Consider the following 72,089-nt stretch of genomic DNA (forward strand, 5'->3'; position numbering starts at 1 on the left):
AACGAGCCGTTGGTTTCACCGTGGACAAAATTTGAGAAAAGACTGTCAAATGCAGATTGTGATAGAACTTGAAACGATCGGAGCGAATAAAGAAACAGGTATTTATCCACGCGGTATCGGTATCCTAAGACTGCTGATAAAATGCCCGTCTATCACAGCAAAGCACGAGTAGCGTAGGACAAAATATTGACGAACGGGTAATGTGAGCTATTTAGCTACCGTTTCACGAATTTCTGCGATGATGTCATCGGCTTGTGTGTACGTTCTCCACGTACACGTACATGAATTTCTGCGATGCTGTCATCGACTTGTGCGTACGTTCTCCATGTACACGTACACGGAGCCTGCGTCGCGTATTTACGTGGAGACAGCTGTTTTCACGTAATTTGTAAACGTGTAAATTTATTTTCATCTTAAGGTATCAAAACATGATATAAACTGTGAATCATTCATGCACATTGTTAGTTGGATATATGATAGTGACATCCTCAAAGATATTAATGTATTTTCGTTATTTTTATATGAAATTTATTCGTCGATTCGTGGCATACCTGATAACCATTGAGCTATCCCTGTGATGCGGAAACAGACTACTGGGATGCGAGCCGGCAGGGAAGAACGTGAATCGCAGGGTCTCTGCCAGACTACACGCGAACGTGTACGCCGACATCAACGTCATTTCATCGAGATGCAAACCTACTTATCATGTAAACCACAGTCAAACACAACAAAATCGACATCCCGGTCACTCAAGTCGATCAGTAATTGACAGTAAAATATAGAAATGCAATGTTACTGTTCGTAGTTTTCTTTTGATTCCCTTTTCACAGTAACTACTGCAATGTCGGTATTCAGGTCCGAGTAAAATAGTCGATTTGCGTGTAATTTGTTATAATTCTGTCATCACTGATGACAGTGACCTACCAAAACAAAAGTAAAAGACATGTATGACTTAGATGCTGCTCAAAATTGAAAATACTGGAAGATTAAAATATTCCATAAACAAACTAAATCTCTAAACTTTCAGGTGTAATAATGGCAAACTTGATAGGAAAATAAATAATTCCAGTTAGGTGCACATTTTTGCATTTAAATTAGAGACTTTACTGTTCAAAGTTTAACTTTTGTTGTATTTTACGATAAGAATGTGAAAAATGTAGAAAGTCAAGCATGGGTCCTCCATCGAGCGGGCTTCAATATACAGTAGACGACAATTTTTAGCAAAGTATAAAGTAGTCCGCCAAATTTGATACTTATTTGCTTAATTTAGCGTGAAAATACCGAAAAATTATTGAATGGGCACATGACTAATTTACATAGTTATTGGATGGCTTGTGACATTCTCCCTCAATCTGTAAGTACGTTTTTAGTTGTTTGACAAGGATTTTATTGTTAACATTTTGCATTATTATGATAAAATTAATAAAGTGTAGGAAGCAACTGTGTGGTCAATATGATATGCAATTTATCCTGCCAAAAACCGAATTTTGAAAAGGAACTATTTTTCTCATATGCACATTTCTGAGATTCAATACCAATTTTATGTGGTGGAGGCACAATAGAATAATCTGCAGTACATATGTAATAATATTTTTTTTCAAAACTCTTGCTAACACTGCTGGAGTATCTCTTTACTGCTTGAATTTCTTCCCCGGGGATGGTACACCTGAAGTGCCCAATGTCTCAACATCGCTTAAACATTTATGTTTAATTTATTTAATTTAAGGGCAGCAGTTCAAAGCTTTATTCATTAAACCCAACCCACCCATGGTTATTCATTAAACCCAACATTCTTGCCGTCTTTGTCTCTTATCCGACCTTTCACTTTATCAACCCTTAACATCGCTAATGGCCTGTGGATATCATAGATAAGCCTCTCACACATTAACCATTTGTTCTTCACTGGCAATACTTGAAAGAAATCTGCTGGCTGACAATCAAGGGACGTCAAGGGTCATCATAACCGTTTTAGAATCGCAGTCACTGCCAGCCCATTCTATCAGTCACACCAGCGTGTTAAATTAAAACCTGGACACTTAAATTATTAATAAATACTTCAACTGGTCCAGCATATCCTATCTATCTACCTGCTATGATCAACTAGGATCATAACACACGAATGTAATTTCACCTGCTTGGAGCACACACCAGGTGGCGAACCTACTACCATGCAAAGGATCTAGTTCCTGGACCTTCACTGCAAGGTAATACATGTTTGAACCTATGCCAGTAGACGCGAATGGGGCTAGCATTGACTCATGTTTAGTGTAGTCAAGCAAGGCTTGCTATGATTTCACAAGCATACAACTACACATTTAGTTTAATGATAAGGTTGACAGATTCAATACCATTAGACGAGGAATATGCCAGAGCGCAGGCTAAGTTGGATGACATTACAACCTGATGTATAACTGCCTTTGGCTGTTTGACATTCAAGAGCCAAGAGGAAAGGTATGTCAGATATTCTTTACCAAAGTTTGGGCTGTAACAGACCATGGTGTTCTAATATTGACCAAGCAGTTCAAAATAACAATACGATAACTCCTGCGACTGCGACGAAAGTTGGCATAAAAGAGCGACTAGCAGAATAAGCGTCCAGTCCTTGCTGAATAGAGCACTTACTCTGCACAACTGTTCATCACGGTTAAGTCATGTCACCTCTGGATTATTTCAAATCTGCACGTTTTGTGGTTCAGTTAACGTCCAAATCACATAAATTATCTATCAAACGGCACGGCTGTACTGTTAAGTCAGAAAAAACGGTGAAGTAATTTTCCTTATAGCAACATTTATTTAAAAAAACGATCATTAAGTTAAGGTAGAACGCACCTCGGGGACAGACATTCGGACTCTCAAACTTTTACAATTCTCTTCTGATATACCACATGTGGGGGTTCATTTTAAAGCTCTTGGTGAAAGAAAACTTTTCACCAGCTTAGTTTTTCGACATTCGAAAATTTTTATTTTTCTCCATAGAGTTAACACAGGGATGGCGGCCATTTTGAATTTCTAATATCTGTAAATCTTGGAATTTGTTTCTTTAGTTCCAAATTTGACCCTATTTTTATTCTTGATTTTGAAAGAGAATGATAGAAAGATTCCTTGAGGAAAGTTACAGCAAAAGTTTAAGTCTTTCACTTTCGGGGTGCATACTACCTTAAGGGATAAAGTACAAACTGTAAAAGTTTACAGGCTACTTATCTCACCTCAGACGGCACAAAGCTCCAGAGGTGAGTCAGACAGAATGATGAGTAATAAATCCTTTGGCTTGCAGGCTTGAGGTTTGTTCGTGCAAAGTCCACAGATAAAATCAAGCGTGAGAGTGAAGGTCTTTAAAAGTATTGAAATTTTCACTGCTTAAATGATCCCAAAGTATGTCTCAACATCTATACCGTCCCGGTATTTATACTTAAATAAGGCCAAAGTAAGTAAATTCTTTGTTTTGCGTCCACTCAAAATCCTAAAAGGTACGCGGGTAAGCGGCTAAAAAACACACACAGAAAATTTAACACAAAATCTGTTTGCCTTTATTGGATAATTTTTCTCAAACCACATGAATACTCCTGTCACAGTGTGACACACTGTATGATCACTGTATGCATTTTCATAACAAATTGATCATAATAAACAGTCATTCTCTGACGTTTGCTTTTCTCTTATTAGTTTTAGATTTCTTTCTTGTGCATTCAAAGTGTTCACATGTCAACAACTTGACAGCCTCATCAAATTACTTAAATCTGGACAGTTTGAGGAATGGGTACACTATAACAGTATACAGTAGCAGTCTTTTGTGCTCAAGTTCTTGTACGTTTTTTTTTTCAAGTTTCTTGTAATGTCTATGCTCTGATGGAATGTCATAGTTTTGCTGAAAGGTGTCTGTTTTGAAAGAAAACACCAAACAGAAATGGTAACTTGTAGCCTCTGCATTCAATTTGAGAAAGATGGGGCATCAGAGAGAAGAAGAAATCGGTGATATAATCTACAAAAGTATTCCTTGTAGCTTCCTCAGGACCATCCGTAACACCAGCACCTTTCCTTTCCATCAAATAAAAGAAAGCATTTCGCAATTGTCAGTCTCCACACACAGACTCATCAGACCCAAATTTAAGTGGAAGTTTCACATCTATATTCCTTGCACTTCCAAAGTACCACACCCAAGATTGATTGAAAAGATGAAATATCATGGCATAAATGGAAACATTCTACTGTGGGTCACATATCATCCCTTGCGAAATTAGTGATCCTGATATTCTACAAGCTGATTTGGACAAGCTACAAAAAACGAGTGAACACTGGCGGATGCATATTGGCTACAACAATCCCTTCCATAAATACTCAATGAACAATATTTCACTGGGACGTACAACTGAAGAAAATGACTTGGGCGATCTACTTCATTCTACCTTAAAACCTTTAAGCAAATGTGATAAGTTTGCAAAACAGCAAACAGAATGTTGATCTCATCAAACGATCATTGTCGATCAAATCAAAAAATGTCATTCTTCGTCTTTACAAGCAACTTGTGAGACCACAGAGCTTGAACATGCAGTACAAGCTTGGTCACCATGGCTACAAAAGGACATAAAAATCTTAGCACGGCAAATAATACCTAAACTCCAACACTACAATTATCAAAATAGACTTAAACAGCTTGGTTTAATAACACTTGAGCAAAGAAGAATTCGCGGCGACATGATTCAACTCTAGTTATCAAAGGCCATGACCACTGTCTTTCACTTGAGTTAGCAGCCGGGCTCGAGAACTTGAGGACACTGTCCCAGACTTCATAAACTAACCGTTCGACTTAACACAAGAAAGTACTTTTTTCAGCAAGAGTTGTGGACACCTGGAATAAATTACCACCGATGTCATCAATGCAGAAAGTGTGACCTCCTTCAAGAGCAGCTACGAACGCCTACTACAAGTTTGAGCTTTCACAGGGGGATTCTAATATACTTTCCCATACCCAAACTGAACAAAAAAGTACGTAAAGGCCTTTCGTTTACAGGACTGATCACTGGTTTGTTTTTTGTTTCAAGTTAAAATGGACGAATTAACAAAAATTTTGGCAAACCTAAAAGACCAATTAACTAGGATAGGCCTCAACACTTTCCGATTTTTCCGTCTGCCATACCCTGAGTCGTGGTACCCAAGTCCAATCGGCCGACTGAATCTCTCTCTGTTCAAGTCCCGATTGCTCGCAATGACCATGCCTTCAAGTTGCCGTGCAAAGGTTTCCTGTTTTTTAACTTCGATTATTTCCCTGCTTTCATCCATTTTTTATCGTGACGACAAAGCCACAACAGGCAAAGCCACAATAGACAGCGAGAACGTGAGGCCCCGGTGTGAGGCCGAGAGTATCGACAGGGGTAAATGTGTAGAGAGTACTGTTTTACGTCACCGCATGGTCCATCAGTGAAATCTGACTGCCGTAAAGGAGTGTTTCGTCGCAAAGTAAAAAGTCACGACTTGTTTTTGCGACAAAATAGCGCCACCAACGGCCAAATCTTGAAAGGAAAGTTTGTGTTTTTTTTCCGATAAATCTCCAAAAACCTAGGCGCGCGCGGACGCAAAACAAAGAATTTACTTACTTTGGCCTAATTATATAAGATATCAGAACAATCTACAATTTCTTTTGATATGCTCATTGTTGTTCTGAAAAATGTCTTCACTTGTAGTCAACATGAATTTCCAGAAAGTTCTTAACATGACTTTTTGAATTCAAGGTCATGGAGGTGAATGAACTTAAATGACCTTCAGAATGTTCTTGACGAAATAAACACAAGTCAGGGTTGGGAAACCGATTCAAATATAACACTACCACCTCTAAATGTTGCGACCGTTGACGCGTACGGTACAGAATGAGACAAATCTATTTTCAGTATGGCAAAACAGCCAGGCCTACTGTTCTTATGCAAATTTACGATGCTTTTTGCTTTTTTATTTTGCTTTGAGCTTTTTACCCGTTTTCTGTGTCTGCAGCAAGTTAGTGATTGCATTTTAATGCGCATTAAATGCAATTTAAATGAAAGTAATGTATATGTGTTGTCACTGTTACCCCAATGCTTGGTTTCGGATGCTGATTTCCGACGCTCAACATCTTAGACGCATGTTTTCAGCATTTGGGGCTTAAAGTGACGAGAATACCAGAATAGGACAACAGAGGCACTCATGTTGATATAATATAATACCAATAACCCCCGCCTAATACCCTACTGCAGTTGGGGTTATTGCTTTATTATAATCCCTTCTGTTAGTTTTTGAGTACATCTAAAGCAAAATTCGTTAAATGAGTAATTATTGTACACAAGCAATCAGCATATTCGAGCACATCGCAAATATTTGCAGAGTCGTGAATACTATTATGGCTTCTCATTTTTCAGTTTATAATGTAATAAAAATGACATACACCTCGCCAATTATAAGTCACAACAGTAATATAAAATACAATTATAGTGAGTACATGCACATAATAGCACATAGAAACAACACGTTTAATGTATCACGTTCCTCAAATTGAAAGGATTTAATCATTACGAAAACCTTTCTTAACTTTCGACCATTCTCTTAACAAAAATTAACATAAATTGGTGGTCATCGTTGAAATTTTGGTAGTAGATGGGCATTTACAGATACTAGTATTTAAAATTGAAAATGATCGCCATCTCTTAACTCCATTGGATTTTTTTTTACTGTGAACAAAACCAATAAGGTGAAAACTACACTTACTCCAGAACCTTCAAAACGAAACTTAACAAGCTGTAGAAAATAATTGTAAAAGTTTCAATATCTTTTTTCCGAAGGTGCATTTCCGTCTGAGTCAGTGAAACGACATTATTCAAGTAAAAAGTGAGTAATTATTCTGCAAAAAATGCGAAACCTCCAAGGAAGGGAGAACACTCCGGCAGATTGCACAGCATCGTAAAACGAATACATGTTTGATAGTGCGCTATTCTCGTACTCTTTTTCAAAGAAATAAACATGTGTTCGATGCCCTGGACACAAAAACTGTGAAGTAAAGTTATCCGTAGGTAACTATAATATACTTTATCATAAAAATTAACATGCAATGTGATATACCCTGCCAAATTACCTTACCCTAATTGGAACAAAATCAGTTTAGAAATGTCTAACTGAACGTACTGCTAACGAAAGCCTCGTAACAAATCACAAAAGATAGACATATACGTTTAATCGTTGAATAAATTGACATCCATATTTACCACATAAAATTTTTACCTTTGTTTAAATCCTTCGTAAAGAAAAGTATCAAAGAATAAATGAACAGTTAACTGTGTTATAATCAAACAATTTTACAAATGTTTTAACTGAGAATTTTAACTACTTTTAAACAAGGGAAAAATGAACAAAGCATGTATATCTCTGTGAAACACATTTTAACAGTCCACTGATGTTAGATATTAATTTTGAACTCGTTTTCCAATTACGACAGTGGTGTCTAAGTTTAAGATGTTATCTAAAATGATAATAATTGCCAAAATGTACGATACTGATAATTTTACTATAATTTCAATAAAGCCGTTCAGATATTTTCATGGTGACGCTAGACAGGGAAACAATTACTTAGACGACTTTATTAAGAATATAGCTACATCTATAATATAATAAAAATCTTATTTTATTTCGCATTTAGTTATAGCCAAAATTTAGCAAAATCAGCATACGTAAGTCTGTGTAATGGGAATAAAAAATTACTTGACAAAATTTCTATATTGAATTATATCTCGCAAAAATTGTACATTGACACCCAAAGTAAAGTGGTGTTGTGCCAAGTTCTAACAAATTTTATAGCCATGTTTGAGGGGACTTATTGACGTTATCAATACCATACTGAAGTTCAGGAGCCACATAACACAAGGCTCGATGACACTCTAACACTTTCAAAAATCATATAAGTCTTGTAGAGCTGGAAAATTTGCCTGTTGCAATTTAATTTTCGAAGGTTATCAGAGAAAAACTCTCTCAAAGACCGTTATGGGAAACACAATTGGTAATGATTCATTCACAATAAGTTACATATAAGTCTTGTAGAGCCGGAAAATTTGCCTGTTGCAAGTTAATTTACGAACTAGGTTATCAAGAAAAACTCTCTCAATGACCAAAACACAATTGGTAATGAATCATCCAAACTAAGTTACATAATATACGTCATCTACATGACATTTCCAAGTGGGTCGAGTTATAATCATCGAATCATGGATTTTGTTTGTCTTTCAGGTGACATAGATTGTTACATGGTCGTTGCTTCCGTCTCTGGAACCAAGGTTTCCAATTGAGAGTGATGTAATTTAGTTTTGTCGGTTGATAGGCTCTCGGTGACACGACGACGTTCCTCACGATTTCGACTGTCCATGGTTGGTTGCCAGTCCTGTCGCTTTATTAATCGTCGACAAAAGAAGCATATGCGATAGAAGTCACTCTGGGAAAGGAAGAGAATAAACACGCTGGCATTAGAGGGTGTCAGGTAAAGTATTCTAAATAAAACTTCCTATGTAGTGAAACGTGATCACATTTTCCGGTCCTGTCAGGACACACATCGATTGTGCAAGTAACATGGAAAGAAATTTCAGAGAAGAGCATCAGACGATAATTATAGGACATAATGTCATATTTTACACTCTTTCGTGGGCGCAGTCTCAAAAGTGGAATTGCCTGTACCATTAAATTCATACAAATATTTTTGTACACCTGTCTTATTACAGGTTAGAATTTAATATGGAAAGGAATCATTGGGTAGTCATTCCTCTCCCATGAAATTGAGGCCTTAGGACAAGGTAAGCCTGGGCTTCCCTACATCCTCCCATCGTCACATCGTCTCGATACACTAATTTCTAATAAAACATAACGGCATTTAAGCTTTGCTTTCGGCATCGTCAATGAATTTGTTTTGAGGATTTATCTGCAAGTGGTATTTCAAAATGATTGAAAGAAGCTAATAATATGTTACAGTATATATTTGCCTCAACCGGTTTTGATATACACCTATATATGTAGAGAGAATTACAAGGTGCACAGCCAATTGATACTTCATCTAGTTTTTAACAAACATTCAACATGATTCTAAGATATGCCAAATAGATATCATTTGAGTTATATCAGAAATGTATACTGGACTATAAAGTGATGCATGCACTATTTACCCTGAAACTCTTACTGATGAAAGCATATATGATTGGATTGAACACGGCATCTGATATGATCAACCAAATATATCCGCACGCTCTTATTATGTTAACTTCCATCGGATGAGTTGCCAAGAATTCTGTTTTGTGGGTGAGTGCCACCATTCTGAAGAGGTGTATAGGAAGCCAACAAATGGCGAACATGATCACAGCAAACAGGATGCTGGTTATTGCCTGAAATAGAAAAGGAATATCAGTGACTAACGCTCTGTTAATTGTTGGTAACTAAATAAAAGCCAATCTTCAGTTGTGCATATTCTGGAAAGAAATTTTCTCATTCAGTTTTTTCTGATCTAAATACATTTTAGCAACAGACTTGAGGCAGGGAACTTCCTTCATCTAGAAAAACCACATTTTCAGCGATACATACGTCATACTTTTAGCAGTGTAAACATATTTAATGATAACACACTTAACAGTAGTCAAGTGCTATATTGAGGATGTGAACGGATGGAAACTATTGTTTGTGTCATAACCATTCAAATATAACCTCCCCTCTATTTGCCTTGCTTACAGCAAAGTCTAATTTTGAAAATTATCGTACTTCTTCTTATGATAGAAGGATGTGTCCTGCTCCTGAATAGAAACCTGTTCTGACCAGTTGAATGTCAATTAACTCAAAAAGTGTGCCTCCCATGGCTGAACAACATTGTAAGGCTCTAGTTTTCGCTACTTATGCGGTAAAGTAGTAGGGCCACTCTCGTGATGTCACTTGTATAACACTGAGCTAAACTTGCTTCTAGCCAGAGAAGCTCATGTTTCAACATATACGTTACCATATGCCTGGAATATAAACCTATTTCCAATATCATGGATTAATTGAAGCACTCAATACCCTTGCAAAAGTTCGTCATCCTTATTCTGAAAAACATAAATAAATTCCATTCGTTTGAAAAAGTTCATCTTCGGCCATTCTCTGACAAAACTAAGGAGACTGGTGTACAACTTATAATCACACAACCATCTGAATTTGCCATATGGAACTTAACATTCCAGTTTACCCTTCGTAGCCTACAATACTCTAGTTCGATGCAAAAACCAATAATATTTGTTCAATTTCTTACAAGCTTTGATGGATTCTTGTCACTAAACATTTTGTCTTCATATCAATGTAGTTATAATATTCCACCAGTGTAAACCTTGTCTATAGCAAGTCCATCACTTATAAAATAACCATCTGTTTCTTTGGAATAGAAGATTGGGAATAATAAACTGCAAGATTTGGCTTTGGCATTAGCCTGTTTCATTGGCTTCCACACATGGCCGGAGGTTGTCATCTGTCACACTAAGTCGTCTTTAGGGAGCTACGACTTTTTTGTCTTCAATCATGAAGCCTCTGCTTTTAAAGTACGCTTGTTTTTAAAGGTAACTTGGTACATGGGACGCCTTCCTGTAACCTTAGTCAGCCTTTTCACTCTGACCAGATAATTTCTCAAGGCCATTGTGCTATGCCTTCCTGGCCACAACCTGACTTGTTTTACATGCTTTGGTAAATCAGTAGATTTTCGATCGGATTCGAACTAACAACGTTAGGACATCTGTCAGAACCTGTCATCTACTGCTGGAATCCCAGATTAGCTTTTCCACACTGTGACCCATGTGGATCCAGTTTAAATAAGTCAGCAATGCCGGACAGGAACATCCCTATACTGAGAAGAAGAGAGCGTCCTCATACAGAGATGCCTTTGTTTTTATTTGTTTGAATGCACTCTTTTATTTTACTTTCATTGTGATACTGGTTTGTATGATCAGTTGCTGAAGCACAACTACAATGTATGTGTCTCCTTCCTGATTAGAAAGTGTCGGCTTCAGTTTAACTGCAAGGTAGGAGATTCTACAAGAGAAATAAGTAATCATGGCATGGTATTTAGAACGTACCTTTCGATTGGATCGTGCTTCCATTTTCTCGTCAGCAGACCCAGGTAACTTGTACAACCACAGCCTGGCAACAACGCGCAAGTAACAAATTCCGAGTATGAGAAGGGGTCCGATGTACATCAGCAGAAAGACGATCCACATGTACACTTTTCTACCGTCAACACCACCAACCATTTGCCATCTATTGGTACACAAAGCAGCGGTTCTGTTCTCAACAAGGGGTAATAATCCAGTTGGCTTGAGATAGGGAAGGGGCAGCAGATGGCAAGGGCTGCAACCCAGATGAGGATGATAGCAATAATCCTGTGCCTTTTCTTCGCCTTTGTTAGCAAAGGATACATTATTGCTCGATATCGCTCTATGCATATGGCTACCAATGTGAAGATGCTGACAATCTCGGATGCCTGTAAGGAGAATTAAATATAGGCATTAAATGTTATTAAATATTTAGTATGGTTAATTGTCTCATCAGATTTTGAACATGGCTACAATCATTCTTAGACTACAACCGCACGTAGTTTCATTGCAATGAATGATGGTCTACAAATTTCTTTGAAATAACATGAAATTGCTGAACGCATTCTCGTTCCTAAAGGCAAGCTCTCAAACCTATCAGACAAAATCACAGTTACATTGCATTTGTACATGGCGTAGCAAAAGATGACGTTTGATGTCTGTCTTAAGAAGACGTAGTTGTCCGGCAAAATCAAGAGAGCAATTCAAACAAAGGGAAAGGCATTTAAAGCTTTGCAATGCAATGCAGAATAAGGTAAAGCATCGCAACGAATATTTATGGAGTGCCATCCGAGCAACATTGATATTCTTCGCAGTTAATGACCAAACATTTCTGGAACTACACACTGGTAGAATGTTTATTAATACAATATGCACAATGGCATGCCAAAGTTTCGCACTTCAAGCATCAGATGATGCGGCAAACGACAGTTGTAATATTGGGCTATATGCAAATAGAAGAGCAAAACCACCGAGGAGAAAGTCAGTAACTTTGGACACAAAAACATTTTTATAATACACAGAGGTGACATGACGATTCTGAGTGGTTTTACTGTGTGTGTGCGAAATGAAAATGTTGAGAAAAACCACAGTACCCATTAATTCCATAAAAAAGCCTCACTTCCAATTTTTAAGAATAAACAAAATTTAAAAAAAAAGTGCATATAACACAAAATATAACTTACCAACAATAAAACATAAATCATTTCTACACCAAGGCTTAAACTAAAATAGATGTACACTTACCGTATGTAAGTAGGAGACCAGTTTACACATGGCGAAACCAAATATCCACTCTCCCATGACAGTGCTCGTAAACAGAAATGGTAGGCACACAAGGCTCAGAGTCCAATCAGAAATCGCGAGGTTGAAGATCAACGGATTAAAAGATTTTTTCCCCTTCTTCTTCGCATGTGTTAAAACCAAAACGACCACGATATTCTCCACCACAGACAATGCAACACCGACACTGAATATTACTGTCAATATTTTGACCACACTGTCATCTATTGTAGGGAGTACGTAACGTATATTGGCGTCATTGGTGTAATCATCTATCTCTGTTGACGGAGTTGGCGTTAACTGTGTTATTGTTGGACTAGGACTCGTCATCCCTGAGAGACAGAGAGAGAGAGAGAGAGAGAGAGAGAGAGAGAGAGAGAGAGAGAGAGAGAGAGAGAGAGAGAGAGAGAAGAGAGAGAGAACGAGCACATCTGCGTGAACTTTGCAACACAATAATTGTTATAAAATGGATGAACAGTATTTTTAGCATCAAGAATATTCTCACTGCACGGCAAAGTAACTGTCGATTAATCTGCCTCGTTAACAAGTCTTCAAACATCATTATTAAAAGTGCTATTTTGCCGAACCATTGTGAAGTAAGAGTTGACCGATCAACTTATCTTATTGCACTGCTTTCCTGTTCCTCGCTGTAGTCGCTTTCTCGGTTTCGCGTTCGTCATTTTCCTTGGGTCAACAGAACAACATCAGAGGTATAACACCAATAAACTCCTAACTTTCAAAGTGAATGCCATAAAGTATTTTAAAAGTTCCCTCTCAAGAACCAATATACCACATGAGTAGTGTTGATTTTAGGACGTGGCCTTGCATTATTGACGCGCAATATCTTCAAAGGACTCGCAAACAATTTGTTTAGGCGGCCTGTAGGCGCTTATGAAAAGCGTGAAGGTATAAAAGACTTGGCGACGTGACCTTATGCACATGTATCGTTTTTAAATGACCATTTAAACAATTTGATATTACAAACGATGGTACAATATTGTTTCTATTGGTAAAGTGATTGATAGGTAAATGTTTATTGTTACCCGAATTTGGATACTTTTTTGCCAATTGGACACTTTGTGCCAATTGGACAATTTGTGCCAATTGGACACTTTGTGCCCTTGATGAAATTGATCTAACGTGATATTGTGCGATCTGAAATAATTGGTAACCTCCCTAAGAGAGCATTGCACACCCATCAAAACCGTGTACACGAAGGGAGGTAGGAATGACACCAGCAAAGCTACACACATTCGTTAGCGTAGAGGAACATACTTGCCTTTCCCTTTTGCTATTGACTAGATTTTATTTCATTTTGAGGTGAGACATTTTCTGTTCCTGTTATAAGGTAGACCTAACGTCTGTCATGTCACAGTCACTAAATTCAAGTGTCTATGTGTCGAGTCCATGCATGACCTCACTGCTGTGGATACGCATGGCGTACGTAACGATCAGTATTAGACCAGCAGAAAGTTTGTCGTCTTGTCAATGCCGTTGATTGGAATGATTGTTAAATGTAACTTTGACTCTGATACCCAGACTGCAGGTTACTTGTACCTTTGAGCCAAAGTTTAACTTAAAGGTATATGTATATATTATGGGACCGAGTCGACACGTCATTGACTGATTAATCCATACTTGAGCGAGGCCATGAAGATATTCGTACCGTTTTAAATATGATAAAATTAGATGCCAAAAGGAAACGCATATTTATAAAATATAAACTACAATCCTTTTTTGTTACAGAGTGAAGATCAACGGATCCAAGATGGCGGACATTGGAAATACGGAATGAAAATGCCCGTTTCATTATCTGCTGTGAAAATAAACAATAAGTTTTAAAACAGATCGATCAGTCTGTTTCTGGATTTGGTGACTTGAAAGAAAACAATTAATGATACTTTCAATGTTTTTGCTTCGAATTGCTCTTTTTTATTGATTGAAATGTCTTTGCAATGTTTTCAATGTAAACATCCTGCTAGCTTGTACTATAATGAAACCAATTTAATAATTCTAATGGCAAGGGGCCAAAGGTCCCTTGGTTCTACAATCCTGGATTGAAAACTGCATGATATGGAAATTTTATACTATCCAACCAAATGTCTTCAAACGTTTTTTATAACACTTCGGTCGGATTACTACCATCTGATACTGTGCAAAACCTATCTAATATTTTATTTCTGAGAAACAGAGTGGCGTTTTGTGAAGTGTACTTTACCTGAAGCATTGGGTGGTTTGGTACTACGAAGAGTTGAAACAGAATATTTTATAACTGCGCAATATGCATTACCAGAAACATCATTAATTATTCAAATAACTAATTTAAGGCCTCTTTTACACATGCTCAAGGGATGTCCTTAGCAAGGTGTAGGTTTATGAGCCAAAATACATAACGAATAATCTGGTTAGTGTTGGATGACTCCGTTTTTGTTCATCTCAATATTTATGCACATATCGACTTCTACAGCACGTTGCTTGCTAGAGATGTAGCAATTATGACATGTTGGTCTGTAAACAATTATTATTTCTAAGTCTTGTTTTCGAAAATACAAAAATAACGGCTCCTGCAATGCTTCTTTCAGCTTCATTCAATTCAATTAAAATCAAGGTCTTCATTTTTTCAACAAATCCATTCGTGAAAAACAAATTATTGATTATACAAAAAAACAAAGAACAAACACACGGAAACAAACGAAAACACAAATAAATAAACAATAAATAAATTAATTAATTAATTAATTAATGATAAATAAATAAATTCAATAGAAATCATGGGACACATACTTTGGGCGGTTGCAAACTGGAGATAATAAGATTTGATTCTGTAGTTTACACGTAGATATTTTCTATAGTTCATCTTTCACAAAAAGGAATTGAACCCTCTTTGATAATAGAAAGTTGCTATTTACTTTCCGCTTTATTTTTTAATTGGATACTATTATCATCAATAGTGAGTCAAAGAACAATAATGATAATTACACCATCTCACTGATTTTGAGAAATAAAAACTTTGTGAGTTAAAGAGGAACTTCCCCTATAAAAGTCGGATTATCGTAAATCTATGCAAATTTAAAATTCCACGTTTCTAATCGGACTTGCCGTATTTGGTCCTGAAATGCATGTTTCAGGCGTTCATTGTCATTTAATCTTGCATATGATGTCTTTGAATGTGTAGCAACTAAACTTGAGTCTAACATAAACTGAAAATGTTCCTCTTTTGTCGAAGAACGAAAATGTTTCAAATGTGTTCCCTGTACCACCATTTGACGCCTTTTTGGCATATGTCACGAAAGTGCCCATCGTGATTATTCAAATTTATCATACGGCCAAACGGATTCAAAACTCCTCCCAGTGTATTCAAATAGCTGCACCAGCAGCAATCCTCCTATTGTGCGCCCACGGTCCTGTAACTTCCCGTTTAAAATACATGGCATCATTTCCCTTCTCCTGTTCTGCCTTTTATCCTTAAAAATGTCGTTTTGTGCAGCTAATCAGTTTAAAACCACCTACGAATAGAATTAAGGAAACGAATCATTGACGTTTGCAGAAAATACCACATTCACAAACGTATCCCACTATGTTGTGTCATGTTTCCTGCGTATTCGCATTTCTTATTAATTTGCATACACATCAATTCATTCTCGACAACACGTTTGATACACTTTCCAATCAACATCTTGAATTTTGAACTGAAAGTGTTGCCATATTTATAATTATTTTAATCTCATTGAACCCATCAAATTCTACCATAACCACAAGCTATATGTTTCCAACATAATTGGAAGTTTGTTTTGCAAACCACATTTGGCTTCACACTCAAAATGATCTGCTCTTTTCCATTTCCTTAAATTATAATCATAACTTATTATGTAACTAAGCAAACTGTGCAATTTCCCTTATAATCACTACCTTCAGCTTAAAAGCCATATACAACACTACGATAAAACACTCCAAAAGAGCTTTCCCAAATTCTACTAGCATTGGATTTCCTATTTTTCTGCCATGACAAATTATGATGAAAATCTTTACAAGAGGATATAAGATATTTCTATATTTGCATCTCAACAACATTTGCATATTTTATCTCAGATATTACAAAATGTTAATGGCACGACGCGATATTATATATGTCTATAAATCACAATATCTGACAGATTTACAATGGTTGTCCACCAACGCGTGATACGTGATATCGGTAAAAAGCGATCGTGATGAAACGAAGCGACACTAAAACCGATGCTCTCCAGAATTCACCTACCATTAAAATAATCTTATATACCCTCTTCAGTTACATGTAAGGAAAACGTTAAAGTAGGGAAAATGTTCTTTTCCGCAATAATTATGCTACTGTAATTTCTCTTCCAAAATATAAAACATAACTTCGAAATAGTATTTACTGTATCGATGAAACATATATTTGACAACGTCATACTACGATTGCTAATAATATGTTACCTCATGGATCTAATTCTACTGTTCAGTGATTATCAGAAAGAATCAAGAAATTACTTGCAATACCGTGTCTAATATTTCATCTACAGCCCCCGAAAAAATACACCAAATGATTGGTTAAATCGTCTTATTAAAGCGCACCATTGCATATGCAATATGTTTCACGTGAAGCAATGTGCAAAAAAAATTGCTACACTGATTAATAGACCACTATCCTCCTGCGTTATTTTGACAAAATTATAGAAAGTACCACTGAACTGAGTAATTTTGAGTTTCGTCATTGATGATTTATGAAACAGGGCCATGTCACTTACCATCAATACCCGATATATGGGACATGGTCATTTTTATTGCGTTCAATCTTTCACAAACGGCATATAATACATTTAAAACTACTTCGGGTCATTTAAATCGTGTGTTTTTCAGTGTTAACTTTACTGTGTTTTCACCGCACAAAACGAGGTAGGACGCCACAATTCATTGCCATATGTGGTACTGAAACAGAGCGCTTTCACCTGTTTGACGTAATGCGTAACTATGTATTCTATGTAATAGAGTTAATTATTTTGTTCAATTTAAACGATTTTAAGAGGATTGGTCGATCTGACAATATAGGTACCTTATTTACTACTTGTACAAATGAAGAGGTGTCTCAGGCGGATGTACACGAGTGTGACCTATTCTCTAAAGCTAGTGCGTCCGTTGTTTGTCTGGTATAGTTCACATTTGAGTCAGAATGTCCGTTCTTTGCGGAAAGCCGTGTCTTGAAAGCAATTTGCTCGCAAAAATGGGGTTTTATTTACTTGTTGTTGTTACAAAGGCACAGGACTCCATATTTACCAATAACGTTTCTTTATGGACTTTTGTAAGAGGAAACGGAAAGGCGAGCTCAGTAAATGTTTTAATTCCGTCTCACACACTCGCCTATTAAATAAATGTTCACGGTCAGCGCGTCCACCCTTATTCATTCACTGTACGGTGGATACAGTATATTTTATGACCATAAATAAAAACAAAATGTACCATTCATTCTCGGTTTGATTTTTTCTCTCATGTTTAAAATTCATTTAGTCAGATGTTCGTGTTTGCTATCTTGAATATTGGAATGCAGAATTAAGGGCTTCGGACTTCATGACACTTATGGCACTTTATGTCAACTTCTTTTCCTTTCTTAACATATCACACAATGCCATTTCAAATCGACAGTGCACGTAATAGTGACGATTCACCGTCAAAGGTCTGTTTGATGCATGTTGATACGACTACAAAGCCTTCGAGAACATTTATTTCAAGCGTTGCAAAACTTAAAGGAAAGTCACCCATTGCCATTATCGTTTTGATACCAGACGGCAAAGCTTTCTGTGAAATATTTTGTCAGCATAACATGTTTCGAAACACCGCGCTATTTGTCTAGATAATTGCAATAAAGCACTGTTTCACAGATAGAATATCCAACTACAGCTATTGAAGTCCTAAAGGGAGAGCGGGAACACGCCCAAACCATAGCAAGACCGTGTAATGGCTATTCACTCGGTCTTCACGCTATCCTTAAAAATGTCGTTTTGTGCAGCTAATCAGTTAAAACCACCTACGAATACAATTAACCTTGATCAACTTATCTTTTCTTCATGAGTTCGAGTATCAAACATCACTCAGAATAATAATTACTCAATTTGAAGTAAGACATTCAAATCCTGGTCAATTAGTCTCTCCTTCGATATAAGGTAGAACGCGCCTCGGGGACACAAATTGGGACTCAAACTTTTACATTTCTTTTCTGATATAATGCTTGTGGGGGTTCATTTTAAAGCTCTCGGTGTAAGAAAACCTTTCACCAGTTTAGTTTTTCGAAATTCGAAAATTTTATTTTTCTCAATACAGTTAAAGTAGTGATGGCGGCCTTTTTGAATTTTGAATATCGGAAAATCTTGAGTTATTTGTTTCCCTAGTGCCAAAATTTGCACGGTGACCGCCAATATTTATTCTTGATTTTGAAGGAGAATGGTTGAAAGATTCCTAAATGAAAGTTTGAGCAAAAGTTTAAGTCTTCCACTTTCGAGGCGCGAACTACCTTAAAGAGCTAAAAGACTATTTTCCTCAAATTGTCATGTAGTCTTTCATAATTCTGCACTTCATCACTTCAAAGCAAATTGTTCTATTCTACTTTTTTTGAAAATTGCCTAAATTTCACAAATTAATTTTTGATAAAGAAAAAAGGATAACAAAAAGGAAACGAATCAATGACGTTTGCAGAAAATACCACATTCACAAACGTATCCCGCTATAAATATTGTGTCATGTTTCCTGCGTATTCACATTTCTTTATAATTTTTATACATATTAATTCATTCTCGACAACACGTTTGATACACTTTCCAATCAACATCTTGAATTTTGAACTGAAAGTGTTGCCATATTTATAATTATTTTAATCTCATTGAACCCATCAAATTCTACCATATAACCACAAGCTAGATGTTTCCAACATAATTGGAAGTTTGTTTTGCAAACCACATTTAGCTTCACACTCAAAATGATCTGCTCTTTTCCATTTCCTTAAATTATAACCATAACTTATTATATAACTAAGCAAACTGTGCAATTTCCCTTATATCACTACCTTCAGCTTAAAAAGCCATATACAACACTACGATAAAACACTCCAAAAGAGCTTTCCCAAAATTCTACTAGCATTGGATTTCCTATTTTTCTGCCATGACAAATTATGATGAAAATCTTTACAAGAGGGATATAAGATATTTCTATATTTGCATCTCAACAACATTTGCATATTTTATCTCAGATATTACAAAATGTTAATGGCACGACGCGATATTATATAAGTCTATAAATCACAATGTCTGACAGATTTACAATGGTTGTCAACCAATGCGTGATACGTGATATCGGTGAAAAGCGATCATGATGAAACGAAGCGACACTAAACCCGATGCTCTCCAGAATTCACCTACCATTAAAATGATCCGAGATATACTCTCTTTCGTTTCATGTAAGGAAAACGCTAAAGTAGGGAAAATGTTCTTTTCCGCAATAATTATGCTACTGTAATTTCTCTTCCAAAATATAAAACATAACTTCGAAATAGTATTTACTGTATCGATGAAACATATATTTGACAACGTCATACTACGATTGCTAATAATATGTTACCTCATGGATCTAATTCTACTGTACAGTAATTTATCAGAAAGAATTATGAAATTACTTGTAATACCGTGTCTAATATTTGATCTACAGCCCTCGAAAAAAATACACCAAATGATTGGTAAGTACGTCTTATTAAAGCGCACCATTGCATATGCAATGTATTTCACTTGAAACAAATTGTGCAAAAAATACTGCTACACTGATTTATAGACCACTATCCTGCGTTATTTTGACAAAATTATAGAAAGTACCACTGAACTGAGTAATTTTGAGTTTCGTCATTGATGATTTATGAAACAGGGCCATGTCACTTACCATCAATACCCGATATATGGGACATGGTCATTTTTATTTGTGTTCAATCTTTCACAAACGGCATATAATACATTTAAAATTACTTCGGGTCATTTAAATCGTGTGTTTTTCAGTGGTAACTTTACTGTGTTTTCACCGCACAAAACGAGGGGTGAACGCCACAATTCATTGCCATATATGGTAATGAAACAGAGCGCTTTCACTGTTTGACGTAATGCGTAACTATGTGTTCTATGAAATAGAGTTAATTATTTTGTTCAATTTAAACGATTTTAAGAGGACTGGTCGATCTGACAATATAGGTATCTTATTTACTACTTGTACAAATGAAGAGGTGTCTCAGGCGGATGTACACGAGTATGACCTATTCTCTAAAGCTAGTGCGTCCGTTGTTTGACTGGTATAGTTCACATTTGAGTCAGAATGTCCGTTCTTTGCGGCAAGCCGTGTCTTGAAAGCGATTTGCTCGCAAAAATGGGGTTTTATTTACTTGTTGTTGTTACAAAAGGCACAGGACTCCATATTTACCAATAACGTTTGTTTATGGACTTTTGTAAGAGGAAACGGAAAGGCGAGCTCAGTAAATTTTTTAATTTCGTCTCACACTCGCCTATTAAATAAATGTTCACGGTCAGTCAGCGCGTGTACCCTTATTCCTTCACTGTACGGTGGATACAGTATATTTTAGGACCAAAAATAAAAACAAAATGTACCATTCATTCTCGCTTTGATTTTTTCTCTCATGTTTAAAATTCATTTAGTCAGATGTTCGTGTTTGCTATCTTGAATATTGGAATGCAGAATTAAGGGCTTCGGACTTCATGACACTTATGGCACTTTATGTCAACTTCTTTTCCTTTCTTAACATATCACACAATGCCATTTCAAATCGACAGTGTACGCAATAGTGACGATTCACCGTCAAAGGTCTGTTTGATGCAATGTTGATACGACTACAAAGCCTTCGAGAACATTTATTTCAAGCGTTGCAAAACTTAAAGGAAAGTCACCCATTGCCATTATCGTTTTGATACCAGACGGCAAAGCCTTCTGTGAAATATTTTGTCAGCATAACATGTTTCGAAAATACTGCGCTATTTGTCTAGATAATTGTAATAAAGCACTGTTTCACAGATAGAATATCCAACTACAGCTATTGAAGTCCTAAAGGGAGAGCGGAACACGCCCAAAACCATAGCAAGACCGTGTAATGACTATTCACTCGGTCTCCAATTTTCAAGTGATATTGATATTATTTGAATCTTGGAGACCAGTTGAACCGTCACTTTGTTTATCAGCATATAAAGGAAACACAACGTGGTGCGTTCTGTCGTGATATCAAGCGGCCAGCCCTTTCCGCACCTTTTTCAGGTAATGATCTGATGCATTCAACTGCCAATTCAAATTACAATCCAATTTTAAAGCTCACACATCGAGACTGTCACGAAGGAAATCTAATTAAATTAGCCCTCAAAAAAATTACACTTAATTATTCATCGAGGTGACAGCTTTGGGTCAGCCTTGACACTTAATGGCACATCTGTTATCGTGACATTCTGACCATTCATCAGGTATTCCCCCAAGGAAATATTGCAATTGACGATAAAGAAGACTTCTCGTGAACCTATATAAATAAAGTAGCTGTGTCCGTTACGCATCTGTATGATCAATACATCACGAAATCATCACCATATAGCCAGTAGCTTTTGTTAAACGTGTTTTGTTCGAATATCCATCAAATGCCAGACCTTAATTCAAGAGGTATTCCTAAGTGCATTTACATATTTCACAAAACGCACTATAGTATATCGCTAAGGCATGTTTTATGTTAATTCTTTCATAGAAACATAAGGAATACGATGGTTTTCAATCGGGCTCGAACCAACAACGCACGGTACTCAATCACCTAGAGGCAGAGGCCACAGACAAACCGCTCTTTTAAATCCACAGTCTCAAAAAGATTGGTTCAATAACTGGGCTAAGGATGTTACAATTCTGACTGCGTCGTCTCCACTCGCCGTAGACTTCGTGAAGCACTCATGCTAGTACACACACTATCATACATTTCACTGAAACTTTATCGAAGCGAAGCAAACATAAGGAAAAAAAGAGCGCATGATGGTCAAGCCATATTAAAGCAAGTTTGAAGCTGTATTATAGTACAACTGTTCAAAATTTCTGTGCTCATGGATCCAGCTCTTGGACTAGATATTGGCTTTTGTTGGTGTATCGAATATTACGATGCCTTCCAAGGCATAGAAAACAGTGCCAATTAGGGATGGACAACACACGAAATTAGGTAATTACCCAGCAACTTGGCTGAAAAGCTTGCTCTATGACCTGGCGTTTACCTGAACAAGAGTCTGTTTTATAAGGAATCCACCAAACTCAGCAGGCAGCTTCTCCACTGAGTAAACTTATTCCTTTACAAGAACAAACCATTGTGCCTACTTACCAGTTCATTGGGGAGTAAAACACAATTTGTTGTAGTTGTAATTCAAATACCGAAGGTGAGACAGGAAACAAAATCACTAAAACATATCGTGTTTTACATGACTCCACAATATTGTATTCTTTCTTTATGAAAGCTTTCCAATATTAGCATATCAGTTTACTTAGTGAAGAGCTGCCTGCTGCGTTTGCTGGATTTCTTATCAGTCTTCAGACAATACAACAGACTTGTTGACGTAAACACCATGTTATATAGAAAACAGTGCCAATTAGGGATGGACAATTAGATCACGGGAGGGGTGGTCACTTACAGGAAAAAATTTCCTAAGTAAAAATTTAGGGACAAAACTTCTTTAGACTAGTTTGCAAAAAAAATCAGAACGCAAAAAAAGATAAATCTGACAGTTTACTTAGAAAAAATAGCATAACATGACCCCTTCTCTGCGCATGAAGTGATGACCTGCGATATGGGTGTTTACGAATTCTACATAAGGAACTGGACAGAAATCCAGGGAAGGAGGGCCGGCGTTTCTGTAGGAGAAGTACACGTGCCTAATATAGTTTAATATGCTCAGGGGGATAATGTCTTGATTTAGCACGGTCCATGCTCTTTCCTGTATAATTTCAAGAATATAGCCTCATAGAAGCAATGGCTGGGTTTCGAGATATCTGTGTGCAGGTGGCAAGCCTAGAATTGGACATCCTCATAGCCAATGAGGTATAACGATAGAGTGCGAAAAGGTGCGAAAAGGGGTTTCATCCCACAAAATCATTCATTCATCTTATGAATGATGAAGCATTCGTAGTTACTGATTTATATATGCATATTTGTGAATCGAGATCAAAAGTCATCTTGGTCTCGTGATATTTTTGCAGCAAATTTTTCATTCCATAACAACAACTATCCATCGAAAATCAGACCTGAAACTTTATTTGAGAACCCATGATTAGATATGCGCGTATTTAATGAGTTACAGGATGATATGAGGGGCAAAGTTAACAGCAACCCCGAAATTTAGGTGTGTATTTTGGTCCCATATACAAACCATCGTTAAATAGATACCTGAACTCAATGAACTCTTATAGAGGATAAGATATAGCCATACCTTAGCTGCAGAGCTGTAGGTCAGGTAAAAGGTCATAGAAAATTCTGAAAAATAATACTTTGAAAATCATTTTCTCAAAATTGACATGGCTTAAGACCTTGACGTGTGCAATGTAGCAACCTGGCCATATGGTCTTCAAAGTCAGAGAACACATTTTTGATTGATCAGTTTATATGCAAGTAAAATGATCGTGTTCAAATCCGAGATGGCCGCAGGAGAAAGGGTCTAAATATTATTGACATAGACTGGGACTGTGACACATTGACACTGAGGGTCACTGTTTGTTGCGCATGAAAAATTTGGAGGGTCACTGTTTTTCCTTGCAAACGCTTTTGAAGGGACACTATTTTACGTCATTTTACAAACTCCGACCTCCCTTCCTGTAATTTAGATCCGGTCCCTTAGTGCAATAACCTGTGCCTCTATATGTAGGACATACTAGTACATATCGCAGTTCGCCACTTTATGTGTATAGAAGGCGCCGTTGAAGCCCCAATGGTGATTTATCAGTGTCTAGATGTAGGTCGATAAAGCAAATTGGATCGAAAATGCATCTGTTTCTAGCTTCAACTGCAGAACATGAATCGTGAATAGCGGCATGTGGCGCTTGTATAAGGCTTACCCCGTTGACACTGACTTTATATGTATGGCCTTTATATGTGTTGATGATCAAATTCAATTGCACGCTTGAATCTAATTTTCCACAATAACAATGCATATGACATACTGACAAGCTGCATTGATGAACTAAATACTGTTTTTTTCACAATGCTGTAGGAAATAGACGAAGACTGCAGTTGACACATGGAACAAAAATATCGGAAACATCGTCAAAAGTTAAAGTTACTTGACGGTTACATTTTACGAAAGGCACAAAAATTATAACGAAACATCAAATCAACGCTTCCTCTAGAAATGGCGAGCGGGGGTCATCAGGTTTTTATCATCGATTTCTAAGTTGGATGTCATCAAACGTTTTCGTCTGTTCGGGTAGAGGGTCATATTGTTTTGATTGGGCGCAAGAAAACTGTGCCGGTCCACCCCGCGCTTTAGTAACTCAACGCTCCCTGAGTCTCCATGAGAACCGACGCTTACTGTGATCAATCAGTTGTATGGTGACTGAAAGAGAATCAGTAACCAACGCCGATAATTAATTGAGTGAACTATTCGAGAAGACGTCCCCTCTCGACGCTGCGTTACTTTGCAAATCCATCCCAATGAACATGTCGACAATAGTGCTAATAAGATGTACTACACATTTCGTTAAAAGATAAAATACAATTCTAACAACTTGATAACTTTCTTCGACGCTAAAAATACAACCCATAGTACGTATTGCCTTAACGAGTGTTTGGTCTAAAACACATAAAATATCAAGGTGCACTAGATCAGTTGTTATCTTACCTTCAAGACTTCGAGTGCTCCGCGTTGAAACAGTAAAGTCGGTTTATTTTGCACAGAACGTGGACTACGTGAAATTATATGTTGTCTCTCTTGGTGTTCATCGAGTGGAATGATCAGTTCAATGCTTAGTAGAAGGACTTGCGCTAATTTTATTCGTGGATTTTAATATTTAATAAGAGGGTGCTATCAAATATCGGTATCATTTGTGCTGCGCGCGAACTCGACCTTGTCTGGTCTCTTCACACCGTGGCATTGAATAATGGCTATGGTATTATAAATCAAAGAGCAAAAACACTTGAATTTTAAGGATTCTAGATTTATTCCGCCATGCGCATATATTTATATAGCAATAATTTAGTAAATTGGCTTCGTTGGTGAACTCTGACCACGTACGTTTCTGACCACGTACGTTTCTGTTGCAGTCTTATATATCAGCAGTAAAAATTCTCCACATCTCTGTTAATAAACAACTGATGGTGGGAAAGGATTGAAGGATGACCTGAAAATAATAAGATAACATTGGGGGACTCGAAAATACTGTTAAACTGAAACGTGGACTGGTTTGATATGAGACAAAACCTCACAACAACGCTTGCAGTAACTGTTGTGGAATACAAACCCGATACAGGATCTTTCTCACACCCATAAAAGTAAGCACGGATCACATGAAACTGCTCCGGCCAATTTGTTGCGTCAAGAAAACGACGGCTTGTTACGAACAATGTAGTAAACATAGTGACCTAGACTAGTGACTTCCGATACAGTTATAAACAATTAATTAATTAATTGGGTTATTCTGCAAGCAGATACTTTGAAACAAAGCGTGCGTGTTGCCAGTTGGCACCTGTTGGTTCTCACTGACCTTGTACAACCTCTGTAATTTTCTTTACACACGCAGAAGACGACAGAATAACTTCGAGAGGAATAGTATGCACACATCGGCCGGCCATAAGATATTTGTTAAACATAATTTCTTTTTGTTCCCTTGTCACCAAGAACAGTTCTCTGATTTTGTATCAAGAGAAAAATTATTTTGTAAGACTAGTTGTGACAGGCAAATAGCGATTACAGCATCATAGTGTCGTTTCAGCTGTAACTCTGTTATTAGTTTCAACTGCAAGCATTGACACTATTTTAAAAATATTGCTCATATTAATTCTTCCGAATTCGTTGACGACTGTTCAAAAACCTCTGTATACATTTGTACTTATTATTACAAACATCCTTTGTGATCCTATAAAATTGGAAAAATTATTATACAGATTCATTGATGAACATTTCATAAAATGGTCAATTAGAAGCAGGCGAACGAATGTAACAGCATTTTCGCCGGCTGTGGATTGTAAAAGACATGTTATCAAATAGCACCGAAAGTGATCTCCCAGAAAACATCACAAGTGGTTAGGGAGCATTCATTTGTTTACGGGGAGAGGGGGGGGGGGGTCGGTGGAATTTCAGCGACAAATGAAATGTAAAAAGCGACCCCCCTCCAAATCAAATTTCTAAAATTTAACCCCCCCTCAATTCATCAATTGTAAAATGTGACCCCCCCCCATGAAAAAGAAATTCATTAGATTTGATTCATTAACCCTTCGCACCCTGTTGCCCCGGGCTGAAAAAGTTTCCTCATATACTAGAGAATCAACATTTTTGGTGAAATTCCAAAATCAAATTTTTTGCACACACATGAACTTCAATAATTAAGCGTACATAAATACACAGATTTAACTACTTTTGTATCGGAAAACATATTCGTAGTTTCCTCTGACAAGATAGTGAATTAACAATTTGGTGAGATTCAAAAATCAAATTTCTTGCTCACACATGCACTGGTAACTACCCTAGTCTTATCAAGTACATTAATATCAATAATCAAGAGTCTATAAATACACAGATTTAGCTAGTTTTGTATTTAAAGGAAATAATGCAGAGCTTCTCATAGATTATGTATGGAGGACCGGTGTATTTTCTTTTTTGCCCGGGAGTTCTTGTGTGTTATCACTGTCTATTATGGGAGTCCAAGACGGGAACTTTCCAGAGAGTGTTTTCCATTGCATGCTGCACTGGAAGGTTTGAGTGTCAGCGTGTGCTTTTTAAGTCAGATATTTCTCTATTTTGAGTTTTACTCAAGTCAGCAGATATGTAAAGAAACCGGTGAGTGGCAGAGATCGAACTTTATGCGGATCGGACTGTTTATTTAAACCCTACGCCATCCTCTACTTTAGTCGATCGAACGAACATTGCTCACACAAGTGAAACTTTGAAAGCCGTGCCGTATTAATCTTTACGGCCCTGATACGGGTTTTGCTGACCGAGTTGTACGGCGGAAGGGCCCGAGCATGCGAGGGCCTGTACGCCGTACGACCGAGGTCCTCAAAACCCGTATCAGGGCCGTAAAGGTTTTATCATATACCTTATTGAACGGTTGTGATATGTTTCAGTATTTATCAATAAAATTTTGTTAAAGTTATGGTCGTAAATTAAAAAAAACATGAGCAACGCAACTTTGCGGATTAATATGTACGATGTTGTCATTTTTTCTCAGTGTTGTGGAACGCGTTACGAGCTTGTTCTATGCGAACGCCAATGTCACTACAGAATGAGCACAGATGAGTAGTTGATCCTGCTCGTTAAAATACACTTTCTCAGCAAAACATTGAGAGGAGACTATCAAGCACTTGTTTTTAAACCAATTTTGATCGGAATAAGATTCAAAATGTCTACAATTTGCTTCAAAACTACGAGCGAAGCGCATAGAAACGGGTTCGAATCTCGCGCTGACATGCTTTTGAATGGAAAGTACGTGGATAGCAACGCGCGTAGCAACGACAACGAAAAAATTCGAAAAAGCGCGCACACTACCTTATTTGGGCAAAGTGTGCCTGGGTGTGATACGGCAACTTATTACACACTTGTAAGAGCGCCTTTTCCCATAGGTTTACATGGGTACGTGAATCTAGGTATATGATAAATATGCAATATGCGCACTGCACGCTGAGATGGTATCACCACAAGTTGAAAGCTGATCTTTCTGCAGCAAATTGTGTGTTAACTGCGAACTTTATTCCGTTTATGAGTTCAGTCAGATGTCTGAGATTGTCATGAGAACATTATTTATGATTGTTCCACTGAACTTTTGTCGATGCGCGGAGTTAGCAGAGGAAGACTTCAGATTAGTTCGGCATGTCCCCGGAGCCGACCGGAAGTAAACAAAGATCTAAGATGGCTGCGCCCGTGGTGGCTGAACTGGACGCTGCTTAGCAGTGAATTGCGTGTGTTGTCGCCGACTTTCATGTGCGGACATGAAAGTCGGACTTACAATTGTGCTCATCATCGAACATTTGTTAAAGTCGCGTGTGAACTATTTGTGTTTCCGAGCCGCGTAGTCAAGTCTGAGGTACCTCTGCAGCTCTGCGGTAATGTTAAGTTTTCCATAGAATTGTTAAGCAATTAGAAGAGTTTTTGTTCTGAAAGTGTGTTCGACTCCTGCCGTCGGGAGGTCGATCAGTACGGTTATTGTTACCATGGAGTAATATTTATAGTTTTGAAGTACGGTTTTACTATTTTATATGTAGACCCCGATATTTGACACAATATAGTAATATACAGAAGTTGTTTGTTACATTATATGACTGTGTGTTAGTTCCTCATTTCATGCCCATGTTCTGCAGCCCTGCGTACTGGTCTGTGCACGTGTGTTCCAAGCATTAGGCCTATATGGCCTCTACCACAGCCCTGCATCGGTTTATGAGAGAACTGAGGTCTCTGCGGCCTGGATCTGGACCGCAATGAAGAAACGGTCTTTTTGGCCGAAATTCTGCTCTATTGGGGAAAAATCCTTTCCCTACCTACCTATACCTCCTAACCAATCCCAAAAAAGATGCGATTAACTTCTCCTAACGTCCAAAACCGCTCATTTTCTGAAACATAACGAACTCAACAAGTTGTTTATCCATGGAGATCCCCATTTTGAATCTTGCTGCAGAGACCCAGTTATCTCCACAGACCGTTGCATGGCTGTGGTGGAGGCCGTATAACGCCAGGAACACACAGACCTGTACTCAGGGCTACATGCTCTGTTGCTGCTCTAGAGAGGTTAACGCCAGTCTCGGACTTGTTGGCCCTGCTAGAGAAATAAATTTGGCTGAGCTTCGGTCGGTTATTATTCTGCCGTCTTGAAACATCGGTTACACAAGCAACATTTCGGTGAAATTCCAAAGTCAATTTTTTTTTCCATAACTCAATACAAACCTGTGTAAATTTGACCCCCCTTCAATCATTGATTGCAAAATTTGACCCCCCCCCTAAAAAGCGGTTTTGTAAAAGTCAACCCCCCTGATTTCCACCGACCCCCCTTCCCTGTAAAAAACGAATGCTCCCTTATACGCAAAAGTCTGATGGTTTGGTGCAACAAACGGCAATATTTCCTTTGTTTGTCGACAATGTGAATCCATCTGAGTTCAGTGTCGTCCTCTAGTCTATTACAAGTAAGTGCGTTACATCAGTGGATGAACGAATGCCGTGTTTTGTGACGATATTATCAACGTTTTGTTTTGAAAATCTGTTCATACTGATTTTGAGCATGCGTGCGTGAGTGCTTCACGAACTCTACAACGTGTTGAGCGGTCTCAGTCAGAAAAATGTAACAACTTAGCCGGCTAATGAACCACTCTTTTTTGGGAGTGGAGATTTAGCCGAGTGGTTCTGTCTGTGGCCTCTCAGCTAGGCGACTGATGACGTATGTTGTGGTTTCGAATCCGATTGAAAACTATCCGAATTCTCACATCATTAAAAACCGAGTAAACTTGAAATCACTTTCCAGTCAAGCTTGACTAGAAACAACCTCATGGGAACTTTTCACGGATATAGGGTAGGGCAAAGTTTCCGAAAGATCACATGCTTCACAGCTGAATGTAATTTTGAGATGCTTCAGAGCGAGAAAAAGCTTAAATTTACCGGAGAGAAATTTACAAAGTTGATGGTAGAACCTTTAGTGAGTAGGTCATATTAAAAGCCTGTCGTGTTTACCTGAACCTGTGGACAGTGTAACAAAAACAATGCAAATGTAAAATGTCATGGTATTGCTCTCAATTCTGAATACTTGATAGATGAAGAATATACGGTGGTTTCAATCGGGCTCGAACCAACAATGTACATATAACCGGAACTAGAACAGGAACTTAGAAATTGATAAAAAAACAGGGGTCCTATGATTACAGAACACACAAATGACACTTTAGCGACAAACTTAAATATCAGCAAATAGTGCTATTTCAGTAATATGTAGTAACCGTGTATATGTAAAACGAAACTATATGTAATTGTACTATAATTGATTGCCCCAGGTCATATGAAACAATTTAAGCTCAGTTACCAGAATAACAGAGACAGTTGTCTCGTTTTCTACCCAAATAGAAACATATGATAAAAAACAGGATACAAAATACGCAAAGGAGATTTCGGTAGATATGATCCGGTTCGCTTCTCATGAAGTCCTTTATTAACGATTACCATTTAATTTAAATCATACCTAACCTTCCTACATTGTCGTCTCTATAGTAGGGTTAAATAGACGACTGTAAGGCTTAAGTAGAGCTATCATAAAAGTCAAATGCATTGTAGTAATTCCAGTTACCGTTTTAAGAAAGTGTCTGTTCATTTGGCTTTAACAGATTTGGCGTAAATGTATTTTATCCTAACCAAATATCTTTACTAGTAATAAGCCAAACGTCTTGGACAATACGGCTACAAAACGCAATAGACATTTCCTCCAGTGGTGATAAAGTAAAGAGACACAAATAGCAGTAAGACGGGGACAGGCTCATACAAATATAATCACATCCAGCATACAATCTTACAACCTCTTTAACAGAATGTTTTACATTATATATATATATATTATATATATATAGAGAGAGAGAGAGAGAGAGAGAGAGAGAGAGAGAGAGAGAGAGAGAGAGAGAGAGAGAGTACTCTGAGATTGTTGGGCAGCCTGTTGCGTAATATAAGGGGCGTTCACTGTTGGCACTATGCTTCGCTCATGGTACGTATTGCCGTTAGAGCACTCTGGTGAGTCCATATTTTCAATCCTCAACAATGTGTAACCGTACTCTCTGTGCCCAAGTCAAGAGGTTGCCATAAAGCCATTATGGTGATAAGCGGGAGGGCACATTGTATACATTTTGTGTATTTCGCTCACTGCTTTAATAGTAGTTAGAGCACTCTGAGATTGTTGGGCAGCCTCTTGCGTAATATAAGGGGCGTTCACTGTTGGCAATATGCTTCGCTCATGGTACGTATTGCCGTAAGAGCACTCTGGTGAGTCCATATTTTCAATCCTCAACAATGTGTAACCGTACTCTCTGTGCCCAAGTTCAGAGGTTGCCATAAAGCCATTATGGTGATAACCGGGAGGGCACATTGTATACATTTTGTGTATATATATATATATATAATATATATATATATATATATATATATATATATATATATATATATATATATATATATATATATATATATATATATATATATATATACATATACATATATACATACATACATACATACATACATACATACATACATACATACATACAGTTTAATGTAACGTTGTATTTTTACCTATTTATTAATGTCACGTTACATTTTCCTCATTGTATATGTTCCATATCCCAGGGTTTGACTTCGTACGATTGATTTCGCTCTTGTTTCATTAACCCAGTCCTCTTTTGACCCTCGACTCGCCCAATTGTTACCTTTTCATAAATAGAAATTAATTCTGAATTGAACCCAATAAAATAGGTATCACGTTCACTGAGTAGAACCACGGTGTTAGCGGATGACGTGACGTCATTACTTGTGCTAAATCTACATAGATCAAGCTGTTATTTTAACAAGAACAAATGTGTGAAACGTGTTGCTGTCTTTTGAGATTTTGTAATGACATGAATTTTAAAGTTGTGTTTTCGCTAATTCTAAGACTTGTTCATTAAATATGTAACTTTCGAGATATATATATATATATATATATATATATATATATATATATATATATATATATATATATATATATATATATATATATTACAGTAAATTGAACTTTTGATCTCAACACGCTAGATTTTATTAATGTCACGTTACATTTTTCCTCATTGTATATGTTCCATATCCCAGGGTTAGACACTGAAGAATACCAACAGAATTGTTAACAGTTACTCAGTGACACAAATACTTACAGAAAACTAGGCACCAAAGATCCTACATCTAAATACAAGAAAGAACTTGTGTCAGTAGAGGTAGAAAAAGAAGGAGGAATTAACAGAGAAGATGCAGGAAATTATACCACTCCACTGAGACCCTGCTAAAATTCTATGGTTTGCCCAAGGTACGTAAACAAAGTACTCCACTTAGACTGGTTGTGAGCAGTAGTGGTACCATAACATACAATTGTGCCAAACTTGCAGCGGACGTTTTGTCTCCCTTAGTTGGAAAAACAGATCATCATGTTGTCAACTCTCAGCATTTTGCCAAATGTATGCAAAATAGATGGGTGGAGGAAGATGAAGAATTACGATCCTATGACGTCACTGCACTATTTACATCGGTTCCAGTAGACAAAGCCCTAGGAATCATTCATCATAAACTGGAGAAAGACATTACTCTTGACAAAAGAACTCACCTGTCAGTAACGCAAGTCGTCAAACTATTGGATGTCTGCTTACGTTGCACATATTTTGTATACAACGGAGTATATTACTTACAAATTCATGGAGCAGCAATGGGTTCACCCGTGTCGCCTATTGTTTGCAATTTGTATATGGAACATCTGGAACAGATAGCTATTGCTACTGCGCTTCATCCCCATTGTGGTGGTTTAGGTATGTGGATGATACGCACACAAAACTCAAGAAGTGTCATGCTCAGGAATTCACAGACCATCTGAATACTCTTGACCCTGATATTAAATTCACAACTGAAGGTGAAGAGAACAGGTCGCTCGCTTTCTTGGATACCTTATCGGTAGTCCAAGAAGATGGCTCCATAAATCTTAAAATCTACCGCAAACCTACTCATACAGATCAGTATTTGAATTTCACGTCTAATCACCCGTTACAACATAAACTTGGAGTGATACAAACCCTCTTCCATCGGGCAGAGTCCGTTATTATCGATGCTACTGATTGTGTAGAAGAAAAGCAACACATTACGCAGGCTCTCGCGAAATGTGGGTATCCATCATGGACGTTCAATCGTGTCAGTAAACAGAGTAAACCGAAAGCGACCACCTCAAAAGCACGAAAAGACTTCGTTCGCAAAGGACAGATTATTCTTCCGTATGTGAAGGGTATTTCAGAGGCCCTGAAACGGACTTTCAACTCCTACGGCATACTGGTCTGTTTCAAACCTACTCAAACACTACGCCTGTTACTGGTTGCACCCAAGGACAAAACTGCCAAGAAAGACATCACTGGTCCTGTTTACATGATTCCGTGTCAAGGTCAGACCGATAAGGGCCCCTGCACACAATTTTACATCGGTGAAACGGAGAGATCTTTAAAACCAGATTTCTTGAACACCGGCGTCCCAGCTCTACAACATCGGAAGTTTCCCAACATATTAACATTGAATCACCAGACCATTTTGTGAACTTGGAAAATGTAGAAATTCTTGATAGGGATCCACGATACTTCGAAAGGGGTGTCAAGGAGGCGATATATATCCGAGTCAACCAGCCATCCCTTAATAGAGACAGTGGAAGGTATAAATTACCAAAAGTCCATGATCCGATTTTGATGTCACGTGTCCGAAAGGTCACGACATTGAGATCGGGTTATTCTGCTATCGAAGGTTGCAGTGCTGCAACCGAAAATTTCAGTGACTAAAATCTAGCGTGTTGAGATCAAAAGTTCAATTGACTGTAATTTTGCTACCAACACAGATGAATTTCCATGCAAAAATATATATATATATATATATATATATATATATATATATATATATATATATATATATATATATATATATATGTATACATAAACATATAAACATACATACATACATACATACATACATACAGTTTAATGTAACGTTGTATTTTTACCTATATTATTAATGTAACGTTACATTTTCCCTCATTGTATATGTTCCATATCCTAGGGACTGACTTCGTACGGTTGATTTCGCTCTTGTTTCATTAACCCAATCATCTTTTGACCCTCGTCTCGCCCAATTGTTACCTTTTCATAAATAGAAATTAATTCTGAGTTGAACCCAGGTATCACGGTCACTGAGTAGAACCACAGTGTAAACGAATGAGGTGACCTCATTACTTGCGCTAAATCTACATAGGTCAAGCTGTTATTTTAACAAGAACAAATGTGTAAAACTTGTCGCTGTCTTTTGAGATTTTGTGATGACATGAATTTTAAAGTTGTGTTTTTCGCTAATTCTAAGACTTGTTCATTAAATATGTAACTTTCGACATTCAAGTTTGACTGCCCATGAAAAATCCTGGTGTCAAAACTTACAATATGATGGATAGATATACGAAAATAAAGTTTCACGCAAACTGTTCATCTCTGCGATTAAAAATGTAAACTATAAACAAGATGAAATGGAAACCAAATTTTATCTTCATCATTGGTTATGGCTTGACAGGTCTCTCTGATGCTGTGATAAAATGGTGAGTTTAAACAGATGATGGGAGATATCCGGTCGTTAGGTTGCCCATTGAAAACAGTCCCGATACCAAGCGAAATAGGCGTTTTATATTATAAACTATATTTTCTGGACATCGTCTTCTCCTATATAATATAGGCTCTTTATTTCGAGCTCCGAGTTAAGTCAGCAAAGATTGGGCAGGGATTTTGTATTGTCCGGTTCACATGGATTAGTTAGGTCTGCGTAATGTAGGCTCTGCCCTAATGAACACCACTGTCTAACACAGTTGGAGCTGGTTGCAAATGAATCCTTTGCTTTTATCGGAAGACGTTCATGAAATGTTTTGAAAACAGATATAAATTAGCCCCGAAGTCGAATTTATTTCTATTTCCTCAAGTGTTTGAAAATAATGTGTTCAGAACCATGCAAGTCATATAATACAATTGAATGAAAGGAAAATCTGTAGAATTTTTTGTCTACTGAAAAAGCAGCAAGAATATGACTCCTAAATTACAAATCAGTGAATTCGAACAAGAACTTACAGATAATAGACCACAACAGGATAAAATGACTCCTTCCTTCCCTTCAAAAATAAGGAGGACGAGGAGTGCTGGTCTTGGGAAATTATCAAAGTAACGCGATTTCTTCCAACATCAGAAAACGCACCTAATACATACGGACATTGAATGTTATATAAATATGTACAGTACATTTCACTGTGCCTTTTTATTTTTACTGGTTGTATATATTTCATATCCTAGCTACTGACTGTTTATGCGTTATTTTGCACCTGCTTCAGTCATTAAATTGTCTGCAGACCCTAGATTCGTTTTATTGTTACCTTTTGATAAATATAAGTTAATAAAACATGAACAAAATTACACTGAATAAAACAAAATAGATATCATGTTCACTGAGTAGAACTACATTATCCACGAATTCATGAGAAATATATTGAGCTCATTATCCGCCCGAGACAAACACTTCTTTTTGCAGAAGTAAATGTGTGAAACTTGTCGCTATCTTTTGAGATATTTTAATTACATTAATATCAAACGAACTTCTAAGTTTCCCACTTCTTCTACTGTGATGATGGTAATAAATATTGCATATACCATATGGCAAACAATTATTTGATTCGTTTACTGCTTGTCTTAAAAGTTGTTTTTATCGATAATTCTAAGACTTGTTCATTAAATATGCAACTTTCGACATTCAACTTTGATTGCCCATGAAAAATCCGAGTGTCAAGATGATGGATAGACATACGGAAATGAAGAAACTGCGATCACAGTGATTAAAAATGTAAACTATACTACGTACAACATAAAATGGATATCAAGTTGTATCTCCATCATTGGTTATGGCTTAACAGGTTATCCTGTTGCTGTGATTAAATGTGGTAAAAACTGAGCTCAAACAGAGGTAACAGTCCTGATAAGAAATTGAATGGGTTCTTTAGCGTCATGAGCAAGATTTCCTCCACATTTTCTCCTTTATTTCGAGCTCCTGGTTTAGTCAGGAAAGGTCAGGGAAGGGTCTCATACATCGTCCGGTACATCCGGCTTATCAAACGTCAACGTGATGTAGGCTTTGCCCAAATGAACATCATTGTCTGACGAAGTATGGTATGGTTGCAAACGCCTAATTTGCTCTTCTCTAGACTCATGTTTTATCGAAAGATGTTAATATAAGGTTATTCACAGAATACCGGGATTTATGTTCGAGTACATCGTACAGCGGAGGTATTGTCTATCCATCAAATTTTATTTTATTTTATTTGCTCATCACAGCGCCATCAAGCAGCCACTTAGAGACAAGAAAATAAAGAAAAGGATAAAATACACTAAAATTTAGTTCAAACAGATGGAAGATGCCCGGTTCGTAAGTATGTCTATCCATCATCTTGCATATTATATAATGTCATGTAATTGGTGATTAAACTCTGAGAGTACTGTGCCGAAGGTGGTGAAACCCACATGTAATGATAAAATAGATATCTGATTATTCTGTGAAGCACACTACTAGAACCTGTTGTAAACACATGGGCACATTCAGTCCACATCTGGTTGAGTTTATGATGTAATAAAAAATGCCACATACCTCGCTAATTCTAAGTCATAACAGTAATACAAAACAAACTGGTGCGTTCTTATACATAGTAGCACATAGTAACACCATGTTTGCAAGTGCCTCAAATTGAAAGGAGTCAATCTTTACGCAAAATTTCCTTTACTTTCAGCTATTTTCATAACAAAATAAGAAGCGTGATTGCTCTGCTAAAATGGGAAAGAAACCCAAGGGAATTAGAATACTCCGACAGATAGTACGGCATCGTAGGACGAAATACATGTTTCGTCATGCGCTATTCTCGTACACGTTTCAAAAAAATGAATAATGTATGAAACTTTGAAGTAAAGTTACCCGTCGGTAACCATATTTATCATACAAATTAGCACGCTATATGATGTGCCCTGGCAAATTGCCTTGCCCTAATTATAACAAATGAATTCAGAAATGTGTAACTGAAGGTACTAATAATGAAAATCTCGTAACAAAATCACTATTAGATAGACATATACATTTAATAATTGAATAAATTGACATCCATATTTACCACATCATTGTCCATTTGCTAAGATTGAATAAAGTGTTCAGATTTTTTCATGTGGTGACCGGTGACTCTAGACAGTGAATCAATTGTTTGGAGGACTTTCTTGAAAGAAATGGCTGCTGGGCATACATATAATAAACATCTTATTTTATTTTGCATTGTAATTATAGCCAAAATTGAGCAAAACCAGCAGACGTAGTAAGTCTGTGTAATGGAAATCAAAACTTTCGTGACAAAATTGCTATATTGAATTGTATCCCTCAAAAATTGACATTGACACAGTTTGTGGTCCTGTCAGGACACATATCGATCGTGACAAAATTGTTATATTTAATTTTATCCCTCGAAAATTGACATTGACACCCACAGTAAATTGGTGTGTTTTGTAACCATGTTTGAGGGGACTTTTAAACGTTATCATACTATATATACTGAAGATCGTTAACCACATAAAACAAGGTTCGATGACACAGTAATACTTTCAAAACTCATATAAGTCTTGTAGAGTCGGAAAATTTGCCTGTTGCAAGTTAATTTACGAACTAGGTTATCAGAGAAAAACTCTCTCAACGACCAAAACACAATTGTGGACATGAATCATCAGCACTAAGTTGTATATACGTCATCAACACGACATTTCAAAGCGGATCGAGTTACAATCATGGAATCATGAATTTTGTTTGTCTTTCAGGTGACATAGATTGTTACATGGTCGTTGCTTCCGTCTCTGGAACCAAGGTTTCCAATTGAGAATGATGTAATTTAGTTTTGTCGGTGGATAGGCTCTCGGTGACACGACGACGTTCCTCAAGACTTTGGCTGTGCATGGTTGGTTCCCTGTCCTGTCGCTTTAGTAATCGTCGACAAGATAAGCATGTGCGATAGAAGTCACGCTGGGAAAAGAAGAGAACCAAAATGCTGGCATTAATGAGTGTCAGGTAAAGTATTTTAGATAAATGTCTTATGTAGTGAAAGATGATCACAGTTTGCAGTTCAGTCAGGACAAAAATCTGTCTGGAGGGTAACACAGAAGGAAATTCCTGGAGAAGATCATCACAATTTTAGGATAAACGTGATATTTTACATGCTTACATGTGAGTGGGTGCAGTTTCAAAAATTTGCTGCACCCGTCTTTAAACTCATATAAACATTTTCTGTACAAAGGTCGTATCGCAGGTCATGATTGACTATGGAAAGGAAGCGTTGGGTTGTCATTTCTCTCCCTAAGATAGAGGTCTTTGGACGATGTAAGCATGGGCTTTTCTAAATTCTCTCATAGTCACTGAAAAGTAATGCAAGTGCACTTATTTGTGATAAAATTAAACAGCAGCTTTGCTTTCGACATTTTCAATGAATTAGTCCACATTTTCTATCCTAAAATGAAATTTCAAAATTGATTCGAAGAAGCTCATTAAACTGTTACTTTCTATATTTCGCTTAACTCGTTTTGATATCTAGGGAAAATTACAAAGTGCATGACCCTTTGATATTACTACATCTGGTTGTTAACAAACTTTAAAATGGTATTCAGATTTTTCAAATAGATATCATTTTAGTTATATCACCAATGTATTCTGGAATATACAATGATGCATGCAATATTTACCCTGAAACTCTTACTGATGAAAGCATATATGATTGGATTGAACACTGCATCTGATATGATCAACCAAATGTATCCGCACGCTCTTATTATGTTAACTTCCATCGGATGAGTTGCTAAGAATTCTGTTTTGTGGGTGAGTACCACCATTCTGAAGAGGTGTATAGGAAGCCAACAAATGGCGAACATGATCACAGCAAACAGGATGCTGGTTATTGCCTAAAATAGAAAAAATAATGTGAATGTAAGTCTCGTTGGTAAAAATATAAGAGGCAATATATAGTCCTGCACATTCTGGCAAGTAATTTTGTATTTCAATTTTTCTGATCAAAACGCATTTTACAGTTTCTACTTCCTTTTACTAAAAACACCGCAATTGAATCGATAGATACGTCATACGTTTAACAGTTTAAATCTACGCAGGAATATTTAATGATTACACACTTAACAGTAGTCAAATGCCATATTGAGCATGTGGTCAAATGGAAACTATTATTAGTGTTATAAGCATTCAAATATGACCCCCCTTTCTTTATCTGTTTGAGCCTAGGGACAATTGCACTTGACTTTATGGACTATGACAGCCGGCACGTTTACACCAGTCCTTCATGTATATCTGTATGGTTTTCAAGAACTTGGAGATTTTCATAGTTGTAAGAAAAAGAACAACGATGGAAATTCTTACAATCTGATGTATTATAAATGTTCCGATACAAGGAGGTTCGAGACATAGCACTAGATGGTTTGAAAGACCTGTGGAATGTTGATAGAGCTGAGAGCATGGGTAAAGGTTGAACATCTGACCATCTGGTGTGCCAACAATCATGCCAGGAAATGCCAAGAGGATTTGACCGGTTGACCCCGCTGTTAATTTTATGCAGTAAATTACAATAACAATGCTTGGTCGAATGACGTAGTGCCTTGAGGGCGGGATCGCCAGTGGTACAGGGGGAGGAGTACCTTCCCGATGGTGATAAGTGGTGCGGATTACAGTCGCCTAGGTGACTGGCGTATACGCGTGCCAAAAGACACTGTCCCCGTCTCGGGCTGTTCTCGGAGCGGGACCGTTTTCTCTGGTTTTCTGTCAATGTTTTCCACCATGGACAAATGGTAACAACACTGAACAAAAACCAAAATTATCTGCTTGTCCACCCAGTTTGTGTCAGTGCCGCTAGAAGAGATACGTGCAAATGTTGATAACGATGTTAATATTGAGGCCTTCTGCAATCATGTAATTGCTGGAAGGGGAAGGGGTGACTAGTTAGATGGCACTATATGGTTTGAAAGACCTATGGAATGTTGATTTTGCTGAGAGCATGAGCAAAATGGAACATGTGACCATCTGATGTACCGACAATGGTCTGATACACTAGAAATTAAGGCGGTTCATGACATGACACTTCAAGATTTCGGAGATTTTAGATTTCGATAAGAACGATTAGAATAGGAGGGATGTATAAATTCTTTTCTATCTGTTGTGCGCACAATTGGTCATACTGAAAATTAGAACTGAAACCATTCGTGCCACAGAAGCAGAAGGAAAGCCATTAGACTGACATCGAAGTGTAAGCATCTTAGTGGTAGTGTCATCAATATCGGCTGGCCATATCTAGCACAACAGTGTGTGCAAGATTTTCCATAAAACTGTACCGCATTTATGATTACTTTGTTAATTTGAATTGAGTTTATGAGGTAGTAAATTTTAGTTTTTTGATTAAAGTATAGTTACATACAGGAAGAGATAGGTACGAAAAATGTGCATATTTACGTTCCTAGGATTTTGAATAGTATTTTGAACCTATGTGGAGAAAAATTTGTCTTTGGGATATGACAACTAGTACCGAAATATTGAATAAAGCGTTAAGACGTTCTGGATTACACGAGCTTAAGACTGTTTTTCCCTTCTCCCTAATTTAATGGCCAAGCAGCAAACACAAGCAAAGATGACAGTGTTGAAATGTTGAACAAAACTACGATTACAAGCTATTTTGCTATCGAAGAGAAGGTTTTCCATGAAGCTGCAATTCTGTATTGACACGTTTATGAACAAGGGGCATTTTAAGTGAGCTGTTGGTAGGTAAAAGACTAGTTACCGACACAGCTAACATATCCATCGCACATGCCCATAGGGGTTTTCTCAAATAATTGCAATCATACCAATCCATAATCCAATGACTGTAAGTCAGAATTCGTAAGACAATAGTTGTAAACATAGACACAAAACAGCACAGAACAGACAGTAAATAGACAGTACACAAACAATGTCATATTCATGAAAGAAAGATATATGGACCTCTGGCCAGAAGACCAAGAAGCGATGTCAGGTGTTTCGAAAATAGTAAGCGCATCCTGCCCCACACATTGCACCCGCCGTATATCAATCTATAAGTCAGATAGGTAGTGTTCACAAAGGTAGACTAGAAAATGGGCATTATAGGGACCACAGACACAGACTAACAATGTACTTTGCCTACCAAAAATGCGATTTATGATGTAAATAAATTTTAGATTAACTTAATTTTCTTTCATTGTAACTGGGAACGTTTTAGAGCAGATAAATATTATTCCGAAAAGCAGTTTAACAAAGGTATATTCTGTTATCATCAACAACGAAGGAAGTATCATTTGAAAAAAAATGCAAAGAAAACTCTACGGAAACATTACAGCTGATTTAAAAATAAATCAGACAGACGAATACATTCAGCCTTAAGCGGAAGTCCAAAACGCGATGGGAGAGTTTTCCTGTTTACCGCGAAACCTAATTAAAAAAATATCATGCTCCTTCGTAGAATCAAAATGATATGTCCTGCTCTGGAATAGTTGACCAGTTCGAACCTGTTCTGTTCAGTTTGATGTCAGTAAACTCAAAAAGTATGCCTCCATGGCTGAACAACATTCGTTAGTCTCTAGTTACGCTACTTATGCTAGTAAAGTTGTAGGGCCACTCTCGTAACGCCACTTGTATTACACTGAGCAACATTTGCTTCTTAGCCAGAGAGACTCATGTTTCAACATACAGATAACCATGTGCCTGGAATATAACCCTATTTCCCATATCGTGAATTTACTGAAGCACTCAATATCCTTGCAATAGTCCATCACCCTCATTCTGAAAACATAAATGAATTACATTCATTTGAAAAAGTTCCTCTTTTGTCATTCTTTGACAAAATAAGAAGAAGATTGGTGTAAAATTATAATCACACAATTGATCTTGATTTCCCATAAGGACTCTTACATTCCAGTCTACCCTGCTTAGCCTGCAACACCATAGTTTGATGCAAAAAATAACATTTATACCATTTCTTACAGGCCTTGATGGATTCTTCTCACACAACATTCGGTTCTCCATATATCAATGCATTTATAATATTCAATCAATATAAATCTTATCTATAGCAAGTCCATCAATTATACAAATGAGCTTGTGTTTCTTTTGAATAGGAGAATGAGTATAACACACTGCAAATTTTGGCTTCGCCATTAGTCGATTTCACTGGCTTCCACACAAGGCTGAAAGTTGTCGTCACACTAAGTTCCTCCCAGTCGCCCCTAGGGTACACAGCCTCTGTTTTCTCCAATCATGAAGCCTTTGCTGCTTTTCATCAGACGCCTTAGTATAGTTTGTTATTTTTTTCAAAGGCTCGGTAATGCCTTTCTGTATCTTTTGTCAGCCTTTCACTCTGATCTGAAAATTTCTCAGGGCTATTGTGCTATGCCAATGCCTTCCTGGCCAAAACCTCACTGTTTTACAAGCTTTGGTAAAGTAGTTATCCCTATCAACTGTTAGGCTATGGTTGAACTTCCCAAGTAATTTCTTCACTTTGCTCATCTAGGGCACCACTATAGTCATCTTCTATATTCGTGTGCAAATATATATTCCTCCCTATTTAATATGTTTGGTAGTAATAAGACCAGCGACAAAGCAGACAACCATAGGCAAACCCTCCAAAAATATGCCTCCCTTGCCCTCATCGATGTTAATGTCCCAGCAGTGTCTGCCCTGATATAAATACACTCAATCATTAGAGCACACTCCCTCTACGTTCTTAACTTGGTACATGGGTAAACCAATGAGCGTTGTAATATTATTTGCAAGAATCCTGTCATTGTAGAGGTTGAATATTGTCAAGACAAGTTCAACAACTGCACAGTCAGCTCTTAGACCCCGGCGAGGAGCTGCGGATGCACTGGACACTGTCAGTACAATACCATTTACAGTGTTTTGCAAGCTTGCCATCTGCTTACTTGTCTTCATTAGTGCTATGAAGGGTATAATTTTCAGCTGCAGTGTTGATCTCTTTTTAACTTTATGACGTTCAGTAATATTTGTCACGGTAAGATATGAGCCCAGTGGGTATCACTAGCATAGATAAGCCGCTCACGGAATTGGCCATACGGAGTTGTTGTAACTACTTAACTACTGCAACTAGTGAAGACTCAGCCCTGTCTGCTACATTTTTTGCTACATATTTAAACTGGTGTTAGGGCTTCTGTAATCATGCTAGCTATCAAATGATTGCCAAATCTACTTTGTGTGCATTTTAAATATTGCCATTTGGTGATGAAGGCGAAGTCAAAGTTCGTGTAAAAGAATTAATCAAAATTTCTAAGAGGGCAGAGCGACTTTTTTAGCTTTCCTATCCATTTAAAGTAGAGGAGTGCATGTTTAGAAGGGTAAATAACCATGTCCTCAAGGCAAATTAAATATGATAATAAAGTGATTAAAACTTATGCCGCCATATTCTAGTTTTATTTAAAAGTGTCGAAAATCAATATTTTTTAAAAGCCTGAATTTTATTTGCGTTTTACAGAAGACACAGGATGGGCAAAATGTTCATAATTGGCAAGACTATTTGTTGACATAAATAGTCACTTAAAATTTTACCCTGATGGAGCAAAGCGCTTGAAAATCATGTTGTAGGCACACCCTTTGGTGATGCAGAAGCTTCTTTCAATCGCAGGGAGGCTGTCAGTACATGTGGCAGAACCTGTCAGCTACTGCTGACGATGACTTGGAATCCTAAATTAGCTTTCGCACACTGTGATATACAATTGTACCAGAAGACCAAATTGACAGTGGTTTGCTTTGAAGCATTGGCATTACGCGAAGTAGACATAATGAGGTGTTGCCAACACTGTAAGGTGTAATTATCAGCTCAGCAGTAATTCCAGTCGACCATAGAGAAATCAACTCTGCCAAAGTTGAAACATTGCCCTGCATCAGGTCAGATGTAGTCAAAACAACTACACCTGAAAGCAAGTGATAAGACTTGGACAGTACTTGGACATATGTGACGGTGTTGTTTAGACTACGCCTGACTGTCTGCTAGAAAATGTTTCAACTTTTGCAGAGTTGATTTTTTATGATCGACTCATGCTACCGCTTAGCTGTAATTGCACCCGACTGTGTTGGCAACACCTCGATATGCCTCGTTCGTCTAATGCCAATGCTTCAAAGCAAACCACTGTAAATAAGTCAGCAATGCTGGACAGGGACATCCCCATACTGAGAAGAATAGTACTTCGCTTTTTTAGTTTTTCTTTTATTGTAATACTGGTTTTTATGATCAGTTGCAGAAGCACAACTACAATCTATGTGTCTCCTTGCTGATTAGAAAGTGTCGGCTTCAGTTTAACTGAGAAGGTAGGATATTCTTGAAGAGAAAAAAGTAATCATGGCACGGTGTTTAGAACATACCTTTTGCTTGGATCGTACTTCCATTCTATTGTCAGCACATCCAGGTAACTTGTACAACCACAGCCTGGCAACAACGCGCAAGTAACAAATTTCGAGTATGAGAAGGGGTCCGATGTACATCAGCAGAAAGACGATCCACATGTACACTTTTCTACCATCAACCGCACCAACCATTGGCCAACTATTGCTACACAAGGCAGCGGTTCTGTTCTCAACAAGGGGGTAATAATACAGTTGGTTTAAGATAGGGTAGGGGCAGCAGATGACAAGGGCTGCAATCCAAATGAGGATGATAGCAATAATTCTGTGCCTTTTCTTCGCCTGTGTTAGCAAAGGATACATTATTGCTCGATATCGCTCTATGCATATGGCTACCAATGTGAAGATGCTGACAATCTCGGATGCCTGTAAGGAGAATTAAATATTAGCATTAGCATTAAATATTATGAAATATCTAGCATAGTTAATTGTGTTTCATCAGATTTTAAACATGTACTCATTCGTCCATTGACTAAACCGCGTGTACTTTCATCGCAATGAATGATGGTCGTATTAATTTCTTTGAAATAACATGAAATTGCTAAACACTTTCTTGTCTCTCTCTCAAACTTATCAGACAACATCACAGTTACATTGTAGAAATTCAAACAAAGGCAAAAGTCTTTTTCAGCTTTGCAATGCAAGACAAGGCAAGGCATGGCAATGAATATTCATGGAGAAAAATCCGAGCAACATTTATGTTTTTGCTGTCATTAATAACTCAATATTTCTGGATATATAAATCATAAATATATTGAAATAAAGCTTCGTAACAAATTAAAGTGTACTTCGCATGATCACCTTTAGGCTATATTAACATTTATTATTTGATTAGTTTGTATTTTGTTCATGTCTTTTTTGTTCATTATCTGAGTTCCTGTGACAGGACGATACAAGAGTAAATGACACTACATGAAAGAGGAGAAGACCAGATATGAACTGAATATGCTCACGTGTTTTACAACAGGTTCATTAATAGTAGTGCGCTTCACAGAACAATGAGATATATGTTATCACTATATGTAGCAGGTTTTTTTCAAGTTCGCACAGTACTCTCAGAGTTTAATCACTAATTACAAAACTTTATTTAATATGCAAATGAGCTGTTCATTAACTTGACACTGCTCAATGCTTTATGGGACAATTAGATATCCATCAGATCAACATTTGTAGCACGTTTTATTTAATTTAATGCTGTAATTTTAAAGTAATGTCACTAATTACAAAGTTCATTAAATATGCAAATAAACCCTAAATTAACTTGACACTGTTCAATGATTCATAGCACAATTAAATATTTATCAAATCAATATCTGTAGAACGTTTCACAAAATTTTGGTGCCGAAATTTCAGAGTTATATACCTAATTACAAAGTTTATTAAATATGCAAATGAAACCTTAATTAACTTTACACTACTAAATGCTTTACAACACAATTAGATATCTGTCGTATCAGTATGTGCAGCAGTTTTCATCACATTTGATGCAGTTCTTTCGGAGTTATATGACTAATTATAAGACTTCATGAAATATGCAAATGAGCTAATTATTAACCCTACACTGCTCAATGCTTCTCAGTACAATTGGATATTTATCAGATCAACATCTGTAACAAGTTTCATCAAATTTAACGCTGTAATTTTGGAGTAATATCACTAATTACAAAGTTCATTAAATATGCAAATGAACCCTTAATTAACTTTACACAACTAAATGCTTTACAACACAATTAGATATCTGTCGGATCAGTATCTGCAGCAGATTTCATCACATTTGGTGCGGTTATTTTGGAGTTATATCACTAATTACAAAACTTCATAAAATATGCAAATGACCTATTTGTTAACTTGACACTGCCAAATGCTTCTCAATACAATTAGATATTTATCAAAACAATATCTGTACCCAATTTCACTGACTTGGGTGCCGTAATTTCAGAGTTATATACCTAATTACAAAGGTTATTAGATATGCAAATCAACCCTTAATTAATTTCACACTACTAAATGCTTTACACTACAGTTTGATATCAGTCGGATCAGTATCTGCAGCAGATTTCATCACATTTGTAAAGTTATATCGGAGTTATATGACTAATCACAAGCCTTCATAAAATATGCAAATGAGCTATTTATTAACTTGACACTGCCTAATGCTTCTAAGTATAATAAGATATATATCAGATCAATATTTGTTGCAAGTATCATCAAGTTTGGTGCTGAAATTTCAGAGTTATCTCACTAATAACAAGTTCATTAAATATGTAAATGAGAAGATAATTGACATGACACTCACAGTATCATCATAATGTTCTAAGATTGTCATCTGTGAAAAATTCATGAAATTTTGTGCAGTACTTCTTGATATATGTCTACACTGTCATTACCGTCTCCATAGGGAAACCATTATACAGAAAAAAACGATATTGCATAACTTCATTAATATGCAAGCCACACTAACCAAAATCTAATCAGTTCTTGCAAGTAGCATATGGTACCTGTGTACCAAATCTGACTTGAATCCGTTCAGGCGTTTTTGAGTTATCGTGTAAACAGACAGACAGACAGACAGACAGACACACACACACACACACATTAACACACACACACACACACACGGACAGACAGACAGACATCGCTATGACAATAGCCCACGTGTTTACACACGTGAGCTAAAAATCGTTTCTACACCTAGGCTTTGAAAAAATAGACGTACACTTACCGTATGCAAGTAGGAGACCAGTTTACACATGGCGAAACCAAATACCCACTCTCCCATGACAGTGCTCGTAAATAGAAACGGCAGGCACACAAGACTAAGAGTCCAATCAGACACAGCAAGGTTAAAGATCAAAGGGTTAAAAGACGTTTTGCCCTTCTTAGCATGTGTTAAAACGAAAACGACAACGATGTTCTCCACCACAGACAGTGCAACACCAACAGTGAATATTGCTGCCAATATTATGACCACACTGTTATCTATTGAATCGAGTACGTAACGTACATTATGAAAGTAATCATCTGGTTCTGTTGACGGACTTGGCGTCAAATGTATCATTGTTGGAACAGGACTCGTCATTCCTGAGAGAGAGAGAGAGAGAGAGAGAGAGAGAGAGAGAGAGAGAGAGAGAGAGAGAGAACTGTGAAATTTGCTACAGAAAAAAATTGCTGCACTAAAATGAAATGTGAAACAATATTTTAGCGGATATATAGCGTGACCTATCGTCGTCAACGCATGCGTTCGTCGTTGATCTGGTATACTTCACATTTACGTTAGAATGTCTAAGCTCTAAGGCCAGCCGTTGTCTTGAAAACAATTTGCTCGCACAGGGTTTCTGTACTCGTTGTCAAAAAAGAACAGAGCGCTCCACACTTACCAATAACGTTTTTATGGACTTTGGTAAGAGAAAAGCCAAAGGTGAGCTAATAGTTTTAAATTTCGTCTCATACTCGTCTATTAAATAATTAATTGTTTATGGTCAGCTAACACCGCTAATCCTTCAATGTCCGGTGAATGCAGTATATTTTATATAATGAAGTCAATATAAGGGACTGGACAAAATTACAGGCTGCGTCAAAAATAGTGACCCTTCAAAAGTTCATGCACAAAAATTAGTGACCCTCCCCCTTATCCGTGCATGAAAATAAGTGACCCTCCCCTGTTACTCAATACCCCCCCAACAAACCCGCAATGTGTTCAAGACCCCCTTCTGACTTGCTATACTTTTTAAGTCGCCCTCCCGAAAGGAAGGCAAAATGTGGCCGATATAACGTGTTGTCCACAAAATATCACTTCATATGTGTGTGATAATTCATGTAAATGTACTTTGCTTGAAGTGGCAGCTAAAAAGTGCATGCCTGTACAAAAAATTTAATTTTTAGATTTCATCGATAATGTTGATTCACTATACATGGTAGTCGACTATAAGAAAACAACGAACGTGTATTTTCCAGTATAAAACTAGCAATATCTGTTCATATATAGATGTTTAATAACTGATATAGATATACTTGATTAGCATGGGTTGTTTACAAGTGCACATGTGAACAAGATATTTGATTTTGGAATTTCGCTCAAAATGTTGATCCACTATACATGGGAGTCTATGACAAAACTGTAAAAAATTTTTTTCAGAATTAAAAATTTGCACTATTTGTGCATATATGGACCCTGAATAATTGACATAATTGTGCTTGATTAGAAGAGGGTGGTAACACGTGCATCTGTGTACAATAACTTTGTTTTTGGAATTTCGCATAAAATGTTGATCCATTATACATTGTAGTCTATGACGAAACTATGAATAATTTTTTAAAATACAAAACTTGGCAAATCTGTGTATTTATGTATGCTTGATTATTGATATTTATGTTCTTGATTAGACTAGAGTGGTTACAAGTCCATGTGTGTGCAAGAAATTTGATTTTGGAATTTCACCGAAATGTTGATTCATTATACATGGCAGTCTATGATGAAACCCTATGAATAATTTTTTTCAAATACAAAAATAGGAAAATCTGTGCATTTATGTACACTTGATTATTGGTATTAATGTTCATGATTAGACTAGAGTGGTTTCAAGTCAATGGGTGTGCAAGAAATTTGATTTTGGAATTTCACTGAAATGTCGATTCACTATACATGGCAGTCTATGATGAAACTATGAATAATTTTTTCCAATACAAAACTAGGTAAACCTGTGCATTTATGTACACCTAATTATTAGTATTAATATTCATGATTAGACTAGAGTGGTTTCAAGTCCATGGTTGTGCAAGAAATTTGATTTTGGAATTTCACCAAAATGTTGATTCACTATACATTGTAGGCTATGAGGAAACTACAAATAACTCATAGGTTATCTGATCCAAAATTGTTATTCAAAAGTTGTTCGACCTGAAGCTTCCAGTTGTTATTGATGACACTATGCACTATTCTGAATAGTTTGTATTCTGTCAATGTCCTCAAAAAATAAAAAAATGTACATACAGCGACATGAACGTTTGACACCGACCTATACCCAATGTATTGTCAATGGGAGAATGATGTCAAATAAGTGATCTCCCAAATTGTTATTGAAAGAGTCATTATAGGGGACAGTTATGCACAATAGAGGAGTTGAATAAGTAGAAATCATGACAACTTAAATTAATGTGGCTGCTTGGATCATCAATACATTGTTTATTATACCTGAAATTTGCGCCCAAAGGGCGAGCCGAAAATGATAATGGCAGCAAATGAAAGTGCCAGGAGATATTTTTTCTTTTTTCAGTATTCCATATTCTTCAATACGTGCACATGCAATTTCAGCTTTGATGCATGAAAAAAGGTGACCCTCCCCCATAGGCTTGCACAAAATTTTATGACCCTTCAAAAATTCTTGCGGCGAAAAATGGCGACCCACCCGCAAAAAACACCGGCCCACCCCCCCCCCCTGTAATTTATGTCCAGTCCCTAAATGTACTTTTCATTCTCGGTTTGATTTGTCTCTTATGTTATATACTCATTTCGCCTGATGTTCGTGTTTGCTATCATGAATATTCGAATACAGGATTTTAATTAAGAGCTTCGGACGTAAACCCACTGTAGCTCTATCAACTTCTTTCCTTTGTGAAATATCAAACACCGAAATATGACAGACCTTTCCAAATCACGTTGCACGCAACAGTGACGACTCCCCGTCAAGGTGATGTTTGATGCGATGGTTACAAAATTTTAAATGTGTACAGTCACCTGTAATCTAAGTATGGCCATATATGGTCAAAGGTAGGTTCCTTTGTATCAAACATGCCCATGTGAGGGCGCTGTTTTTGAAAGCGGCCACCCGCTTAAAATCTTAATTGGTTATATATTCTCTTTTCCTGGTAACTGTGGCAAAATTGGCACAGGTGACAGTATACATTTAAAGCTTCAAAGAACATTTCACAGAAGCATTGCAAGACTAAACGGGAAGTCACCCATTGTCTGTCTCGGTTTTTCCTAGACGGCAAAGCCTTCTTTGAAAATTCTTGTCAGCATAAATGTTTCGAAGGATTTGCCTAATATGATAAAGAAACGTTTCAAAGATAGTCCAACTACTGCAACAACTATTGAAGTCAGAGAGAGAGAGAGAGAGAGAGAGAGAGAGAGAGAGGAGAGAGAGAGAGAGAGAGAGAGAGAGAGAGAGAGAGAGCGGGACACGCCAAAATCCGGTTCAACCGGTGTCAATCAATCACTCAAACACAATTTATATAGCGTCAGAATCCAAGAAAAAATCTTTTCAATGGTGCTTAGAAGAATTGTTCCGCACAGTAAGCTAGTTTGAAAAGATGTGTCTCGCAGTAAGTCATCAACAGTTTTGGAGCACAATTAGAGAAAGCGCTACTGCCATATGTCTTGATGTTGTATGTTGTTGTGGCCAACAAGCCCTTGTTCGCCGACCGGAGAGAACGTTGAGGATTGTATGACTTAATTAAATCACAAATATATCCCGCGGGTTTTATTATGCAGAGCTTTGTATGTAAGTAGGAGAATCTTGTAATTTATCCTGAAGCGGACTGGCAACCAATGTAGACCCTGAAGGATTGGTGAAATATGTGTGAATTTCCTTGAGAGAGTGATTATTCTGGCAGCAGTCTTCACTTAATATTAATAAAAATCTTTTGAAGATTATACACCGGTTGAACTGCCACGTTGTTTACCGGCATGGCCAGTTTAAAAGTAAACACAATTTTGTGAGCTTTGGCTTGATATTAAGCGGCAAGCCCTTTCCTCGCCCTTTGGCGTGATGCATTCAACCGCCTTCTCAAATTACGATCCAGTTAACTCGTACATCAAAACTCACGAACGAAGATCAAATTAAACTTAGAAAAGAATTTGACATTATTATTCATCGACATTGGAATTTGAATAACTATGCATCCACATCGATGACACTTAATGAGGCCACTGTTGTTGTAAAATACTACTCATTCATCAGCCATTCCCCGAGAAAATCATGCAATCGTCTAATTAAGAAGATTTTGCGTGAGCCTATATGTTAAATTTAAGTAGCTGTCTTCTATTACGCCTTTGTATGATCAATACATCATGAATTCATCATGCCATATTTTGATACTTTCATAGAAAACACACAAGGGGGAAAAGAGCGCTTCCACTTACATGTCTTGATGTTAGATTAGCTTAAGTTTGAAGCTATACTGTAGCATAGCATTGTTCAAAATTTCGCATCATTTGTGTCTATATATTCATGGATCCGGCTCACAGACTTGATATTTGACTTCTGTTCTTCTGTCAAATACAAGCATTCGCATTATCATTGTCTAAGTAGGGGTTTCATCAAAACTTTGTGGTCTGAGAGGGTAGGAAGTATATTATTTTGATGGAGGCATAAGAAAAAATTGCCGGTCTACTCGCGGGCTGTTGTTACTCAACGCTCCTTAAAGCCCAAACAGCTTCGAATGTCAAATAAACCGATCTCAAAATATTCTCAGTTTTCAAAGAGTTTTCTTTGAATAAGACTCATTAAAGACTGAAAAAGTGTATAACACTGTCATAAGCGTCGAAAGTGGCATGTAAATCCAAACGTTCTGCCATCATTTTAGATGTTTCCGCCATTTAAAAAATCATGTGACAGAGAAGATGAAGATTTCGATAACTTACTGTCGTCCATCGTGTGGATGCATTCAAGTAAATGGCAACATGCTCGTTTCTTTGATGATTACAATGCATACGTGCACGGAATACTGATTTGTTTGTCCTTTTCTATGGTGCGCCATTTTACGGGTGCGGCAAAGTTTATTATTGAACTGGTTAAAATATGTAGTCGTGGTCCAAATGAGGCAGCAGCGATACGTCTATGCATGTCCTTCAGTCAGCTCATTAACACGAACCAACGTTGGTTTAAAAAATGAAATCATGGAAAAAATTCATATAATTCGCAGCTAGTCGACGCTTGCTGTGATCTATGTGGTGACTTGAAAGAGAATCAGACAACAACGACGATACTCGAGGGTGGTTGTCGAGAAGAAGGCCAATCTTGAAGACGCAAAGATTCAACCCGCCACGTTACTTGTAAATCCCATCCGTGTGAACATGCTGACAGTAGTTCCAATTTCGGAATAGACCTTCATCGACATCTGAACGTGCAAGTAGTGTTGGGTCTACAAAATATTATATACCCTTCTGAAGATGTTCTCTTACCTTCAAGACTTAGGATACTCCGTGTTGAATAAGAATACGTCGGTTTGTATTAGACGCTGACTATGTAAAATCATAGGATGTCTCCTTAAGTGTTCATCGAGCGAAATCACTCGAGAAACTGAGTCGTAAAATTGCATACGTAATTATGCTGTAGAGCCTCGTTTTCAATCTTCTGGGAAATGTCAACATATTTGTATTTATGTTTTGTATGTGTCTCGTTAATTCTTTTATAGAGCCGACATACAACAGCTGGAACAACCAAAGTGAACTGAACATGGCGGATGTACTATTTTGCTCTCCGTGAACGTGTTTGAAAAGCCTGATTTAGAATATGTTTTGTGGTTTAGAAGGAAAAAATATATCACGAAACTGAAACTATGTATCCCTTTATCAAATAGAATACTGTTGCCGTGATATTATGCATTTTAAGGCGACTTTCCGAACGACGCTTTGTACTTTATTTTTAGTAAAATGACGTCATTGTTTAGTATCTTCTGACCTTTTGGGAGAGGTCATAGAGGCCTTGAGATACAACAATACTGATACCACATGATCACTAAGGTTCAAAGTTTATCTGTGCTAAATATGGTAGGCCTACCTTAGAGACCGCCTCAGATTGTCGCAGAAGTTCAAAAGCGAAATTCATTCGTTTAGGGGGAGGGGGTTTGACCTCGATTCAATTAGTGAACTTCACTTTCACACTTTTATTTTGTGATCACAAGTTTTTGTGTGTTTATTTTAAATTAAAGAAAAACTGCACACTCGTGCCAACAAATTTGTAACTGTTTCTATCTTGTTCGTTCCCCAAACACAATTTACCGATAGTAACATTGTATCCTAAACTTTCATTCATCGAATTATTCAAAGACAAAAAGTATTATTTTTTAAAAGGTGCTATTTATAAGCGTCTGATCTAACCACTAGATGTCTTTATTCTCACTTGTTATGCACCTGGTCATAGTCGTTTTAATATGATTGAACACGCCTGGGCCCCCATGTCGAAGTTTCTCGCCGGAGTGACTCTAGCTATATGTCTACCTGGTGAGGAAAAACCACCGTGTAAACAGACTGATATAACCGAAGCCCAAATTCGCTGTAAGGAATCAAAGCAAGTGTCTGCGACAACGCAATCAAACAGTCAATGCATACTGGAACGGCCAGAACTGGACAGGGTTTCCTATAACAAGTGAGGGATATGCGTGTATGGGTAAATCGCCTGAACCGTATGACGATTACTCGGATGTTACTGCATTTGCAAGTGCTGGCATTAGGGCATTGCAGACCAAGCCTCGGTTTGTTTAATGTTGTAATGTGGCATGCAAGGGGAATACGTCTTTAGTAGCTATAGCAAAATGCAACATTGTACTCTCAGGCAGACATCAACGGTAACATTTCGCACTTTTGAAGTTTCGTTTAGGGGGAGGGGGGAGGGGGGAGGGGGTTTTGATCTAAACGAAGAAATTTCGTTTCTTGAACTTCTGCGACAATCTGAGACGGTCCCTTATACTGAACGCAAATTACGAAGTGTTGAAGATCATGTGACCGCTAAAGGTCAACTTCTGTTTACATGGTCTAAGAGTCTTTCAAATGCGATCCAGACGCTCTGGCTCACAGGTCTCGCGTCGAATTACGATATTTTCGCAGTAGATGAGTAAGTTTAGCTAACCGCTCGTTAAATCTGAATTTCTGCCAGCTTATATGCTTTTAATGAGTACGTATGGTTTACCACAGTTGTTTGTTTTGCGTACACGCCGGCCGGCCTCGCTTATAAAATCAATTATTCCGATTCGTGTATAACTTGCTGTACAACTTCTTGCAGACTTTGTTCAGCTATATCATATTCAACTTCTACCTCATCTTCTACCTCAATTTCAATATTTGTTTCATGAATACTCTTTTCCTCAAAGATCATAACATCGGTGTCTTCATTCTGATTTGCATTTATCTGGCTTGCTAAGACAGTTGTATTACAGTTTTCACAGTTAATGCATGAACAGGATCGTCCAAACAATTTGCTGACCTTTTTACATTTGCATATTTTTGTTTTACATCCACTTTTGCACCTGCACCCCTTCGTGAAGAAATACACACGCTCTTGCACCAATGACAAGTTTTCTGGGTAATCCCATGTAGAAAAAATCCTACCATGTTCAATGTTGTGCCCAGAATCATTGTGTGTGTGTGTGTGTGTGGTGTGGGGGGGGGGGGTGTTATGTTACTTTTATGGGCCTTTGACCATATTTCTGAAATGAAGCATGTACTATGGGGGCCCGTTTCAGTCAAAATTATGTTTTATTAATTTTAGTATGTAGATTGAAATTCATTTACTAGCTCCTCAAATTAATTGTATGTTTCTTTTAATTAATTTTTATATGCTTGAATTAATTTTGTGTAGTCATGCCGAATTTATTTTATGTGTTCCAATTAATTATTTCTGCTTATCTTTGCTGTAATTAATCTTATGAAGTCTAGAATTAATTTTGCTAACATTTCAAATTATTTATATGTTTTTAATGTGCCGGAATTAATTTTATGTAGTCTAGATTTAATATATTAATTCCTTCAATTGATTTTGGGTTCAAAAATGTTTTCACGTGCTGCAATTTATTTAATGAATGCTAGAATTAATTTCTACTAGTGTCTTGAATTAATTTTGTGTTTGGTCGAAGTAATTATGTGTGTTCGCTCGAATTAATTATGTGTTTGAGCGAATTAATTATATGTGTTCGCTCGAATTAATTATATGTGTTTGCTCGAATTAATTATATGTGTTTGCTCGAATTATTTTCGGCCGATCCCACAGTCCTTTGCGCACGCTTTCTTAAATCAATATGGCGGCTCCCGACCGGAGTGGTATTATTCAGGCGCTCGAACCGTGATCTGTGAAAATGGAAATCAATAAACTGATCACAAAAACTTTTGTAGTGTCTCCTGTCTGAGGGATCGTGTATGTGATTGCCCATAGAGCGAAGCCCGGCCAATTATGTGTTTACGTCTGACGCGAACGTTCACCCTTTCTATCGAGCTTTGCCAATCATCGTGTACTGTAGTGTAGTGCAGTATGTACCATAAGCCACGGTCCCTCGGCATGACTACACAAAATTAATTAAAGCAGATACAAATTAATTAAAAGAAACATACAATTAATTCGAGGAGCTAGTAAATTAATTCCAGTCTACATAAAATTAATTCTAACATACTAAAATTAATAAAGCATAATTTTGACCAGAACGGGCCCCCATACATGTACGCTTCCAATGAAATTAAAGGGCGGTACTATTTGGCAGTATTTCATCTTCATACTGTGCTCGCACTTGTTAGCTACTATAGACTATAGTCTATAGAAGCTATTTTAGTGATATCCGTGTGGCGTCCGGCGTCAGTATGTATGTATGTATGTATGTATGTATGTATGTATGTATGTATGTATGTATGTATGTATGTATGTATGTATGTATGTATGTATGTATGTATGTATGTATGTATGTATGTATGTATGTATGTATGTATGTATGTATGTATGTATGTATGTATGTATGTATGTATCTATGTATGTATGTATCTATGTATGTATGTATGTATGTATGTATCTATGTATGTATGTATGTATCTATGTATGTATCTATCTATGTATCTATCTATGTATGTATCATTAACTTCTAAATTTTCCTGGTTTCGCAAATATTTTGATCAAAGTAACGCAAAGTGGAAAGCAATTTTCTCTTACTTGTTGCAAACAGATGCGGAAAATAGCATTCTCAGATCAAGTGTTGATCCAGATTGTATACCTTTTCAGATGTTAAGAGCGTTGTCGCCTTTCTATAGAGATTGACTTAAAGTTTGGTTTGCTGTCAGTCAGAACAGTATTGACGCAAGTAATAGACATCTTATGTGGAATTCAATGTACAAAACTGTTGTGTCTCTGGAAATTAGTGATTTAAATATTTTTGCTTATGACTCTTTCACTAACACCATCGGTATTTCAAAACTTTTATCAAGAATGGTTTACATAATATTAATTAAAGACTTTGTGATGAAGCCAAATGCGATGGAAAGTTGGAGTAGAGAATGTAACTTTCAATTGCAGGTAAAAGAAGTATGGTTACCAGCCAAAAGGGTTACACAAGAAACTAAGCTTCACAGTTTTCACTGGAAATTTACTATTCGTAGATTACAAAATTGTGTTAAGCTTTTTTACTGGAAGAAAATTGATTCTTATGTAAACTTTCCAAGTATACGGCACTTACAGGCATAGATTTTGGGAACGTATTGTTGCAAAAAATATAAGTAGTTTTACGGAGAAAGTAATAAGCAAGATTTTACAAATGCCAGTTGAGTTAAAGTTTGTAGATGTGATCAGAGGATATTATTTCAAATCAAAGAAATTGGAAAACATTGTAAATCTTATTATTGTCATAGCGAAATGGTCTATACATAAATACCATGTCTGTAATCTTGAAGATTCATTTCCTTCTGTCATTGTTATGAGAAACGAGTTGTATCAAAGAGGTCAAGCTCAGAAAATTAAAACCTTGCTTAAAGTCATGTGTTTTTTTGGTCACATTGTTGTAGTTTTGTTGTAGTTTTCAGATACGAGAAAGAAAACAAATAACAAAAAACAAACCAAAAAAACAATATGAACAGGAAAAAAAAACAAAAAAAACAAAACAAAAAAACAAAACAGGAAACAAGTTAGTAGAAGCTACACGCTTACACGCAAATCTGGTTGGAAACAAGTGCAAACAAAAACTGGCGAATAAAAGTTGAGAATCGTGACAAATTACACGAAAATCGACTATGATACTTGCACCTGAATACTGACATTGTACTTGTTACTTTGAAAAGAGAAATCACATGAAAAACTACAGCTGTTTCCTCGAATGGATTTAGCGTTAGCACCAAGTGGACTTTTATTACAGTCGCCTGTTTCCTAAAATTTCACTCTACGCCTACTCGCCCTACAAACACGTATGCGCCTGAGAAGTACACTGGCGCGTATACACACGTCTGTTAAGACCTCTAAGTGGTCCCCGACTTCAAAGTGGTTTCCATCCTAAATGTCCGGTAAGATAGGGGGTCAAACTAAAGTCTGACGACACCGACCGCATAATGGACGCATTTGTTGTCACATTTTAGTATTTAATACCTAAAGTTGGGAAAAAATAAACAAAATAAGGGCGGAGTATAGAATTAACAATGGGGAGGGCTAGTGTATATATCAATCATAATAAAAATTATCACTAAATCACTATAAAATGACTCATTTGAAGTCATATCGACATTTGGAAGTCATTCTAATCGCTGCTCTTAAATACATAAACGGATATGAAATACAATTTGCAGCAGTGCTGTGGCGTATCAATAGTACTTGTGGGTAAAACATTCATCGCCAAAAGCCAGCGTATAGACATTTTTGGTAGTTTACTTCGACCGGTACTGTAACACTGGTCGGTTCACGACCCATTGTCTACTTCTGCTAGCTACCTCGATAATATAAACATGTATTTTCAACCATTTTCCCGTGAGCGACGTCCACGAACTCTGCAACGTTTCCCCCCTCGCGCAAAACGTATTGAATTCTTTTGATCTGTCAAAAGTTCAGAACCGTGCAGAAACAGTCGACGGCTCTTAAAAACGGCTGAAATTAGATGTTGCCACATTCAACATAATTAACGGAAGTAGGAGATGAGTCATAGGTAGTCAGAGATAAGGTAGGTACATATTCATTTATTCAAAGACTAAGCTGTTTCATTATTTTGCTAAGTAAATTAAAAAACTGACTGGTGTCGTAGTAAACTACGGTAAAAGGTCCATGGACAGATTAACAGCGGTTCTTAAGCGATATCCCTTGACACGAATGCGATCTATACGCCTCAGCACTGTGCAATACATATGAACAGGACTCGAGGTACATTTTTTTAAGAGTGGGTATTTTTCTTTATATTAAAAAAATCCATTATGTACCATAGAAAGTCACGCGATTGAAGTAATACATTACCTAAAAAGTTAAATACAGCAGACGGAGCGTAAAATTATCCAATTTTCAAGGGGACACCTTTGAAGTCAAGAGGACAATTTTGAATTCGTACTGATTGTCTTTATTCAATACTAAAGTTGGAAAAAAAGGAAGTATACTCTTGTCTTATTAATACCTAATACTTCGAAGGTCGCATGTTACATTTTCAAGTCAACACATTCATTCAATAACATAAACGATGATGAATACAGCAGAGAAAGCGTAAAATCATCTCAAGTCTTCAAGGACCACTTTGAAGTCAAAAGGACACTTTTGGAGTCAAAGTCATTGTGAAGATCCAATACTAAAAGTTGACAAAATTCAAAGGAAGTGTACAAAAGTCCTATTAGACGTATACCATTTAGGACATAATTTGTGTCCCAAATCCCAGCGTCGCTCACGTTGATTGGTAGGTCTTATGTCCCTATGTCCCATCTGCGTTCATTCATTGGCTGCCTTTATGTCCTCAAGTCTCATTAATATTTACTGTTCCGAATGCAACTCATTCATTGGCCGCTATATGTTCTTGTCCCTGTCTCACTTTCGAGTGTTCCTTGTCTCGTTCTGCCATGTGCTCATTACCGTAACATACAAATGTGTCCGCGCGCTTAGCAAAGCAGTCCCAGACTCCAGGTGTTTCATTCATCACTTTTGAACAATGACTGACAGTAAATGGTATACGTCTATTAATACCTGATACTTCACAGGTCGCATGTTACATTTTTCAAGTCATCACATTCTTTCAATAAAATAAACGATTATGAATACAGCAGAGAAAGCGTAAAATCATCCTAAGTCTTCGGGGCCACTTTGAAGTCAAAAGGACACTTTTGTAGTCAAACTGATTTTCTTTATTCAATACTAAAAGTAGACAAAAATGGAAGGAAGTGTACTATAGTCCTATTAATACCTGATACTTCACAGGTCGTTACATTTTCCAAGTCAACACATTCTTTCAATAACATGAATACTGGGATAGAGCGCGTAAAATCATCCCAAGTTTTTGGGGACCATTTTTAAGTCAAAGGGACACTTTTGGAGTCAAATTGATTTTCTTTATTCAATACTAAAAGTTGACAAAAATCAAAGGAAGTGTACTATAGTCCTATTAATACCTGATACTTCACAGGTCGCATGTTACATTTTTAAGTCAACACATTCTTTTAATAACATAAACGATGTTGAATACAGGAAGAGAGAGCGTAAAATCATCCCAAGTTTTCGGGGACCACTTTGAAGTCAAAAGGACACTTTTGGAGTCAAACTGATATTCTTTATTCAATAATAAATGTTTGACAAAAAAGGAAGTGTACAAAAGTCCTATTAATACCTGATACTTCACGGGTCGCATGTTACATTTTTCTAGTCAACACATTCTTTCAATAACATAAACGATGATGAAAACAGCGCAGAGAGCCTAATATCATCCAAAGTCTTCGGGGACCACTTTGAAGTCAAAAGGACACTTTTGGAGTCAAACTGATTTTCTTTATTCAATACTAAAAGTTTACAAAAATCGAAGGAAGTGTACTATAGTCCTATTAATACCTGATACTTCACAGGTCGCATGTTACATTTTTCAAGTCAACCCATTCTTTCTATAATATAAACTATGTTGAATTCAGCAAAGACAGTGTACAATCATTCGAATTTCTCGGGAACCACTTTGAAGTCAAAAGGACACTTTTGGAGTCAAACTGTTTCTCTTTACTCAATACTTAAAGTTGACAAAAATCCAAGGAAGTGTACTATAGTCCTATTAATACCTGATACGTCACAGGTCGCATGTTGCATTTTTCAAGTTAGAACATTTCTTCAATTACAAAAAAAAAGAAGTTTAATAAAGCTTTGAAGTCAAAAGGACACTTTTGGAGTCAAACCGATTTCCTTATTCAAAACAAACTAAAAGTTGACAAAAATCCAAGGAAGTGTACTATAGTCCTTTATACCTGATACTTCACAGCTGGCATGTTACATTTTTCAAGTCATCACATTCTTTTGTTTACCTTAAAAGAAGTTGAACAAAGCAGTAGGAGCAAATAATCAAGCGGACTTTCTATGGAACACCTTTACGGACATTTAGGAGTCATATATTTTCCAATACCATACAAAATGTTTGATAAATCAGTAGAAATGTAGAATAATCTTACAAGTAGCTTGGACTTATAAACTCAATCTTATACACACATAAAAATAGATATTAAGCATTATTTATCGAAAAAAATATTTGACTGTACATAAATTTTAACCGGAGAGTTAATAAAGCACAAGAACAGTTTTTCTCTACAAAGTAAAATAACTACTCTCAATAACCGGAAATGAGATAAAGAGCATAAATTTCACAAATATGAAAGCACATTACCTAACGGCCAATACAGTCCTGCTGTGCTATGTAGAGAATAACTTTTTGTGACACATATGTTGATGAAGATGGATACCTTTGATAGCACATTTAAAAAAATGTCAAAAAAACCTGCATTACCGCTAATACAAAATTGAAAATATACTTATAATTTGAAAATCACAATAAGATTATCCCTGAGAACAAATCAGCCAGAAGTATGAGACGAGTAGTGTTTAGAGAAAGAGATTTTTGATCAAAAATGGAAAACATAGCATCAATGACACTTGGCTCACGTTTGATTTGATGTAGAAGGCGACAGTAAGTATACTTAACTAAGGTCACCCCTGGCAACATGCATTCAAAGTTTCAGAAGAAGTGATTTTTGACCAAACATGGGAAAAACCTTTCACAAAAAACTTTAAGATACTCAACCAAGGTTGCCTCTAGATACATTCAAACGAGCTTTAAAGCAATCAGAACATTTACTTCAAAGAAAATTATTTTTTGACCCCAAAAAAAGAATGCCCAAAATGCCAAAAATACAAAAATGAAAATTTCACCACAAATTTAAGAAATCAACCCTAGGGTCAAGAGTATTAAGTTTCAAAGCAATCCACACAAGAAGGTTGAGAGAAAAACATTTTTTTACCAAAATGGCAAAAATTGCCCCCAATACAAAAATGCAGATTTCCTCCTGATTTCAATGTATCATATTATGATAACCCTAGAAACATGTATACCAAACATCAAAGCTATCAAATGAGTAGTATTTGAGAAATACTTTTTTTGACCAAAAGTGACAAAAATTGCTCAAAAAGTACAACATTGCAAATTTCATAAGAATTTGAATACATCACATTTTCATTAACCTTATGAACCTGAATACGGAATATCAAAGGCATCAGATGAGTAGTTTTGGAGAAAAAAATTTTGACCAAAAATTGAGAAAATTACCAACAAATAACAAATACAAAATATTTACTACAATTTTACAAACTTGACTGAGGTCATTCAGAGGAATATGGATACCAACTTTCAAAGCAATCGGACAAATTCTTTGAGAGGAGAAGATTTATTGACTAAAACTGAAAAAAATTACCCCAAAAATACGAACACGCAAATTTCATACACAGTAGTACACACCTAATTTAGAATACCTAAAGGAACCTACATACCCAGTTTCATCCAAATCTAACCAACGGTTACTGAGTTTTAGCAGTTTGTAGGATCTTTTACCCCCTCATTTGCATAGTTTTGACACTGATATGTTCATTTGAACCAATTCACATCTCCACCCCTTGGTGCACCTATATACCAAATACTTAGACGGCAGGTGCTGCAGAGTTTTGATCTTGACGTAGTAACAGACAGATAGACAGACAGACAGACATACGTACATACATACACGCAGATGACATGTAAATGAGATGCAAATGAACTGATTCACCTTATAAGATAAGCTCTCTTTGGTATACCAAATGAGAGCTAACAAGAGAGTGACTGATGAAGGAACCCCATTTTAGGTTCCGAAACACCGTTAAGACGAATCATTCAATCAACAAACAGGTTTACCGGGGACCCAGATCACATGACTAGGATCAAAGCACTATCGATTCGCCAGGGTATTCCACAAAAAACAAGTCATTGACAATGACATAGTCCCCACTTGTAATAGGAGTATTAGTCTTGATGGGGCAGGGATATGTGGTCATTAAGAAGTATCACTTGAGTGTACATGTTGAGATCTATGGGCACATAGGTATACGTTGTTGTTTCCAATTTGAAACACATGAGGCATGTCTAAGTTATGGTTCTAAATCGGGGAAAAAAAATCAGACCTCTAGCTGTATTGGCCAGCCATGAAATACATATGTGCATAATAAATGAGGTACAAGATGTGACATCTTAAGGTCTAATATCCTATCAAAATTGGACATAGAACTTGTGGTTACTGAGTTATGCATATATATATGTATAATCAAGGTCAAAGGTCATCGAGGTCACGTGACATTTAAAAAAAATTGTATAGACCTCTATCTCTATTCGCTTGCCCAGAATTAGATGTGTGCATAATTAATAAGGTAAAGCGTGTGTTGTCATAAGGTCTCTCATCCTACTAAATATAAAGGACATAGCACTTGTGGTTACTTATTTATTGACATAAACGCATATTTTAGGTAAAAGGTCATCGAGGTCACATGACATTTTGTCATGAAACTTCTATCCTATAGTTATCCCTATATACCAAAAATCAGACCTCCAGCTCTATTGGCTTGCTCAAATTGGATATGCGCATAATTAATGAGGTACAATATGTGGCATCATAAGGTGTCCCATCATACCATATATGAAGGGTGTAGCACTTGTGGTTACTGAGTTATGGACAAATATGTATATTTGAGGTCAAAGGTCACCGAGGTCACGTGACATGTCAAAATATCTGAGATATCTGCGTGAACTGATGGACGAACGGACGGACATGACCCAATCTATAAGCCCCCTGGACTTCATCCGTGGGGACTAAAAACTGTATCACTGCATCCTTTTTGCAATATGAATACGATGAGAAACTAAATTTTTATTTTTCTTGGCCTTATACATTGGAGTCTATGGAGAACTGACTTATACATGGGAGTCTATGGAGGTGTAAACTACAAAGTCCTCTAACACGGCCAAATTTGATTGCACTGTGAAACAAATCGACATGCATATGTATAGGGTAGGGTACTATCCTTGTGCAAAGTTTGAAAGAAATTGACCAGGGCATGTCTGAGATATCTGCGTGAATGGACGGACGCATGGACGCACACACGCATGCACGCACGCACGGACGCATGCACGGACATGACCAAACCTATAAGTCCCCCGGACGGTGTCCGTGGGGACTAATAACTGCAATGATCCTTTTATTCACAATATCGTAATATTAAACAAACTTGGTAGAGCTAATGTATGAAGTTGCCCTCATTTTCCTTTACATTCTTTCATCTTCACTTTGTTGCTCAGGACATCCATCATCAATTGGAACTGTACCTTACTTCATAAACTGACACCACGTTAACCACCCATTGTGCAATCTAATAAAAAAGACATGATGAAAAATGTCATTATTTCCTGTTGTTCAGGTGTTAAACAATACAATTGCGAAAAAAATGTAAATTAAAAACTCTCTATCCACATCATTTTTTTCTTGGCTAAAATAACCATTTAACTTCAAGGGATATAGTCGTCGGAACTGCGCTCAAAGATCATATGGGACCCATACCACCCATGGCAACAATGTATCCAAGACACAATGGTGATTGATGAAAGTTAAAACATGTCTGTCATAATCTATCATTTTATAATTTAAATGTTGCAGCTATGATGATGAGGTGCATCTTGATATCGTGAATGAAATAAATGATTGTAAACAAGAAACTCGCACAGGCGCAGTTCTGACGACTATATCCCTTAATACGGAAGTTACATCAGAAAACATTATATACTGTAATTAAAGATGTGTAAGCTAAACCTTCGGCTATTGTTTCAGAAATCTTGTTTTATGTAGTGTAGCTATGTCAGTCTGTTGTTCTACTCCCTGAAGCATGATGATATATCCCTTGACTGGTTTATTGACACAAACCATGTAATGTATAAAAAGTATTGTTATTGTTGAAAATTTAATTATTCTCTGGGGCTTTGTCAAGTGTGCTGCCACTGAAGTACCTAGCGGACTGTACCATTATATTTAGGGGTGCCCAAAAGGTGTCAGGGCCTGAATTTAGCTGTTAGACAACACTTTTGCCAATTATAACTATGTGCAAGTTCATGTGCAAGTCCTGCATGGGAACAGGTTATTTATAGTCGTCAAAACTTTTTGTGTTCATGCACGTACAGGCGCTGTAATAGAATGTGTGAAGAAGGTGCCTTAATGAATAGATATAATCCACAGCAAAAAGGAATTCATTTCATCAATTTCAATATATCACACTAAGACAACCCCTAAATTTGCTTTCCTATGCGTGCACAATACAGCCTTGGGGCTTAGTGGGCTAGGTTCGGGTGTTGGAGTTTATTTCTGTACGGAAATTCCTGACAAATTGTGTTTAAAACACTTTTCCAAGTAATAACCCGGACAGGTAAAACTAATCTAAGTTGGCAAAGAGAGGTACAGCAGCTTAATATGAGCTCACTCACTTCTATGATGAGCCTCTGCGTTATATAACGCCGGAACATGTACGCTGGGCTGGCTCTGCATGGCTTGGCTGTGTGTTACCGACGTTATATGGCCCCCACCATATGCGATCAGTGTATGTGTGTGGGAGGCCGTATAACGCCGGTAAACCTCCCGTGGGTGGAGGGACGGTGGCCGGTAACACATAGCCCATTCAGCCCTGGCATGCAGAGCTAACGCAGGGCTAGCTCTGCATGGCAGGGCTGTATGTTACCGGCGTTATACAGCGTGGTGGGAGGCCATACAACATAAGTAACACACAGCCCTTCCATGCAGAGCTAACGCAGGGCCATCATTTAGCCTAGCTCTGCATGGCAGGGCTGTGTGTTACCGGCGTTATACGGCCTCCTACCACAGCCCTGCAGACAGATATAGAAAGAACCGCTGGTCCACCTGCAGAAATACGGCGGGCAGTTTATCCGCCGAAAACAGCCGATTTTGAATCCAAAACTTGCATTGGTCTTCACTTTCGAGCACACCCACCTTGCCTAGGTACACGATGTGCCCAGCCGCGCTTGTAAACTTACACAAAGCCTACTTTTCTCTCTCTTTGCGAGGGGAGCGTTCGTAACCGCCGCCATTGTTAATGTCATTCAACCCATGAGCACTCGGGCGAAAACCAGCCTCGCTAACAAAAGAGCACCGCTATGTTGCACACTGTAATAAATATCATTTCTAACCACCACTCAGCTATGTACAATCTACGATGATCATTTTCTGTTGACAAAATAATTTCTTTTTTTCTCTTCAGGAGTTTTATATATATTTCACAATTTCTCTTGTTCCACCCCTCTCAGAACGTCGACGTTAGAAGCTCTATATCTCGCGATGCTCTTTTGTTAGCAAGGCTGGTTTTCGCCCGAGTGCTCATGGGTTGAATGACATTGACAATGCAGGTGCCGCCAACTGGTAAATTTCATGAATTTCTCAAAATCATCACAAAACATGTTTTGAAGGCTGATATACTGATTTTTCTTATTTTTGACCTTGACCCAAAATTTGGAGGGGAAAGTAGAGCTGTTCGTTACTGCCCTCCCACTGGCATACACGGAAAATATGCCCTCCCACTGAATTTTGATGCCCACTGCCCTCCGGTATCTACAGTCTGCCCGCTCCCCACTCCCCACAACAATTCAAGCTCCCCGCTGCCCTCTCCCCACTACTAAAATTCCCCATTGCCAACTATATGCCGACTAGGCAACCTAGATTAACACAAAACCATGCCAGTAGTTAGCAGTATACTTGGAACATTGCTCCCCTCTAAGTTAGGTGCTTAATTTCTTAAGTTCTATCAACCACACCGCTTTCAACTCCCTCTACGTATTTTCCGGTGCCAACTATCAAAAATTTTCTCCCCGCCCGCTGAAAGTAATGAAGTTTCTTTCCCGCCCACAGTAAATATCGATATTTTCTCCCCGCCTGCTGATTAGTTTTGAAATTTGCCCGCCCCCTGAAAAACTTCGCACGAATACCTTTTTGCACGAACAGCTTAGTTGGCGGCACCTGACAATGGCGGCGGTTACGAACGCTTCCCTTGCATAGAGAGAGAAAAGTAGGCTTTGCATAAGTTTACAAGCGTGGCTGGACACATCGTGTACCTAGGCGAGGTGGGTGTGCTCGAAAACGAAGATCAATGCAAGTTTTGGATTCAAAATCGGCTGTTTTCAGCGGATAAACTGCCCGCCGTATTTCTGCAGGTGGACCAGCGGTTTTTTCTATATCAGTCTGCAGGGCTGTGGTGGGAGGCCGTATAACGCCGGTAACACACAGCCCTGCCATGCAGAGCTACATTTAGCCCTGCGAACAGGTCTTACACGGCCTCCACCAGGCCGTGTAACGCCGGGCAATCAGTACTCGCATGAAATATAACTTCGAGCAACAAGATTGAAACTATATGACTGTTTGAGGTGGTACTCACTCAGATGCTGATGGGGTTTAACCATGGAGATTCGTACAGTGATCGGTAGGTCGCCAGGTCTTAACGGTAATGGCTCCATGTAACAAGATGGCCGCCGTGTGCAGCGCAAACTCCCATGATGCTAATATGAGACACCCTAACCAGGTGAAAAAATATGACGTGCAGTTTTGGCTGATTTTGCATGGTAAAATACATCGGAATTTTGAAAAAGTAATAAAAGTGAGCGCATATATCAAAAAGGACCAAAATAACAGAATAGTATTTGCAATGTTACAAAGTTCAACAACTTTATGCAAATATATGAATGAAAAAATCCCTGGACTGCGTAAAAAATTACGGAGACCACTTTGAAGTCGGGGACCACTTAGAGGTCTTAACACACGTCTACTAGGCGCGTGGGCGCAGAGTGGAATTTTAGAAACAGGCGACCGTGCTTCTATTGGTAGATCGTGGTCAATACCCAGATGTGATCTTAACGTCTGTAATTTCTCTTGTGTACGGTACTTAACTTACAAGCGTCGAAAATTTATCGAAGTCCCAAGAAAGAATTTTATCGCTGCTTCATGCAAAAAATCTAATCACCGACCGGCAGTCATCTCTTTTCATCAGTAACACTGATCAACGAGTAGTGTTGCCGTTGCATATCCATGGTCACGATTGTGATTGTTTCTGGTGTTTACAGAAAACATATAAACAACCCGTTGCCCCACATACAAGGAGCAGAATCGAGCTTTCACAAGAGAAACAAAGGGGGTCCCGACTGATTTGGGGAAAATAAAATTTGAATATTATTTATGTCAACATATAATTTCCATGGACCATCATCTTACGCTTTATTTCTACAGTTACTCTGACAGGAAATAAAATATACTTAAAAGTTTACTTTTCAGGGATTTTTGTATGAAATGGCTGCCCGATTCCCTCCCCTTGTTAAAATTTGTTTCGTCGTGTTGACCAGTGACCTTCCGGTTGACCAGCAGTTGCACTTTTCATGTGAAAGAGAGTTTAACTGTTACAATCGCGCTGACCGTGTGATCAGTCAGTTGCTGAAAAATGTAACGTTCTCAAAGAGCCGTTGGTTTCACCGTGGACAAAATTTGAGGAAAGACTGTCAAATGCAGATTGTGATAGAACTTGAAACGATCGGAGCGGATAAAGAAACAGATATTTATCCATGCGGTGTCGGTATTCCTTAGGCCGCTGACAAAATGCCCGTCCATCACGGCACAGTACGAGTAGCGTAGGACAAAATATTGACAAACGGGTGATGTGAGCTATTGTCAGAGAGGTAGACGACGCCAAAATAGGCTGGGTTTGCCAGTTAAGATACACGTACAGATGCACTTTGTAATCTTTGTATTTTTCCTGTGATATCATTTTCGAAGTAGGGCCATGACTAATATTTGCAATGCCTTATGTTTTTTTCTTGTGGTTTGATCGATTTTGTGTTCAACATCACGATTCTCAATATTGTTCAGTCCGCCTTTGTTATACTTACGATTACTTCACATGCATTTTATCGAGATGCAAACCTACTTATCATGTAAACCACAGTCAGACACAACAAAATCGACATCCCGGTCACTCTAGTCGATCAGTAATTGTCAGTAAAGTATAGAAATGCAATGTTACTGTTCGTAGTTTTTCTTTGATTCCCTTTTCACAGTAACTACTGCAATGTCGGTATTCAGGTCCGAGTAAAATAGTCAATTTGCGTGTAGTTTATTATAATTCAGTGATCACTGATCACAGTGACCTACCAAAACGAAAGTGAAAAACATGTATGACTCAGGCCCCCTAGATGCTGCTTAAAATTGAAAATACTGGAAGATTAAAATATTCCATAAAGCAAACTAAATCTCTAAACTCTTAGGTGTAATAATGGCAAACTTGATAGGAAAATGAATAATTCAAGTTAGGCGCACATTTTTGCATTTAAATTAGAGACTTTATTATTATTATTATTATAAACTTTATTTCGGACTTAAAAGTCCATATAAATGTTGTGAAATGTTATTACAGACTCTTTGAAGAATTAATTGTTCTCTTGCATACTGGTTGAAACAAAAAACAATCAGTTAAACAAAAAGAAGCTTATTCCAAACCTTAACTATATCAGATTTGAAGTACAATAAGTCACATGTACGTACAATTGTATTACTGCTGTTCAAAAGTCGCTCTCTCAAACCATAAATCTGTTTACGCATTTGAGCGTCAAAGTTATTGATACTATTAGATACAAACATTGAACTCGCACTACTCCGTTTTTCATAACCCAATAAGAGTCGTGCAGCATTGTTGTATGCAACTTTCAATTTACGCATAGCAGCCACAGAGTAATTACTCCAGAGTGGTCCTCCATATAGCTGGTAACAATACGCTTTAAATAGAACACACTTAACATGAAACGTACACTTGCAGAAATTTCTCATCAACATATTTGCTGAAATGTAAAGATATCTCGTCTGTCGCTCGATGTCATCGTCATCTCTAAAGCGGTCAGATAAGACAACACAAGGTATTTTTTCTTAGAAACACTTCTAATTTAACACCGTTGAGATACACAGAAGGAATTTTACACATCCTACTGTGATTAGGAAAAATACACATGCAGTTAGTCTTTTTGCTATTAAAAATGATGTCATGTATACACCATAGCAAGTGCAAACATCTATCAATTTCTGTGTACCTTTTGCAGAAGGACTAATTAAGCAGATATCATCTGCATACAGTAAGTGATTTACAAAAACACCACCGATATTACAGCCTGTATTCGAATTTGTTAAGAGAATACTCAAGTCGTCCATATAAACATTAAAAAGCTTAGGTGACAGTATACCACCTTGCTTGACACCATTTGTCACAGTAAAGCTATTCGATGTGAGAGCACCCCAACGAATAGCAATAACTTGAGTTCTATACCAACAAACAAGGAATCTAACAATAAAACAGGAATATTACGCTGAATTAACTTTTTGAAAAGTGTCCAATGGTTGACTCTGTCAAAGGCCTTAGAGGCATCCATGAAGGTAATAAATACATTGCTGCCATAACTTCTGTAAAAATGAATTATTTCCTTCAAAATAAAAACACACATATCAGTGGAGTGACCTGATTTGGAACCAAACTGGTAGTCTGTCGTCCCAAGATATGATTCAATATGACGCAATATAACTAACTCAAGAATTTTAGAAGTAACAGTACAGAGGGCAATAGGACGATAGTTGTTCTTGTCAGTTATGTCACCATTTTTATCTTTGATGATTGGAACTAGAATAGTGTTCGAAAGTCTTTCGGGGCAAACTACATGAACTAACATGGCCGTAAAGCACATACTGAGCAGAGTTGAAACTTTACTGCTGGCATACATAAAGTGTTCGGATGAAAGAAAGTCAGAACCAGGACTTTGTTAGCCTGGAGGTTGGCAATAGCATCACGAATATCACCAGGGAAGATAGTGAAATTATCTCCCAGAGTACAGTTGTCAATAGCATCATATACAAATTTCTTATCCTTAGTATTGTTTACAGAGTTATAAATGTCACAATAATGGTTACGCCACATTTCAACAATGTCTTCATCACCTGAGCAGCCATTAATATTATTTGGTCTGGACATGTGATTTTTCTTACTATTGACAGAGTTCCAAAATTTCTTACAATTACCAGAGGAGAGATTAGTCGCCATGGCATCAGCTTTCATCTGTTCCTCATTACGGCGGCACAGCCGCAAAGCATACTTGAAGCGCGCATGTGTACGTCGTTTAAGGTCATACAATGGACCACTCCTAGGCTTCCCAGAATCACGCCAAAGCTTAAAAGAATCACGCGCAATAGAATGGACCTCTTTCACATGGTCATTCCATCCTATAATATTACAATCCTTACTGTGAGTTTTTGACATAATATGAGTGCCAGCAGCGAAAAGACTGTTGATAATATTGTCATAAAAACTACAAATACTCTTTGCGTGCATAGGATTTTTGCAATGGATATCTTTACAGCACAATGCCTCTGTAGGAATGGTGATATCAGATAGGAGCCTATCAGTAATATTAAAGTAAATATCACGCTGCTTTTTGCTGATCCTAGCCCAATTCACCCGAGAATCTGCTTCGCTTTCATCACTATGGCTACTTTGACATGAGGGTAAGACGCCAATATCGCACACAAGACTCAGTGGAAGATGGTCAGATGATATCACATCATACATAATATCCATAGACATGATACAGTTATGAGCCGTATACGAAGAAATACAGTGGTCTAACCAAGAGGTAGTACCATGGGCATCACTTACGTACGTGAATGAGTTTTCGGGTAGAAAAACCCTGTCAGAAATACAGTAGTTATATTCATCACAAAAACTTTGTAATAGCTTACCAAAAGATGAATTGGAACCAGCATTCCAGTCACCAATTATCATAGTACTATAATTGTCAGAAGACTGAACAATTGAGTGAACTTTTGCTAAACACTCTGCAAAAACATCATTATTTTCCCTACTACAAGTGGGCATGT

General features: G+C 37.3%; 2 protein-coding genes across 6 annotated transcripts; both read right to left on the reverse strand.

The window, feature by feature from the left end:
• Positions 1-6,174: 6,174 nt before the first annotated feature.
• Positions 6,175-25,416, reverse strand: LOC139114070 (tachykinin-like peptides receptor 86C). Of its 4 annotated transcripts, none has more exons than XM_070675576.1 (5): positions 25,254-25,416; positions 12,342-12,677; positions 11,082-11,485; positions 9,162-9,377; positions 6,175-8,440 (listed from the first exon to the last, which is right to left on the reverse strand). In XM_070675576.1, the coding sequence occupies exons 3-5, from the start codon at positions 11,445-11,447 to the stop codon at positions 8,252-8,254; spliced, it is 771 nt and encodes a 256-aa protein (XP_070531677.1). In that variant the 5' UTR covers positions 11,448-11,485; positions 12,342-12,677; positions 25,254-25,416; the 3' UTR covers positions 6,175-8,251. The 4 variants fall into 4 exon arrangements, with proteins under 4 accessions (XP_070531677.1, XP_070531676.1, XP_070531678.1 ...); XM_070675575.1 differs by having other exon boundaries at positions 12,342-12,709; positions 25,274-25,395; XM_070675577.1 differs by having other exon boundaries at positions 12,342-13,061; positions 25,274-25,384.
• An 11,274-nt stretch (positions 25,417-36,690) lies between these two features.
• On the reverse strand, positions 36,691-53,235 carry LOC139114072 (neuropeptide Y receptor type 1-like). 2 transcript variants are annotated; one of them, XM_070675578.1, is made up of 5 exons: positions 53,076-53,235; positions 47,616-47,974; positions 44,855-45,259; positions 39,157-39,372; positions 36,691-38,443 (listed from the first exon to the last, which is right to left on the reverse strand). In XM_070675578.1, exons 2-5 carry the CDS (start codon positions 47,970-47,972, stop codon positions 38,255-38,257), a joined length of 1,167 nt encoding a protein of 388 aa, XP_070531679.1. In that variant the 5' UTR covers positions 47,973-47,974; positions 53,076-53,235; the 3' UTR covers positions 36,691-38,254. The 2 variants fall into 2 exon arrangements, with proteins under 2 accessions (XP_070531679.1, XP_070531680.1); XM_070675579.1 differs by having other exon boundaries at positions 37,505-38,443; positions 52,536-53,220.
• Between the last annotated feature and the right edge of the window lie 18,854 nt (positions 53,236-72,089).

This window comes from Ptychodera flava, chromosome 16, assembly GCF_041260155.1.
Source record: "Ptychodera flava strain L36383 chromosome 16, AS_Pfla_20210202, whole genome shotgun sequence".
Lineage (NCBI taxonomy): Eukaryota > Metazoa > Hemichordata > Enteropneusta > Ptychoderidae > Ptychodera > Ptychodera flava.

Excerpts from the sequence above, each read along its gene's own strand:
- LOC139114072 (XM_070675579.1), bottom strand. Across the intron at positions 39,373-44,854 it reads AAGTACGATCCAAGCAAAAG|GCAATAACCAGCATCCTGTT; the intron begins GTATGTTCTAAA and ends TTTCTATTTTAG. Across the intron at positions 38,444-39,156 it reads TCATCAGTAAGAGTTTCAGG|CGTGACTTCTATCGCACATG; the intron begins GTAAATATTGCA and ends TTCTTTTCCCAG.
- LOC139114070 (XM_070675576.1), bottom strand. The coding sequence starts at position 11,447 with ATGCATAGAGCGATATCGAGCAATAATGTATCCTTTGCTAACAAAGGC. Across the intron at positions 9,378-11,081 it reads AAGCACGATCCAATCGAAAG|GCAATAACCAGCATCCTGTT; the intron begins GTACGTTCTAAA and ends TTTCTATTTCAG. Across the intron at positions 8,441-9,161 it reads TCATCAGTAAGAGTTTCAGG|AGTGACTTCTATCGCATATG; the intron begins GTAAATAGTGCA and ends TTCCTTTCCCAG.